The sequence below is a fragment of the Brienomyrus brachyistius genome, unplaced genomic scaffold (genome assembly GCF_023856365.1).
Source record: "Brienomyrus brachyistius isolate T26 unplaced genomic scaffold, BBRACH_0.4 scaffold40, whole genome shotgun sequence".
Taxonomy (NCBI): domain Eukaryota; kingdom Metazoa; phylum Chordata; class Actinopteri; order Osteoglossiformes; family Mormyridae; genus Brienomyrus; species Brienomyrus brachyistius.
Window position 1 is genome coordinate 176,313 of NW_026042315.1, and position 72,089 is coordinate 248,401.

Here is a 72,089-nt window from a genome sequence, read left to right on the forward strand (position 1 = left end):
GTGTGCACAGAGCCTCCCTATATGTCCTTAGTCCCCTGCAGATATCGCTCTCCACAGAGGTGTGTCAAGAAATCATTTTAATAAATTAAGCAAGATCATATATATTTATTATCATGTCATGTACATGCACTGTTAATTGTAGCCATTTTGTCTGGTACAGAAAACATCTGTGTATTACATGCTGTTGATCTTTGAATAAAAATACATACATGTCATGCCCCGATCGTCCGATCCTCACGTGTGCCACGCCCCCTCGTTAGCCCCGTGTGGATTCCCCGTGCCCACCCGCTGTTTCCTGTTGCCGTCCTTAGTCCAATGTATTTAGTCCGCGTTCCAGTTAGTTTCCCCAGTCCGGTCATTAACATTGTCCTACTGTGTGGTGTTCATCTTGCAATACACCCCGTCTTTTTGATTTCCGTGAGCCCGATCCTGATTTCCTCGCTTCCCGCTCACTCATCCCGCACACGGTACATAACAATACAAGTATCACGGCATCCAGTTTTATTCTATTATATGGATGGATGGATGAAAATGGAATGTATGGATAAATGCAGGAAGACAATAATAAAAAACTATATGAACCTGAAGCAAGCAGTCCCCCAATGCCACATATGGGAATGATGTGGGCACATTAGATGGTATACTGCATTATGTGCAGTATGAGCCCTGCACCCCATTTTTGGGTTTTTCATCATTTAACTCACTTGATCTATGGTGTCAACTGAACACTAAAATAGCTAATAAATTTAAAACTATACAACAACACTCATTGTACTCTGTAAAGTGTTAAATGCTCCAGTCAGTGAAAGTGTGTCCCCTACCCTTAGACCCCAGAGGATTAAAATGGGGCAGATATGTGGAGGTGGAGACTCATTGACTTAACACCCTATGGTGTAAATTTAACACTATTAGAGTTAATAAAGATAACTGCTGTAAAAACAACACACTCAAGGCACTCTGTAAAGTGTTAAAGGTAACACCGAATGCTGTGGACCCATATAAACACTCCAATATATAAACAGTGTTAATTTAACACTGGCACATTTTCTGTGTAGTCTTACTTCACTTAACTTTTTATGTCACTTTTTAACTCAGTCAAACTGTACTAACAACTTATGATTAACTGATTTCATTAAAAAGTATTTTATGAGTGGAAGGTTAAAAAATATTAGGTGGTACATTGGGCGGAGCTTAATTCTCTCCCCGTCTATGATGTCATAAGCGGGAGGGGGACGTATCCCTTTTTCGCGGGCGATCCTTGTTAAAATAACTGTCGCTCTCTCGCCATGTCGCACTTGTGCGTAGAGCCACGATCCCCACACACCACTGTCTTTTATTGAAAACAGCTGAGGCAAGTCGTTTTCTGAACTTTAAAGTGTGTATACAATAAGTAAACATGTAAAATAAGTATAAAATGTGTTATAAAGCATATAGCCAACGACAATTAATAAAGAATTTAAGCAAAATATCCCAGACGTACCATGGCCTATAGCTGGTAGAAATGGAGCTATCCTACGGCCTACAAGATAAAAGCATATGGCACCAAATTGGAATCAGTAGTCTTTAAAAGAATAAAATACATTACATGGATTTATTAATGCGATATTTTAAATATGTTTTAAGGCATAATACAATTTTTAACAATAATTTTAAGGGGTCACTGGATGCATCAAGCTTTTCTAGCTAGAGAGGAAAGAGGGTCTGGCAGTTTTGAATGGTAAAAGCAGTAGTTGTGTATTGCTAACGGGGTATTTTTTTAAACAAAATGCACTATTTTATATCGGTAAAAACACCGCCATCCTATTTTTAGGGGGATTTATGCATATTGCATGTCTAGACATGTCGGTCTGCTAATGTCCGTGGCCTTGGGGAACAGGGCGTCGGCGCAAGAGCTTTTGGAGCCGTGAGCGATAAGCCTATGAGGAGGAAGCGTCAATGAAACAAAATGGCCGCCGGCTGACAAATTGTTGCGGGGTGTCTACAGAGTGACTGTAACATCTCGTTTAGCCGATGGTCCTGGGTGTGAGAAGCACACAGCCAGCACCCCCAAACAGGCAGAAAGCACATAACCTCTATCAATCTGTCTTATTTGTAAATATTATAACATAATATATTTCTAATTTAAATAAAGGTCAATATCTAACACCACAGCTCTGGGGCTTTGGCATGGGCCCGGACACCCCGCTGCAGGCCTGGGGCGTTGGATGAAGTATCTAACTACAATTGTTTAATCGGAGGGATAAAGTCCAATAACTTAAACGGTTGTATGACAATTTAGTATAAATTTTAAACCAATATGATCTAAGGAATAAAACAATTTAGTTGTAGTTTGTTAGTTTTATTTTAAATAAGATGCTCCCAGTTTATTATTGATTTAGTAGCTGTAGGAACTAGTGAGCGGTATTTAGCAACATTCATCAAAAATATCTTCAACATTCCAATATGGAAGGTAACCGACAAAGTTTTCAAGCAGATTTCATAAAACAAGACATCGCAAGGAGTCCGTTCGTTCCAGAGATGGCACCGTACGTGGTCCCGGCTAGGAACTACAGTGAGCGGTATTTAGCTACTGTCATGCCCTGTCGTCCGATCCTTGTGTGTGCCACGCCCCCTGATTATCCACATGTGCTTCCCCGATCTTACCCAGCTGTCTCCGATTATTTTCGCCCAGTCTTGTCTATTTGAGTCCACGTCTTGCCCTGCCTGGTTGTCCGTCATTGATGTTAGTTAAGGTTAGCTGCTCTGTGTTTGTCGCTGTCTGCCCCGTCTTCTCTGTCCCAATTCCGAATAAGCCCCGAATTCCCTGCTTGCCCACCTGGTCTTTTCCCGCTTCCTGCTCGCTCGCTCACCAGCCCAAACTCTGACAGCTACAAACTTCAAAAACATTTTTAAAACTTTGTTAGACTAATACCGTAGTTGTTTTAATAATTGAAGGGATAAAAAACATTTGTCGTGTTTGTCAATGTATTATTTTAAGTAAATGCATTATTTTCTAACAGCAAAAGCCCTGTCATGTTTTAGGTGCGAAAATATATGGTCTAACATTATATGGACTAGTAACTGTCTCTGGGGGAGCAGCCCCGGGTAGGAACTATTAAGCAGCATTTAGTGACAAGCATCAAAAACACATTTTTAAAAACTTTAGCAGAATAAAGCCTTAGTTATTTCAATAAACAAGTTTTTTCAGTAAATTTTTGTTCACGCTCATGCGCACAAACACACACACCCCAGAGGTCAGGGGGCTTTAGAGTTTAACTTTAGGTTGGTGATCGCGATGTGTGACCAAACCCAAAAGCACCCTAACTTAGTCATCCACTATGCAGTGAGACCAGACAGTGACTATATGCCCGATTTAACCGCTGGTCTTTATTTATTTATTTTTATTTTTTTAAAAAAACTTTGACAGAATAAAGACTTAGATATTTTGATAAACACACTTTTTTTTCAGTAAATGTTTGTTTACGCTCATGTGCACAAACACACACATACCGGTGGCCTGGGGGGCTTTAGAATTTAACTTAGGTCTGTGAAAGTATAGGACTGCGATGTGTATTCAGACATTTAACATACACTACTGTCTATTGATGAAGAAATTATTTAATTCTGGCCTGATCATTCATGTTGGCTGACTTTTTAAATTTAGTGCACAGAGGTTGAAATAAGTGCATGGTATGCAAGTATTATGACATGCACATAGTAAACCTTTAAAATGTATGAACGTTTTCAGTCTTAATAGCCAAAACCATAACATAAATACGTCACGTAACAAAATTGGACATCTAACACGTACTACTTTAGAACACTACTGTTTTTGCTAGCATCATTATTATTATTATTGTTGTTGTTGTTTTTAGGGTTATTGTACAATAACAATATAGCCACCTCTTGTGCATTATGGGATGGGATTACTTTGTAACAAACCATTTGCAACCGTACCTGTAATGAGCTCTGAGGTTGAATAACGTTGACTGTTCTGTGATACTGCTGTCACAGAAGTCATTGGTGGCTCAGTTACTGCTGGCTGAGGAGACTCTGAACATGCAGCAGTAGGAGAAGAAGGAGGTTGTTCAGAAGAGGATGAAGTGTGTTTGGGCGTAGAGGTGAATGCTGGACGAGGAGGAGGTTTGGGTGGGGATGGACATGTTTACAGCTACGCTGCCGCAGCCAAGGCCCAGCTCCTCCAGTCTCTTGTTTGGTCTATTAAAAAAAATGTGTATAATAGGGTGATTATTTTTTCAACCCTGTCAATCAACTCCCCACTCAAAAAACAAGATGTGCAAAAATTTATTGAGTTCAGTTGACATTTAGGGTGTGCTGAAGCATTCTGAAATATTCATTTTTTTCCAGAAAACCCGATTAATAGGCTATGATTGGCATTAAGCGGTAAATTCGAAAGTCACTAACAAACAACTCTTCCGTAACGTCATTGCTACATTGTGCAATTTATTATGTCAGGCTACATTTCTATTCAGAAATCTGAGGTAGCTAGTGTTAACTAAAGTAATCGATGTCATAATTGTCATTCATGCAAGGGTTGATGGTTTACTCGTAGACGCAGAAAATCCCTGAAGTACAGACATCTTGTTACTGTCTGGGAAAAGCTTTCCATGCTCAGCAAACAAACTGTGTTTGTTCTTCACTATTTGTCAGTAAATCACTGTACTCCTGTATCATAGACATGCCTCTCTCTGCAGTGTCATTTGTCACCCACAGCACCCATACAGTTTCCTCAGCCTTCAAATAGTCGTCGTGGTTATCCAAGTCTCAGGAGCACTTTGAACAAAATGAGTCTGGAACTGACAACACGTCAAAAAACTTCTTTGAATTCACAAAGTCATGTAACTGCATGGGGCAGCATGGTGGAGCAGTGGTTAGCACTGCTGCCTCACACCTCTGGGACCCGGGGTTGAGTCTCCACCTGGGTCACATGTGTGTGGAGTTTGCATGTTCTCCCCATGTCGTTGTGAGGTTTCCTCTGGGGACTCCGGTTTCCCCCCACAGTCCAAAAACATGCTGAGGCTAATTGGACTTGCTAAACTGCCCGTAGGTGTGCATGTGTGAGTGAATGGTGTGTGAGTGTACCCTGCGATGGATTGGCCCCCCATCCTGGGTTGTTCCCTGCCTCGTGCCCATTGCTTCCGGGGTAGGCTCCAGACCCCCCACGACCCAGTAGGATAAGCAGTTTGGAAAATGTATGGATGGATGTAACTGCATTTCATTGATCTGGGTGAAATTAACTGTTATTCATTTTGGTGGATCTTCAGATGCTGGTTTCTGAAGCGCTGAAACCATAACCTTTTTCCTCTATGACATAAATATCTCTGTTAAAGAATGACAGTGTAATCAACTCGTCACTAAAGTACCAGAGACAGACACAGAGCTTTGTTAGGGCACTTCTTGCTGCTTGTGAATGAAGTGAAAACAGTATTTTCAGCAGATGCAGTTCATTTGCTGGAGCAATGATCGGCAGCCAAAACAAGAACCGCAATTGCAGGTAGACCTGAAGGCCAAATATGCAGAGATCTGCCAAGCCTTTTTGTTCACGGTTGGTAAGCTTGAAGTTAGAATATCGAAACAAGAATATTTTGTATGCATATATCAGCTTGGCCATGAAGCGAGCTTGATGCAATGCACCAGATTTGGTAATATGAACACGGGGAGGCACAGCACCCAGAAACACAATGGCTAGTTCAAGTAGTTCTCTGTAGTCATGACAGGGTTATGCAGTCTGCAACTGAGAAACGTGTGACTTCTGCTCGGAAGTCGGGCACTGCTGCAGCTACTTGTGAGTCGCCAATTCCTGCCTTGTAGTCATTGTGAACTGAACTAGGCCAAAATGACTTGAAACGTTTTAACAGTCCAATTTCTGGACCACTTGTTGGACCCATAACTCCTACAAATACTTCGTCTAGCATTAGTTAGTGAATGTGATGACGGTAAGCCAAATACAGCAGGTCTGAATTAATCTTGCCTTCAAACGACACACAGGCACTATTTTTTCGCCCAGTATTGCTCGCTGTGGTATTAAGACTGAGTGCTTTTATACGATCCTTAATTCCCCATGACTCAACCTCTTCCAGCATTGCATTAGCCATTGCTTCACCAGTGCTAGTGCTGTTTGGCAATGCAAAGAAGTCGATCAACTCCAGACCCAGACACAGTGATTGGAAGGTGGTCCACTGTTTGCCTTCAGTTCACTTGCTCTGAGAAAATTATGCTTTTGCATGCATGTTAAATGGAAGAGTGGTTGATATTGATATCGTTGACTTTCTGCCCAGAAGCATGAACAGCAGTGGAGAGTGTGTGCACTACACTGCAAAACTTGTTTTGGTGCAGTCAAGTGATTCTACAACATCAGCAGTCAGTAAGTTCCTTCCTCTCTTTCAGCTTATTTTGTTTTCTACAGCCGCACGTCCAAACACTGTTTATGTTGAATCAGAAGATTCAGAGTGACTTGAGGAGAGCGTAATACTTTGGTTCAACAAATCTAGTTCTGCTTTCTGTTTTTCTTCCCACTTACAGCGTTTATCTGGTTAATGATCAGTTCTGCATTTTTATTTAATAAAACTAAAGCGACTGTTGGTGGTAAAGCATTCTGCTACAGGGACCCTATACTGTGGAATGGCTTACCAGCCTATGTCCGGGATGCTGAATCGGTCTCAGTCTTTAAATCTCGACTGAAGACCTATTACTTTAGTTTAGCTTACCCACAAGTTAGCACTTAACACCGTAATTATGGCTTCTGATGCTGCTGTACGTGCCATTTTTACCTACCGTGCTTGTTCATTAATGTATCAGTGCACTCTGACACCTGCACTCTCTGCCTTCCTTCCCACATGTCTGGAGGTTGCCCGAGGGGGCACCTTCTGAGCTGCCATCAGGATCTACAGAAGGGTGCCATCACAGATGTGACCTGCGATCTATGACGATGTCGGTGCAGCTTCCATCCTGCCACCCGACAGGTCTATGTGGAGGACTGTCTCACTGATGGACTTTAACTAGGACCGGATCACAGTTTACACCTTGCTCTTAGCAAACAATCCGGCTACTTCTCTACCCTCGTCCAGTGATGTTAACATGCCCAGGGGGGTGGGGCTGCCAGTTGACCTTGGACCCCCAGAGGTTTTTTTTCTCCCCACTTGGGAGTTTTTGGTTCCTCTCCTCCACTGTCATCTGACTTTCTCTTTCATTTTTCCATTTTCACTGTTTCTGTGTTCTGTCGTTATCTCTGTTAAGGATGTTCCGCAACACACTCCTGTAAAGCGCATTGGGGCAACTTTGTTGTAAAAACTGCTATATAAAAATAAATTGAATTGAATTGAATTGAATTGAATTGAATTTACCAATGAAATGTTACATGAGTTTGGACATATCACACAACCATAATAGAAAATTACAATCTTTAGACAACATTAACACAAACCACAGATGCTAATGGATTAAACTGCAGAGAATATACTTTTTGATTCTATAATGCAGAAACTGGCCAAAAAGATTCAGTGACTTGAGGAGAGCGCAATACTTTGGTTCATCAAATCTAGTTCCACTTTATGTTTTTCTTCCCACTTACAGCGTTTATCCGGTTAATGTTCAGTTCTGCTTTTTTCTTTACCGACGATGCATCCACGCCTGCCATGACACCCTTTCGGCCTTGTTCACGTTGTGCAAGCAGAAAGGCTTTGTCTTCTTCAGCAGTAATTAATGACTATGCATCTGGTGAGCAATGTCAAATAAATCACAGAATGTCTCTGTGAAGCCTTCGTCTGCTGTCTGCGATTCAGTCCGACGTCCTTGGTTATTCTTTAGCCTTTTTTCCATTTATAAGGGCCACCCTGGTGCATAATATAATCATAAATAGGGCTGTCCAAAATGAAGGTGTATATTATGTGACGACAGAAAAATGCTAACTGTTTTATTAAATATTCTATCATTTATTACATTGTGTTGCAAATCACAGTTAGTGGTAGTACATTTAAGCTATTTTATACATTTGAATGATACACTAGACAAATAAAAGTTAACAAGGCATAAGTTTATCCTTGTGATCATTTTACATAAACTATGCTTTGAACCTACAGAAAATGTGCTATATCCTGATATGTATCAACGAGATATGAAATGACCTAAAATGTCACATGAGTTTGGACATATCACACAGCCATAATAGAAAATTACAATCTTTAGACAACATACACAGAAAACACAGATGCTAATTAAATAAACTGCAGAGAGTATAAAATTTGATTGTATAATGCAGAAATTCTAAGCCTGAAATCTGCGCTTAATTCATTGCAATGAAATGGTGCAGGAAAATGACTGTACCTTCTACAACGATCTCCCCTTTGCAGCTGTCATTCTGGATCACTGGAAAACGAAGAGTCCTCTTCTATCGCCTTGGCATTTTTCTTGGCTTTCTCATAACTTTCTACGTACAAAATTTGCAGAGAAAAACAAATACAATCAGTGAATGAAATACAAAAACTTTTTTGGAGCTGAGTGGGTGATATGCCTCAATATAATGGTGCTGTATACTAACAAATTGGTGTTAACAAATGGTCAAGGTTAATTCACTGACACACAAAAACTTACCTGTTGAATAAGCAATTTCACTTGCATAACACTGCCAGGAAATGTCAGGTTTTGCATGATTGGTTACAGCTTTTCTTATTTTGTCTGGCGAATGTTGGCCACGGACACTTCTTCTCCCCCTTCATCCAGTGTTTGCTCACCACTGCTACTTCTTCCTGCTCAGGAAATTCCACCACATAAAATTCTGCCATCTACATGATTAGAAAAAGTGAACTCTAACTGCAACAGCATATTAAACTATCCATCCATCCATCCATTTTCCAAACCGCTTATCCTACTGGGTCATGGGGGGTCCGGAGCCTATCCCGGAAGCAATGGGCATGAGGCAGAGAACAATGCAGGATGGGGGACCAGCCCTTCACAGGGCACACTCACACACCATTCACTCACACATGCACACCTACGGGCAATTTAGCAAGTCCAATTAGCCTCAGCATGTTTTGGACTGTGGGGGGAAACCAGAGTACCCGGAGGACACCCCACGATGACACGGGGAGAACATGCAAATTCCGCACACATGTGACCCAGGCGGAGACTCAAACCCGGGTCCCAGAGGGGTGAGGCAACAGTGCTAACCACTGCACCACCATGCTGCCCCATGCTGTGATTCATTTTCAATAAATGGTAATGCTGACCCTACGCTATTTATTGCAAAAGCTTACACTTCCACACAGCTTTCTGGACAAAAATCCATTGCGACATACATTGTTTTTACAAAATACAATGCATATTTATTCATTAACAAGCTGTGCCTGCATTTTTCTATTATATGTGTGGAATTAGTTTCAGCTGAGACTCATAATAGAGGGTGGTAGGCTACTCGTGATATGAATTAGTTTCAGCTGAGACTCATAATAGAGGGTGGTAGGCTACTCGTGATATGAATTAGTTTCAGCTGAGACTCATAATAGAGGGTGGTAGGCTACTCGTGATATGAATTAGTTTCAGCTGAGACTCATAATAGAGGGTGGTAGGCTACCCGTGATATGAATTAGTTTCAGCTGAGACTCATAATAGAGGGTGGTAGGCTACTCGTGATATGAATTAGTTTCAGCTGAGACTCATAATAGAGGGTGGTAGGCTACTCGTGATATGAATTAGTTTCAGCTGAGACTCATAATAGAGGGTGGTAGGCTACTCGTGATATGAATTAGTTTCAGCTGAGACTCATAATAGAGGGTGGTAGGCTACTCGTGATATGAATTAGTTTCAGCTGAGACTCATAATAGAGGGTGGTAGGCTACTCGTGATATGAATTAGTTTCAGCTGAGACTCATAATAGAGGGTGGTAGGCTACTCGTGATATGAATTAGTTTCAGCTGAGACTCATAATAGAGGGTGGTAGGCTACTCGTGATATGAATTAGTTTCAGCTGAGACTCATAATAGAGGGTGGTAGGCTACTCGTGATATGAATTAGTTTCAGCTGAGACTCATAATAGAGGGTGGTAGGCTACTCGTGATATGAATTAGTTTCAGCTGAGACTCATAATAGAGGGTGGTAGGCTACTCGTGATATGAATTAGTTTCAGCTGGGACTCATAATAGAGGGTGGTAGGCTACTCGTGATATGAATTAGTTTCAGCCAAATCATCTAACAATGAACTGTGTTACTCTGTGAGGGGGTGTTGCATCTTGGCTATTTGTGCCCTTGAGATGTAAAGTGGGCTATCCCACATTTTTGACCCCTACCCCCTTTTTATTGAATATTTTCAATTGGATAAGTTGTTATTATCTAAGTCATACCTCTGTGCTACCTATGATATATATCAATTGTAGGGTATAGGCACACTGATTTTTTTACTTTGGAGCTCATTTTTTCAAAACCTTGTTTTTGTGGGATAGCCCACTTTACCTCTCAAGGGCACATTTAGCAGGCTAGGTGTTGAGCTTTGATTATACCTTCTGCATCCATGAGTATAACACTACGCTGCAAGGGCACCAACTTCACAAGCACTGGGAAAGCTGTTATCCAACTGTTAGCTGCTGTCCTGTTCTCACCGAGCGGCCACAGGCCTCTTTCTTGCTTTCCACACTTTTAATGCTTTAATGTTAACGTTTTAACATTGTCAGAATGAACGAACAAACAAACGAATCAATGTGGAATATAATCATATAGTCTTTCCTTTGCAGGTGCTTAAAATGTCACGCGACGCGAGCGCGGGTAAGGCTCACGGAAAGGCAGGCAGGCAAGGAAGCAGGCAAGACCGGCAAGGTACGGGGAAACAGGGTTTTTAATACTACGAGGAGCCGGGAACATTGGACGCAGACTAACATCAGGTAACATCAATGACAGACAAGGCAAACAGGTAAGACCAGGACTTAAATAAGACAGGACCAAGCAAAGTAAATGGACAAAGCTGGAGACGATCAGGGAAGCACACGTGGGTAATCAGGGGGCGTGGCACACACGAGGAGCGGACGGAGCGGGCGTCACATAAAATGGTTAGCGTTGTGATTTATTGTGCTATGTAATTTTCTCATACTGTTAAATAGAATGCAAAGTCTTCATATATTATAGACCATAAATTTTCCAAATCCAAGTTCTCTGAAGTGGGTGAATCTGAATACAAAAGAAAGTCAAATGGGAAAGTCAAATGGTAACAAACCTTCACATTATCCAAGACATAAGGTAAAGATTAAAAACAAATCAAATAAAAATGAAACTAGTCTTTTTCAGATGATTTTCTCAGTCGAGTCAGTCAGAAACTATCAACATAGAAACGAATGACTCATTGGCCAAACGCACCCTGATCTTATAACCAAACTATTTCTTTGGTGCAAAAAGCGCCATCTAGCGGTCATTATGTGTCAGTGACAGTGTCCTTATCGAAAGACTTATTGTTCTTATGCCGCCTGGCCGCACTATAAGTAGGTAAAACCAACACGGCGCATCTAGTGTTAACTGTTTATTTGTGTTACCATTTGTGAGGAGTCTGCAGTAGATTGAGTTTCGGTGGGTTGTCGGATGGACAGGGTTGTGATAGGGTCACTTTTATGACTGCATGAAGTGCTCTTTTACCATGGTCCACAAAATGACAGGTAATTTATTCAATAGTGACACTTCAAATGTGGCATTTATTATGAGTGCGCAGGCTTCATCATTAACAGGCTTTTCAGACAGGTGCTCAAACAGGGGGGCATGGCCGATGGGTACTTTTTGCCGCTGAAAATATTTGTGATCGCGTGTTGGGGGATATGGGCAGGATTCAGTGTAGTGTAGCACCGGGGAGATCCGCGCATCCCAGCATGCCTTGCGAGCACTCGTGTATGTAGCCCTGTGTCTGTGTAATTGTAAATAGCCCTTGTATTGTTGTGGTTATGGTCAGTTGTTTTCCTGATCGTGGAGTGTATGTTTACCCATAACCAACATGTCTTGTGTGTGCCCTGTCCAGTCCTCATATGTTCCTAGCTTGTAGAACTCTCCCATCATGTGTGCACCTTACAGTTTGCCGTCTGACTGTAGAAATTGATTATACTGACATTTAATTACTGTAAATATTTGGTTGACTTTGGATTAATGATTGGGGCGGCATGGTGGTGTAGTGGATAGCACTGTTGCCTCACACCTCTGGGACCCGGTTGAAGTCTCCGCCTGGGTTACATGTGTGTGGAGTTTGCATGTTCTCCCCATGTCATTGTGGGGTTTCCTCCAGGTACTCCGGTTTCCCCCCACAGTCCAAAACATGTTGAGGCTAATTGGACTTGCTAAATTGCCCGTAGGTGTGCATGCGTGAGTGAATGGTGTGTGAGTGTGCCCTGCGATGGGCTGGCCCCCCATCCTGGGTTGTTCCCTGCCTCGTGCCCATTACTTCCCGGATAGGCTCTGGACCCCCCACGACCCAGTAGGATAAGCAGTTTGTAAAATGGATGGATGGATGGATGATTAATGATTGACATATTGTAATTGAATCACTGTAAATACTGTACATGGTTAACATATCATTAATATGATTAACGTAACAACTACTCATACATTTGTACTACCGTATAACATATTGCATACGGCCTACTGCGACTGCTTCATAACTACTGGTCTTTGTGGACCAGGTGGGGCAGCTTCGAATCCCTTCCTGCGGGCGGATTCCTATCCTAACCCTCGCCCTCCTTACTCTGCTGTTCGTCTCTCCAATGTCTGATCTCTCTTCAGGGTCTGTGGAACCAACCGCAGGCAGCTCTCATGAGGCAAAGACACTTAGTATTTAAAATAATCTCTTCTTGCTTAAGACCTAAGACATATATCATTGAACTATATCTACTAAGGAAGTTACTGAAGGAACATGTAACAAATAACACAAGTGAAATACTGATGTCAACAAACATGACTGTCACCTCAAGTAGCAACTATATTTGTTAATGATTTGTACTTCAGTGGTAACGGTGTTACTGTGTCCCCTCAAGCAAAGTGTGATCTCAGTTTCTTTAATTTGTGATTTTGAGCTTATCAGACAAAGTATTCAATTATTTAATTATCATAAACAGGTGTCACAATATTAGAAAATGTTCCTCTTTGGAGTAATAGATATTTTTATGGAGGACTGAAATTATATTCAATAATCATTGGATAGAAAGGGATAGCTGGCCTATTGTTCATTTAATGGATCATAATTGTGATTTGTTATATCACATTCAATGTGTTCTAAAATACAACATTACTTGGTCAGTTAAAAGATTTTTTTTCCCTCCACCACCCCCCCTCTGCGGAGTACTGCTTTATTTCTATTCATATATTTATTTTTATTTATTTCCTCAAGAGAAGGAGAGGGAGAGAGAGGGGGAGAGAGGATGAAAACAGAGAAGAAGGGAAATAGAGAGAGAGGGAGAGAGAGGGGGAAAGAAGGACGAAAACGGAGAAGAAGGGAAATAGAGAGGGAGGGAAAAGAGGGAAAAAAACAGATAATCTGCTTCAATACCTGCTGATGAGAGAAAACAACCAACATCTGTGGACATGTAAAGGAGCAACAGCTGATCAAGTCAGTGTGTTTGGACAACCTGTTTGTACACCTATATGTGTCTGTGAGAACCGGTTTGTACACCTGTGTGTGTCTGAGAACCTGCTTGTACACCTGTGTGTGTCTGTGAGTACTTGTTTGTACACCTGTGTGTGTCTGTGAGTAACCTGCTTGTACTCCTGTGTGTGTCTGTGAGAACCTGCTTGTACTCCTGTGTGTGTCTGTGAGAACCTGTTTGTACTCCTGTGTGTGTCTGTGACAACCTGCTTGTACACCTGTGTGTGTCGGTGAGAACCTGATTGTACTCCTGTTTGTGTCTGTGAGTACCTGTTTGTACTCCTGTTTGTGTCTGTGAGAACCTGCTTGTACTCCTGTGTGTGTCTGTGAGAACCTGCTTGTACACCTGTGTGTGTCTGTGAGAACCTGTTTGTACACCTGTGTGTCTGTGAGAACCTGTTTGTACTCCTGTTTGTGTCTGTGAGTACCTGTTTGTACTCCTGTTTGTGTCTGTGAGTACCTGTTTGTACTCCTGTGTGTGTCTGTGAGAACCTGATTGTACACCTGTGTGTCTGTGAGAACCTGTTTGTACTCCTGTTTGTGTCTGTGAGTACCTGTTTGTACTCCTGTTTGTGTCTGTGAGAACCTGCTTGTACTCCTGTGTGTGTCTGTGAGAACCTGCTTGTACACCTGTGTGTGTCTGTGAGTACCTGCTTGTACACCTGTGTGTGTCTGTGAGAACCCGCTTGTACTCCTGTGTGTGCCTGTGAGAACCCGCTTGTACTCCTGTTTGTGTCTGTGAGAACCCGCTTGTACTCCTGTGTGTGTCTGTGAGAACCCGCTTGTACTCCTGTGTGTGTCTGTGAGAACCTGCTTGTACACCTGTGTGTGTCTGTGAGAACCTGCTTGTACACCTGTGTGTGTCTGTGAGTAACCTGCTTGTACTCCTGTGTGTGTCTGTGAGAACCTGTTTGTACACCTGTGTGTCTGTGAGAACCTGTTTGTACTCCTGTTTGTGTCTGTGAGTACCTGTTTGTACTCCTGTTTGTGTCTGTGAGTACCTGTTTGTACTCATTTACATTTACATTTACAGGATTTGGCAGACGCCCTTAGCCAGAGCGACTTACATAAGTGCTTTGAGACTCTGCAATGAATTTCCGATGCTAGCTCAATAAGGACCCAAGCTATGAATACTATCTCTGAGAACTCCATTGAGTATTGCAGAATTTTATTATTTTTTTTTTCTTTTTAAACACACACCAGAATAAGAGTCGAGAAAGAATATAGAAGTTCTACGTCAAGTATTTCTGAAAAAGAAAAGTTTTGAGTCGTCGCTTGAAGACAGTCAAGGATTCAGCTGTTCGGACATCTAGGGGGAGTTCATTCCACCAATTAGGTGCCAGGACAGAGAAGAGCCGAGATGCGTGTCTTCCTTGTGCCTTGAGGGGAGGAGGGACCAGTCGAGCAGTACTGGAGGATCGGAGAGATCGTGGTGCAGAGCGGGGTGTGATGAGGTCCTTTAGGTAGGATGGTGCCAGAGAATTTTTGGCTTTGTATGCCAGCATCAGTGTTTTGAATCTGATGCGTGCAGCTACACACAGGAGTACTCCTGTTTGTGTCTGTGAGAACCTGCTTGTACTCCTGTGTGTGTCTGTGAGAACCTGCTTGTACACCTGTGTGTGTCTGTGAGTACCTGCTTGTACACCTGTGTGTGTCTGTGAGAACCCGCTTGTACTCCTGTGTGTGCCTGTGAGAACCTGTTTGTACTCCTGTTTGTGTCTGTGAGTACCTGTTTGTACTCCTGTTTGTGTCTGTGAGTACCTGTTTGTACTCCTGTGTTTATCTGTGAGAACCTGCTTGTACCCCTGTGTGTGTCTGTGAGTACCTGTTTGTACCCCTGTGTGCACACCTGTGTGTGTGAGCGCGCTGGTGTTCATAAGGTTTCTCCATGTAAATATCTAGTAGTGTGTGTGGGGAGCCACAGCCCCACCCCCCAGGACATGAAGGAGACATGGAGGAGACCCGGTCCACAGACATCTAGAGACCCCTCAGGGCATGGGAGCCCCCTGGAGGACCACCGCAGGGAGTATTGCAGCCCCCACCCAGAAAAGGGCAGAGGAGAGCTCTGGAGGGAGGCCATCCGGCAGCCACAGTGCAGGAGCCCCAGGGGGCCGTGGCGTCGAGCCCGCAGGCTCCGCCGGCGGCCGGCCACACCAGGGTAGACTGGTCCCCTGGCCCAGAGATCCAAGGGCCCCCCACCCCCCAGCAGGGGCCCGACATAGCCAGGAGGGCCAGATCCCACCAGGCAACCGCCGAGGGTGAGCCAGCACCCACCCGAGCACCCAGCCCCGGACATCGAGAACCATCAACGCACCAGCGGCTAGGGGCCTCATCCACCGGCAGGGAGTGTGGCGGGGGGGAATAGAGCCCGAGATGTTATTTCGGGTGGAATCTAGGACCCAACCTGACACATGCGTATAGACAAACAGGCACACACATATACAAACATACGTTCCCACCCTCATGCACACATAAACAAATATTCACACATTCACCCAACATAGAGACACACAGAAATGAACGCTGTACACATACTCTCACTCCACATATATACTCTATATGGACCCCTATTTTTCCTCTGACATGGAGACCAGAAGACCACCCCGCACCCCGCAGCAGCCGAGAAGCCCACCAGCCCAGACCCCGACCAGACGGCCAGCTCTTCCTTTCAGCCCCCAGCCCCAAATGGCGAACGGAGAACGGGGGTGTGAAAAGACCCCATGCCCCTCTTCGCCTGCTCAGATGTGGTGTTGGTGCATGTTGTTCTAAAGTGCTTTTAAAACAGGGGAAGGGCATGGCGCTAAACCACCCCCTGCCAACCAACAGCTGGTGTTAGCTCGGCCCCTCCCCAGAACCCTCAATGTCTATGTGCAATTTAAAATTGAGATGTGGGCCCTGGCACCAGAGGTAAGGCTGAATGAACAGACCGCCCTCTGGATGCCGTTCTGTGTGCCCACCCCCAAGGCCCTAAATGTATGTGTCATGAGAGAGTAAGTAATGAGAGTGTCTACGTTGTAGTGTATGAATGAGGTACAGGTGGTCGCGAGGGGACAGAGGAGGAATACCTACCCTGCATCCCAGCAACGCACCTACACCTCAAAGCCCTACATGTGTGGTGGTGTGATGGAGCGGGAGGAGGGAAGCATTTAGGGATGGGGAGGAAAGGAAAGGGCAAAGTACCCCCCCCTCTGGAGCCAGCTCCCCCGCTGACCCCCATAGGCAGCCCCATTCCCCGAAATCCACCCAGGGCGGGGGGCCCAGGCCCATCCAGTCCGGGGCCCAAGGCAGCGGCACCACCCGGCCCCACAGAGCCCAGGGTGGCCCACCGGACCCCACCACAGAGGAAAAACTACCCCCGCCCCAACATTCAGTCAACTCCCATACTGCATAAGACAAAAGACCAATATTCAGATCAAAAGGTTGAGTCCCTCCTCCTCCTCTATTGGATCCCCCCCCCCCCCCCCGCAGAGTGGATACCCCAAAAGCAGGGACCCCCTGCGGACAGATGGTAAGAACCTCCAGCTAAGGAGGCCCCCAGCTCCACCGACGCGCCGAAGGCCCCCACACCGGGGCCGAGCCCCCATGCACGCACCAATCCACACCCCGGCGACACACCTACTGTACCAGGACCCAGGACCAGAGCGCCCTCAGAACCCCAAGCCCGCCCCGGATCTACCCAGGAGCAGCACGACCACCAGGCCGGTAACCTACGTCCGCCGGCACAGGCTCCCCCAGCAGCGCAGCCGCCAGAAGGACCCCACCCAAAAGCCACCTAAGCCCTATCCAGGCCAGGACCGCAGTCCCAGCGCCGAACCCCCCCCAGGGAACCCCCAGACGCCCCGAGCCAATATGCCCCCCCCATGCCAACAACACTGACCAAAGCAGGACAAAATCATGACCCCCCACCCCCACTAGGTGATGGAGCTGATCAAAGGAGCCCAGAGAGACTGATCTACTGTGGCGGCAGAAGCTGTATCAAGACAAATATGGTTCAACAAACTGTCTCTATATTGGTTGATATTAAGGTTATTTTTATTCTTCCAGTTCATAAGGACAGTCTTCTTAGCAATGCATAAGGCAGTGAAAGCCATGTGGGTTGTGTTAAAATCTGTAGTGACACCATCTAGGTCGCCCAACAAGCAGACTGAAGGGGATGCTGGAATGGTACATCTCAGACACTTTGATAAGTCAGAACATCCGAGTAGGTGGACAGAACCAAAAAGCGTGGATGTAACTATCAGGTGTGTCGCCTTGACAGTGTGAGCAGTTGTTAGAAGACGTAAAACCCATCCTGAACATCCGATGCCCTGTATAGTCACTCTATGCAGGATTTTGTATTGTATTAACTGTAAACTGGGATTTCTAATCAGTTCAAAGGTTTTTAAACATATCTTAGACCAGAAATTGTGGTCCCAGCTGGCTGATAGATCTGCCTCCCATTTTGCAAAAGGAAAGGATATTAATTCATCCATTTTGGTATACAGTGTCCTGTATATTTTAGACAGTAATTTGGAGGTTTTCAGATTAAGGAATTCTGCCACACTTGGTGGTATTTGTAATTTGATTTGATTAAACCCTAATTTCTATTTTACTATAGATTTAACTTGTTGATATTCTAAAAATTTGTTCTTGTTAATCCCATGTCATTTAACTAATATGTCAAAGGGAATATCAAAAGTCTATTCCTTCGAATACACTGTAAAAAGTAATACCTAGATCTAACTTATAAAAAGTGAGGCAAGTGGCTGCATTGGATGCTTTAAGTTGAGTCAACTTGCAGCCTTTTTTAAGTGTAATAAACACTGTAACATTACTTAATACAAACACAACAAAATCAAGTTGAGTTAACTAATAGTACTAGTATTGCTCAGTTAAATAAACCTACTTTTATTGGTACAGGTAACTTATTTATGGGTTGCTACGAGTAACCTGTACTCATTTTAATTAGGTTTTTTTTATTAACTTTATTTTCTCAGTAAAATTAACCTAATCAAATGTGAATAAACATTTTCATTTTAATTAAGTCCTGTCTATAACCTCAGAAAAAAATCTAAATGGCTATATATTCTAAGTACTACAGTGATTAACTGTACATAAACAGACTTTGTCAAAAACAGTTACAAATTAAATTGAAGAAGAAAAAAATGGGAAGATAGATTGAAAACAATAACATTTATTCAATGTCAACCAGTTTCACTTTTAACAGGGACTACAAAACAGCCAATAAATGTGGCCGCAAATGTACACAATAAGTGTATTAAGTGTATTTTCTACCTGTTCTGAACAATAAAGTGAAATATCCAAACTACACAATCTGCAATGTTTAGATAAAGGTAAATGTGAGCCAGAACATCACATTGTATCACACTGGAACTGCATTGTCCGAAATACAGTATTTCTATATTTTGACCATTATTTTTAAGAACTTCCAAATTGTGCACACAACACTGTTGAGTATTTATCTTATGAGGTAATAATCGGCACAGAACACAGGCCAAAGTGCACATTAATTAAGGCACTGAATAATGAACAAAAAAGGAAAATAACCAAATTATATTACCTGAGCAACTTGTACCTGTCAAATGAGTTTTAAGATAAAAAAACAAACAAAAGAAATTTGTAAAACTAATTATTTCAAATCAAAATATTGGTAAAATTCAGAGACAAATATTTATATCACCTTGAATATTATAAAATTATCTGATTATGTTACAGTACGTTTATGTTGGCATTTAGCAAAATCACCTACCAAAGTGACTGAATTTTTTCTAATGACGGCAAACAATGCCAGTTGCCACTGAGAAATAATCTAAGACAACTTGGTAAGGAGATTTGCATACTTGGATGATGGCTTAGGACGCATGGGGTCCAATCCCACAAAGAGATATAATATATATACATACATATATATATATACAAAAGTATACACCATTTTTGAGGGATACTTGAGGTCGAGGGCATAGGTAAGTCCAAACAGGAGGCAGCATGCTTTCGACAGGTTTGGCACACCTCTGACCACAGGCTGTCCTTCTATGATGATCCCAATCATGTCGGGCTGATGGCATATGTAAATTTTCAGTGGGCAACTGCCAAGCTCAGCGTGCACCTCTGTTTCATCATGACTCTATTGGTGGAGACAAAAAAGAATCAAAAGTTAGGTCAGACAAACAAGTAATGAGATAAATATGTATACCTCACAATATGAATACATACAAACAGAAAAATAGACAAGTAGCTCTAAGCACGATACATACGTGGTGGACACTGATGAGGTCTTCCTGTCTCTCCCCCATGTACTCAATCAGGCATCTCAGGACCACTTCTCTCCTTTTCTCCACAGAGGCAGATGGGTCCTGTTAAAAAGTAAAATCTGATTAAAATTCACAGCCTGATGTCAGATTGCTGTTAAAGGTCCTACTATACATATAGCTCTGTACTACAAGATCTCACACTAGCGCCGGCATCTCAAAAAAACAAAACGAAAAGCATATTGCATGTGCATGTTGTTTACTCAAAAACGTCAAGGGGACAATTCACAAATTTGAGATTTAACTGTCCAAGTAGGCTGTGTTCATTAATATGAATCAAGCTTCTATTAGTACATTGTCTATTTCTCACCTCAAATGCTTTCTTAAACAAGTTTTAGTGGACCTTTCATGTGTAAAGAGACTGCTTAGGAGCAAGGCACAGTCTTGGAAAATGGTGACAAGGGAATTGCATTACTTATGCAATTACATACATATGCAGCCAACATGTCTATTAACCAATAGAACAGTCGTGGAGTACACAGAGGAAGTGTAACTTCACTGAATGTTTGGGCACATTTTCACACTAGATCATCATAATAGCAAGGTCATGTTAACTCACTGTGGGGGCTAACTATCCCCTTAAACTATGCTACTCTTAGAACAATGCCTTACATGTAGTTGTCTTTTAAAGAATGAGAGGTGGGGGGGTCTCATGATCAGTCTCTGGGTAGTATGAATGTGCTCACCATGTGTCATAACAACTGACTCAATAGATTTCAACATATGCTGCAGATACACAGACACCGCCATCCTTCCCATTAGGAACACGGTGAAATATTGCTGACTACATGATTGAGAATACATTTTGGATGGAAAATGTTTTACATAAGACCATTTTTTCCTCTTACCTGGATAAGTGTCATCATCTGGGACTTGATTCTTTGACCGACAACTCCTCCTTTTGCGTTGAAAAGTGACAACAGCTTTGGAGTTTGCCTGTCCAACTCTGACATAAATGTCGACTCAAGTGATATGCCACTGATTCTCAGAAACTCCTCACAGATCTGTAAAGAGAAATATACCATCTTAGTTACAAACCAAAAGAGATATGTTTTTTTTCTGTGATTTAAACAACATGAGAGTTTTGGATATAAATCAGTTTTCAATCAAAAGAAAATCATGAACAGTGTCAAGCAGTAAAGGTACATATTCACTATATAGTTATTTTTAAGCATGATAAATGCAAGAATTAAATTTAATCTTTGATCAAGTTTGTTGCCTCATTTGCCCTGTCTTCACAACTATCGGAAATTTACCATAATTGAGCAATGTGAAATTCAACTGAATGTGGCACATCATAAAAGAAATATGAAATTAAACAAATGCGTTTTAAGGCTACTTTGGATTTAATTTTTTAATCTTTAGTTAACGTTAACTTAAACTAATATTTGACATTAAACTGTAAGGCAAACGTCATAGACAAAACACGTTAACATTAGTTCTACGCTAGTTTAAAGTAACGCTAACTTACGATTAAAAGTGATATTATTGGTAAAATTAAAACCAAAATAGCCTTGAAACACATAGTATACATGACTACAGCACTTATTTAACTTCATATTAACAACACGGTCTCAACCGCCATCTTGCCAACTAGACCACACTGCTTCTACACTGTGCAGCCAACTTAGCGTGCGATGTGTGCAGGATAGCTAGCTATACAGTACAACTTGCAAACTTAACCTCAGCTCCTTAGTGGAGTAGCGATTTTGCGTGACTTTACATCACCAATCATTTGGTTAAATTGCTCAACTTACCGTGTTAACCAGTCCCTGAAATCCAGATCCACTGCAGCGAACAACAGCCGAGAAAAATGCTGCACCTGCGTGGGAAAGTCCCCGCCAGTGAAAAAAGGATAATGCCAACTTACAATAATTTTTAAATATTTAAGTTTGATGAACACACATGCCACATTGGCAGCTGCTCTAATAAAATGTGTATGTCAACTCACTTTTATAACATTTCTTGTACACAACAACCACATACAAATAACTAACCTGAATAAATTGTTATATTTACAATATATAGTTATGTAAAAAACTGATATATTTTAAGTAAAGAGGAAGTATATTGAGACCTTTTAGTAAAAAACAAATAAAATAAACTAGATTACAAATATTTAAAGTATATAAAACCTACTTTGTGGGTGTAGCACTTTTTACAGTGTACTTGATATATGAAGTATGTTAACACCCCTTGGCCTAGATTTGTGATCTTTCATTCCTCTGAATCCTTTGGTCATCCCGATTCAAATTCATCCATTGCCGTTAATTTCCTTATTGGATTTTCTGTCATTCTGAATTTTTCAGAAAACCTACTTATTTTGCACAGGCCATAAATTTTGTCCAATCTTCTACTTTGTAATTTGGCACCCTGACAGAGGCCCATCCAAAATACTGGCTCACCAAATTTGGGTTTAATCCATTCATTCCTGTAGCAACACCATCAGGTCAAATTTCAAGATATGTTTCTGCATGTAAATTCTGAATTCTTAAGCCTGGGATTATGATCTTTGGTGTGTTTAAAGCCATGGCTTGTCTAACTTCGATTGCACTCATTAATTAAGTCTGTCATATTGTCATTTTGAATTTTTCTGAAAAAAAAGTTTTTTGGAAACCTAGTCTGTTGATCAAATCATCATCAAATTTGGGGTGCATCATCTAGAAGGGATTGTGACCAAAAGGTACTAAAAGTCAGATGCTATGGCCACTATCATCCAATGAATTTGATGACAAAGCCACTGAACAGGATGTGTGGCCATATCTCAACAAAACTTTGATTGGATAAAATTGATTTGATGACTGGACTTGGGGCCAATTCTGAGGAATAAGAACAAAAAGAGTGTCATTCCACCACTAGGTGGTGTTGCAATAAGCAAACATGCCTTGTGGCTAATAACTGTTGAATGGATTGACCTAGGGGGGCGGCATGGTGGTGCAGTGGTCAGCACTGTTGCCTCACACCTCTGGGACCCGGGTTCGAGTCTCCACCTGGGTTACGTGTGTGTGGAGTTTGCATGTTCTCCCCATGTCGTCGTGGGGTTTCCTCCAGGTACTCCGGTTTCCTCCCACAGTCCAAATACATGCTGAGCCTAATTGGACTTGCTAAATTGCCCGTAGGTGTGCGTGTTAGCGTGAATGGTGTGTGAGTGTGCCCTGCTATGGGCTGGCCCCCCATCCTGGGTTGTTCCCTGCCTCGTGCCCATTGCTTCCAGGATAGGCCCCGGACCCCCCGCGACCCAGTGGGATAAGCAGTTAAGAAAATGAATGGATGGATTGTCTTAGTACCCAGCCTCATAAGTGAAACCTGAGGAACTTTTGACTTGCAAAGCGATTTGTCCATCACATTGAAATGATTTTGATGGTGATGCCGCCAATCACTGTGTGTTAACATATCTCAGCAATTCTTTGGTCGTTTGAGGCCAAACTTGGTATTTTTACTTGGGGCAGAACACCACAAACATACAATTCACACACTGTTATCAGAGCTTCATTTTCTCTGAAGTAGAGTTTATGACATTTGGAGACAATTAACAGCTACACAACAAAGACAAATGACCCATACGAGTATAACAGCATAGAAATGGTATTCCTAGGTAAAGTCCAACTTCACAATTAAGCTGCATCTGTACTGATAAAACTGACAAACTTTATTACTTCAATGATGCAATGTTCAGCTTTATTTGCTCTTCTTGACAAAAAAGAATGTCCTTTATTTTGCTGTGGGAGAAATAAACACAGTAGTATGAGACATGGGACACAAACAAAAACATCAGTCCAGTTCCTGAAAATCTGATTTAGAAAAATACACCCCACAATTATGATTACATTTTTTTATATACAGTATATAATGCTATATATCAGGGTTCCCCAATTCCAGTCCTGGAGAACCAGTTTGCAAGGACCTGTCAAATACACCTACTAAACCTGGCAATTGGCTGGTGAGCTGAATAAGGTGTTTGAGTATTAAAATCTGGGTGCAGACTAGGCCTGCAGGACTGGAACTGGGGAATCCTGGGGAATTGAAAGTTACCATCACCAAAAATAACTTTTATTTTAAAGTTTCATAATGAAATTAATTTGCTCATCAGGATGTTCTGTTTGGCAAAGTATTCCAGTACTTGGGTTTTAAATTATCCATCGTAAATCTTTGTCGCCAGATGCACAGTAATCATCCCGCTAAAGCAGAACTACACTGTCATCGTATTAAAGGGGTGAGTGTGCACACAGAATCGGTTGCTCCAGCATCCACAGTGTCATTCTCCCAAGTTACTATACAGCAATTAACAATCACTGACAGCCGCTAGTAATTAAATGCCTAATAACCATCATGTAGTGATTGAAAGTAGGGGCGGCATGGTGGTGCAGTGGTTAGCACTGTTGCCTTACACCTCTGGGACCCGGGTTCGAATCTCCGCCTGGGTCACATATGTGTGGAGTTTGCATGTTCTCCCCATGTCGTCGTGGGGTTTCCTCCGGGTACTCCGGTTTCCCCCCACAGTCCAAAAACATGCTGAGGGTAATTGGACTTGCTAAATTGCCCATAGGTGTGCATGTGTGAGTGTGCCCTGCGATGGGCTGGCCCCCCATCCTGGGTTGTTCCTTGCCTCGTGCCCATTGATTCCGGGATAGGCTCCGGACCCCCCGCGACCCAGTAGGATAAGCGGTTTGGAAAATGGATGGATGGATGGTATTCCCTGGCCTTCAGGGAATACTTTTGGTTTTAGCACTGTTCCCCTGTCGCTGCAGATACTTTGGCATGCAAGCCAATAACTCATAAACCGTTCGACGAATCCTTTTCAATCTTTGTACAGGTATTGGTGAGGAACTAGAACTGATTTAATTTTGAAACAGTCCCAAAATGGAAGCAGCGCCACATAGTGATAATGAAAAAAGCAGCAGTTTTGATGCTTGATCCTGCTAAGACCATAATTCAATAACCGTTTGATGGATCTTTTTCAGTCTTTGCAGAGGCATCATAGGGGGCTGGAATGGAACTGATAAAATTTTGAGACAGCTCACCAGCAAATATGAAATATGGCTCTCAGGAAATATGAAAGAGCTTTGTGCGTGGAGATGTGATCTTTCCACATGATTTCAAGTGAAAACATGAAAAGTCATCTTTAAAACGAAGGCTTTCGCTATTGCAAATGTCACACTATTTAAGGTCTCAGGAAGTCTAGGGGAAGCACAAATATATAGTGCATATAGCTGTGTCTCACATAAAAAGGTTGTGCATACTCTGCTCATATTGTTCAAAATGGAGTAACACTTTGCCATGAATTTTTTATTTTAGTATGAGCCCATATAGTTAAGTCTTGACTGTTTACACGTAAACACTTAAAAAAGATATAGCTGAGGTCCTGGATTCAGTCTCCTGCATTTTCTCTCTAACCCCCTCAAAGAATTTCTTGCAGGTATTAATTCAGTATGTTTTAACAACATATAAAAAAGACCAGATGAATTAGGAGCAACACTTTACTTGAGGGGGCACAAATAATGTCGTAGTACATCCATCCATCTATTTTCCAAACCGCTTATCCTACTGGGTCGCGGGGGGTCCGGAGCCTATCCCGGAAGCAATGTACACAAGGCAGGGAACAACCCAGGATGAGGGGCCAGCCTGTCGCAGGGCACACACACACCATTCACTCTCACACACACACCTACGGGCAATTTAGCAACTCCAGTTAGCCTCAGCATGTTTTTGGACTGTGGGGGCAAACCCCACGACGACATGGGGAGAACATGCAAACTCCACACACATGTGACCCAGGCGGAGACTCGAACCCAGGTCCCAGAGGTGTGAGGCAACAGTGCTAACCAGTGCACCTGTCAGAGTTCGCTGGTTAAAGCGAGTAGTGCGCACAGGCTGACAAGCGGGCAGGAAGCAGGCAAGCAGGTGGAGTACGGGGAAAACGGGGATTTATTCGGGATCGGGACGGAGCAGACAGCACTAAGACTAACTAACATCAATGACGGACCAGAAACTAAGGCAAGTCATGGACTGAAATAGACGAGACTGGGCAAAAATAAGTGGACACAGCTGGGCAAGATCAGGGAAGCACACGTGGGTAATCAGGGGGCGTGGCACACACGAGGATCGTACGAGCCGGGCATGAGAGCACCACCATGCCGCCCCTGAAGTAGTACACTCTTACTTAATTTATTAATTAACCAGAAAGTATTAGTTATATACTGATCCCACGTTCGTTCATTCTTAATCATAACAGTTACTGTATTTGTTCATCATTTGTACTTGAGTAGTTACTGAGTTATTACTGAGTAATGTGTATTTGAACAATATAAAATATAATAATATATGTGCTATAAATCAACAAACCATTGTCCTTTCCTTTTATCCACTGCAGGGCTGCAGGAAGCAGCATACAGAGGAAATGCCTTGGGCGGGATGGTAGCCCGTATCAGGGCTCACATACTAGCTCACATGTGGGCAATGAAGAAGTAGCACTTCACGTGTACGGGAGAAAAACAGCAGCCAGAGGAATCCTATGCAATCTCAGTGAGAATAAACTCCCCAGACCCAGGACTGGGGCAGGAATTGCAGGATTCTCCTCTAGCATTTATTTTGGCATACTGTATTTATTGCTATTATCCTTGGTACATGTTTATATTTGCCAATAATTGAAATTGAAATAAACATGATTATTATTCATCCATCCTCGTACCGCATATCCTGGAGACGAGGGCCTGCAGCTTATCCCAGGTAGCATAGGACACAGTGGTATACTTTTGGATGGGATGCCAGTCCATTGCAGGGAATGCACTCACTCACACACTGTGGGCAATTTAGAGATGACAGTCTATTATTATTAGGATACCTATAGTTTTTAGTAGTTTTCACTATTATTATGCTTTTTGCCATGGGAGTCTATGGCAGCCCATAGAGCTGATTGGCAACTTTTTTGAAATTTGGCACATCGATAGAGGTCAGTTCCAACTATTCATACCAAATTTGGGTTCAATCCATCCATCACTCTAGCGCCACCCTCAGGCCAAATTTCAAGAAATGTTTTTGCCTTATTCTCTTTCTTATCATTGTATGATTATGCTATTTACTTTTAAGTATTAGCATTACCTGTCTTGGTGACATCCCATAATACAGCTCTGATGACCTGATCACATATAAAACACTTCCCACGCAGCACATTATGCTTTATTATCTATTTATTATTCAAACATCAAACTTTGATGACGTCAATGTATATCCCTGACATAAATCACTGACGTGAAGCTATGGACATCATACTTAACTAGCTGACGTTTTAGTATTTTATATAGCACGAGTCCATCGTCATGATCCCATAGTTAGCGGAAGCGAAAATGGTGTAATTAGTACAAGTACTAAAGAAATGTAATGTAATACCGAACAGCTTTCAAAAATGCGGTACCGCAATACCTTTTTGGCACCGGTATCCCGCGCAGCATCAGTCTGCCTGAGATATTTGATAAAGTGTGGATCTTCCTATACGTGCAGCACGAATAAATAAAAACCTCTGCTTTGTATACTTGACAAATCTGTGTGTGTCATCATACTCAAAACCGCCTCAAATAAGCCACGAAATTAACCATGAATTCTACCCTACTGTGGTACACAGCTTTGCTTCTTATGTTTCTTTCACACAAAAAGTTGCAGGTTGATGACAAAACGTGCTCGCGTTCGGACCAGTAAGTGCAACAGGGGGGTAGAACTGGGGAGGGGGGCAGGATGCGATCGTGCTCTGTTGCCGTATAAGGCAGCCGGGCCCAGTGTGGTACGCGCTTAGTCTAATTACAGGTTCTTGTGGGAAGCTTGTGTGATGTATAACCTTGTTCGTGTCAGGTTTTGGGCTGGTTGCGAGCGCGATCGCATGGGCAGGAAACAGGCAGGCAGAACACGGGGAAACTGGGATTTATTAGCACTAAAACGGGACGAAGCACGAACATCGACTAACTAACATTAATGAAGGACCAGGAACGAAAGCAAGACATGGACTGAAATAGACAGGACTGGGCGAAAATAATCGGACACAGCTGTGTACAAGGGGGAAGCACACGTGGATAATCAGGGGGGCGTGGCACACATGAGGATCGTATGAGCTGGGCGTGACAGTTCGACATACTGATCGCTATGTATCGCGATACAACAGTTTGAAATGTTACCAAAGTGTCATTTTATAATTCCCATATTAAACAAGTTACCGTGCATAGTGCTTTGGGGAGAGACAGACTCCAAGAGTGCAGTTCATTTCACGTGTCTTTAAGTCATTGTCTGATATTATCCAGAGCTGAATGTGTGATTCATGCTTACTACTATATTCTTGCTTTGCACTTCTTACACAATTTTTTTTCTTATTTACTTCTAAAAGTAAATAAAAAAACTTATAAAACTGTCATTATTATATAACAACTATACGTATTATGATGTTATTATTTAGTTATGTTGTTGCTTGGTTACATTTGATGCCTCCGCACGTGGGAAGCTACCGGTTTGAAAGACGCGGCTTCACTTGCTTTTCTGCACCAAGATGGCAAGGTACGTTGCATTTCTGCTCCCATTTTATCGTATAAATTATCTTATTATTTAGTATCTGTCTTTGTATGTACAGTGGTACCTCGACCCACGAACAGTCCTGATCATGAATAAATCGGGTTACGAACCAGATGTTCCAAAATGTTTTGTACCGGTTGTCAAACCGTGTTTCGGCCGCGAACACACAAACGTCCCCAAAAGGGTCCAATGAAAGCTCCCCAAAGAACCACCCGAAACGCGAAGAAATGTCCAGTATAATAATAATTTAAAAAAATCATATTTTCGAAATTACTGCATTTGACTGTTACTCAGTCTTTTAATGTTGATTGTTTAGTGTTTTGGGGGGATGTTTTGTGGTTCTTTTCCGTGTTTTGGCGTGTTTCGAGCGACCAGCGTATGCTCAGTTTTAATGTTTTATTTAATTTAGCATTTGTTAGCATGTAAATGTAAATGTATGCTCTCAGTTATATGTGCACAGTCTGTCATAATTTGATTGTACGGTAGGGGGTGTTGAGTTGTACTGCGCGTGCTCAAAGTGTATATATGTATGTATAGAGTGACCTAAAGAGAAAGACGGCGATATGTCCTAGTTCATGGTGAATAACGTGTTGTGTGAACTTATTTTTCCATTTATAAATCCTCTATTATTGTTAGTCTTCTCCCGATTTTCTTACCGCTGCACCGACAGTTTGACGTGCCAACAGCATTATTTGTTACAAGTAAGGTTATTTTAATTTAAGTCTATATTCTTGGTCGCGTTCTCCCCATGTCGTCGTGGGGTTTCCTCCGGGTACTTGCTAAATTGCCCGTAGGAGTGCATGTGTGAGTGAATGGTGTGTGAGTGTGCCCTGCAATGGGCTGGCCCCCCCATCCTCGATTTTTCCCTGCCTCGCGCCCATTGCTTCCGGGATAGGCAACCCAGTAGGATAACCGGTTTGGAAAATGGATTGATAGATTCTTGGTCACAGAAAAATATTAAAAATTGAAGGAAATGCAGCGTTTCTGAAGTTTAAACATATTGAACATAATACATATTTACATTATTTGAAATGGGAGAAATTGATTGAGGTCACGCACTTTTCAGGTCAGGAACTAAGTTCGTAAGCCGAGGTATGACTGTATATTGAAATATGTTTGTGTAAAATTCCGTATATTGTTTGGATTATATTTAAATTTTATGTGCAGGTTAGTTAGTGTCATATGCAGGGTTGCCAACCCTCACTCAAGATGTCTTGTAGTCAATCTGTTTTGTTCCATTATAAACCTAAAATTAGCTCCATCAAAAGTGTTGGGGTAGTCTGCAAACCCTCCAGACTATTTACAAGGTAGTAAGACTGTTACACATATGGAGATGAATGTGCAGACTTGTCTGGAATTGAGAATCTCACGCCAGCCAGCTGACCAAAGATAGCAGCTCTGCCTGTGCAGTAATGCGGTTGTTGATTGGGAAGGTGTGGGTCAGTGCAGAAGTGTAGTCCACATGTCAGGAGTGACTGACAGCTCCATTGCATTGCCTGTATGTTGTTTTTCCTCATTCAGAATCAGACGATTTGAGAAAGCTGTTTGCTGGAGCGACGACAGATACTGGGCAACTTGGGACAAGTGGGGAGAGGTGATTGACTGGGGAGATGAGAAAGAGCTGTGCTCCCCAGCAGAATCACCTTCTGACCAGGCTGACAGTTCCACTGAGTCACATTCCCGAAGGCGAATTGCCAAGGCAGTTAGCTGGACGGATGATGCTTATTGGGCAGCCTGGGACAAGTGGGAAGAGATCATCTGCTGGGGTGATGAAGAGGAGTGCTCCCAAGTAACTCCACCCACTAGCCAGCTTGGGAGGGATAAGGGGATAGATGTACATGGGTTGGAGGCTTTTGTGATGAATAACAGGACAATCTCCATAAAGCCTGTAGACAACCATCGAGACAGTCTGGAGATAGGAGCTGTGCTGGTAGACCTCTGCCAGTTTGATCTCGAATATTTAGATCAAAGTAAATTTAATTTTGAAATTGTACAAGTACAAATTGGAGAAGTCAAAGTGGAGGAGACTAGAGAAAAGGCTTTTGAAAAAGCATTTGAATTGGAAATTGTGGATGTGGCAGTAGAAGTTATAAACAGTGAAATCCAGCTGAATGCTATAAATTTGGATATTGTTGAAACTAAGGTGGACAAATTATTATTGGAAGAACTGATCATTGGCGATTTAGAAGCAGGCAATGTGAAGGTGTCAGTGTCAAATGGCAATGTGGTGAAGGTACCCTTAAGGTACCCTTCGCCACAGAGGAACAGAAGGACCAGGCAACCTTAGACCATACTCTCTGGTGGTTGACTCGTGGCAACTGGACTTGTCTCTGAAAGTTAGAAACGTTTCGCTGCTCATCCAAGCAGCTTCTTCAGACTGAGGGAGGTAGTAAGTGTCCACATATTTATCCTCCTGGGTAAGTAGTATAAGGGGGCTCGTTGAGTGAAACAAAGTGGGGGGGGGGGGGGAGTTGCGGGTAGATGTAACCAGTCCCTCCTACTCCAATAGAGTGGGTCGTTAAGGGTGGTCCACCTGGTGGAGGTGTGAATTGGGTCTGTTTTTTTCCTGGGAATTATTTTTGTTTTGGCAAATGATGAGAGGGCCGCAGGTTAAATTGGAGACAGGTCGTGCCTAATGCCTCTACCTCTGTTGAGTGAGGGGTTGTGCATTTGCACATGCAAAGCTGCTTGGATGAGTGGTGAAACGTTTCTACCTTTCAGAGAGGGACAATGTCTTTGGATGTCTTTTGTCTTATGCAGTCTGGGAGTTGACTGAATGCTGGGGCGGGGGTAGCTTTTCCTTTGTAGTGGGGTCCGGTGGGGCGCCTTGGGCTCTGTGGGGCCCGGTGGTGCTGCTGCCTTGGGCCCCAGTCTGGATGGGCCTGGGCCCCCCTCCCTGGATGGATTTCGGGGAACGGGGAGTGCTTATGGGCGTCAGCGGGGGAGCTGGCTCCGGGGGGGGGAGGTATTTTGCCCCCCCCCCCCCCCATTCCTTTCCTCCCCATCCCTAAATGCTTCCCTCCTCCCGCTCCATCACACCACCACACATGTAGGGCTTTGAGGTGTAGATGTGTTGCTGGGATACAGGGTAGGTATTCCTCCTCTGTCCCCTCGCGACCACCTGTACCTCATTCATACACTACAACGTAGACACTCTCATTACTTACTCTCTCATGACACATACATTTAGGGCCTTGGGGGTGGGCACACAGAATGGCATCCAGAGGGCGGTCTGTTCATTCAGCCTTACCTCTGGTGCCAGGGCCCACATCTCAATTTTAATCACACATAGACATTGAGGGCTCTGGGGAGAGGCCAAGCTAACACCAGCTGTTGGTCGGCAGGGGGTGGTTAGTGCCATGCCCTTCACCTGTTTTAAAAGCACTTTAGAACAACACACACCAACACCACATCTGAGCGGGCGAAGGGGGGCATGGGGTCTTTTCACACCCCCGTTCCCTGTTCGCCATTTGGGGCTGGGGGCTGAGAGGAAGAGCTGGCCGTCTGGTCGGGGTCTGGGCTGGTGGGCTTCTCGGCTACTGTGGGGTCCGGGGTGATCTTCTGGTCTCCTCGCCAGAGGAAAAATAGGGGTCCACATAGAGTATATATGGGGAGTGAGAGTATGTGTACAGCGTTCATTTCTGTGTGTCTAAATGTTGGGTGAATGTGTAAATATTTGTTTATGTCTGCATGAGGGTGGGAACGTATGCTTGTATATGTGTGTGCCTGTTTGTCTATACACACGTGTCAGGTTGGGTCCTAGACTCCACCTGAAATAACATCTCGGGCACAATAAAGTGGTCCTCCGCAGAGGGGGGGTGGTGGAGGGAAAAAAAAAGAAAAAAAGCTTGTGACCCACCGACCGATTTCTTATTTGATTACTGTTGTTCCTTGTCTTGTTTTTGACCCCTCGTCGTCTGCTTTTGTTTTTATTAGTGTCTCTAGTGTTTTTCCCCTTTCCTCCTTTGAATCCCTGAGTGAGTCGTCCACTCTCTGTTTCTGCTTGCTCCATGACACGCTGTCGCTCTCAATCCGCCCTGGACCTGTGACAGTATTTCTGTTTTTGCTTTTGTTTGGACGTACTGAGTTTAGGATACCTAGCTTAGAAGGAATAGTTTAGCCTGTCATGTGTAACGTTGTTAAATGCGCTGATATCAGTGTTATGTCACAGTACCAGAAACTTAAAATGGTACATTTTGTTTTCTTTTTGTTTTCTTGCAATTACTACATACAAATGTTTAATGTTTTGCTGACATCTAATTAGAAAATAAATGCATTTATGCTTTAAATTATCTTTTTGTTGTCTTCAATCATTTCAACAGGTGAAAATGACCTGAAATCAATGAGTTTGAACACTGGACACTACATTCCGTGTTTGTGTATAAAGTCATGTTTAGCGGACATGCGAGTTCATTCGTATCCTTTTCCCCAGAGACAAAAAGTAGGCTAGGCTAATGGGGAAAAAAACACACAAATATATAGACCTAATGTCAGTGTATTATTCATGAAGTTTTGTAATATCTGAGACCAAATTAAACGTAATCTGTGTATTTAATGGATTTATGTGCTATTGCTACTGGTTTAATTGGTAAATAGGCCTTTTTCCAAGCAATTGAATATTTAAATGGGAATGTTTTACGTTATTGATTTAGCTTTAATCATGAAGTACCAAGCTTGATATCAATCCATGTCTAATGTGACATATTCAGGACATGCAAAGTCTATACACATAGGCACAGACTATGGCTGGGATTCGTGTGGCCTCCAAACCGCTTATCCTACTGGGTCGCGGGGGGTCCGGAGCCTATCCCGGAAGCAATGGGCACGAGGCAGGGAACAACCCAGGATGGGGGGCTAGCCCATCGCAGGGCACACTCACACACCATTCACCCACACATGCACACCTATGGGCAATTTAGCAACTCCAATTAGCCCCAGCATGTTTTTGGACTATGGGGGGGAACCGGAGTACCCGGAGGAAACCCCACGACGACATGGGGAGAACATGCAAACTCCACACACATGTGATCCAGGCGGAGATTCGAACCTGGGTCCCAGAGGTGTGAGGCAACAGTGCTAACCACTGCACCACCATGCCGCCCTACTGCATGGTATATATTCTTTAAATTTATTTAATATTAGTTACATAATTACTCATATAGACCATGTTAATACTTAACAATGCATGTAAAGAGAATTATACTCTCATTTGACATTAATGTGTGAAGTGCATGTAAGTATGGAATATCCATCCATTGGCTGTAGCACTTATCCTATTCAAGGTCAAAGCCAGAAGCTATGGATGCAAGACTGGGACAACAGGAGCTGACCCTGACAGGAAGCTCATCTCATAATGATATTCCCCACACCGTGCTACTTCTTGCAGAGCTCTGCTGGGGTAGGCGACGCATCCAGTTAGGATGCTCTTGATGACACAGTTATAAAGTGTCCTGAGGATAAGGGGACTTGTGCCACACCTTTTAGCTCGTCGAAGGTAGAAGGGCCGCTGCTATGCATTTAAATTTTTCCCAATATGATAAATGTAGCGTGGAAAAAGTAACCATATCAGTTTACATGGGCTTCTACAGGGGGTTAAGTATCCATCCATCCATTTTCTGAAGCCACTTAATTCCAACTGGGGTTGCCTGGGGACTGGAACTTATCCCAAGAACACTGGGCACAAGTGGGAACCAACCCTGGGGATTCACCAACACACCACAGGGTGCACACACAACTACAGGACCAATTTAGACTCACCATTCAACCCCTCTTGAATGCTTTTGGACCGTGGGAGGAAACTACAGCGCCTGGTGAAAACTCAGACAAACAGAGGGAGAGCGTGCAAACTCCACGCAGAAAGGACTTGGGATTGAACACAGGACCTTCTTGCTGTAAGGCAGCAGGGCAAACCACTGCGCCACCATGCTGCCCCCGTGTTAAGTATGATAAGTAATATGACAAATGTCATAGCTTAGCTATAGATATGCATAAAATGTACGGAAAGACGATATAAACATCTTGTTACTGGTTCATAATCATAGTGAGAATATCTTATTGTTATGCAAACGTTGGTGCTTCCTTTGTTTCTGATTTGTGTCTTCAGGATCTCCAGGGCAGCTTGTGGACAAACAGGAGGTGACGCCTATGAAAGGAGACACTGTCAGTATTCAGTGTCACTATACTGACATTTACATTGACATGATGTGGTGTAGGATGGGCAGGGGCTCCTGTGTAGAGAATTCTGGGAGTTTGGATGGGAGGCCTGTGGAGCTCAGTGATGAAAGAGTTAATAAAGTGCTCAGCGTCACAATGAGGCGACTGGAGAGGAAGGACACGGGCTGGTACCTGTGTGTGGCAGAAAACCTGCAGACACTCCTTCCTATTAAAGTCAATCCACAACCACACACAGCACTGAATGTAAGTAATTAATTAAAATATGTCAGTCGTTTATACTCTATTAAAAATAAATAAAGGCTAAATGGATCCCAAATCTTTCCCTCGTGAAGGAAGTTGGCGCATTTTTTGGGGAAGAATCTGTTTGGGGGAGGGGGCGTGCACTGTACTCACTGGGGTATTACCAACAAGCACCAGGGTGAACAAAATACTCAGCTAAAGTCAGAGCAAAGCTAAAAAGAATGAAATTAAGCAGTTTTAGCTGACTTTAGCGGACATTCTTATAATAAACTAATTTCTTACGGGTATTATACTTGATATATGAAGTATGTTAACACCCCTTGGCCTAGATTTGTGGTCTTTCATTCCTCTGAATCCTTTGATCATCCCCATTCAAATTCATCCATTGCTGTTAATTTCCTTATTGGATTTTCTGTCATTCTGAATTTTTCAGAAAACCTACTTATTTTGCACAGGCCAAAAATTTTGTCCAATCTTCTACTTTGTAATTTGGCACCCTGACAGAGGCCCATCCAAAATACTGGCTCACCAAATTTGGGTTTAATCCATTCATTCCTGTAGCAACACCATCAGGTCAAATTTCAAGATATGTTTCTGCATGTAAATTCTGAATTCTTAAACCTGGGATTATGATCTTTGGTGTGTTTAAAGTCATGGCTTGTCTAACTTCGATTGCACTCATTAATTAAGTCTGTCATATTGTCATTTTGAATTTTTCTGAAAAAAAAGTTTTTTGGAAACCTAGGCTGTTGATCCAATCATCATCAAATTTGGGGTGCATCATCTAGAAGGGATTGTGACCAAAAGTTACTAAAAGTCAGATGCTATGGCCACTATCATCCAATGAATTTGATGACAAAGCCACTGAACAGGATGTGTGGCCATATCTCAACAAAACTTTGATTGGATAAAATTGATTTGGTGACTGGACTTGGGGCCCAATTCTGAGGAATAAGAACAAAATAGCGTCATTCCACCACTAGGTGGTGTTGCAATAAGTAAACATGCCTTGTGGCTAATAACTGTTGAATGGATTGACCTAGGGGGGCGGCATGGTGGTGCAGTGGTCAGCACTGTTGCCTCACACCTCTGGGACCCGGGTTCGAGTCTCCACCTGGGTTACGTGTGTGTGGAGTTTGCATGTTCTCCCCATGTCGTCGTGGGGTTTCCTCCAGGTACTCCGGTTTCCTCCCACAGTCCAAATACATGCTGAGCCTAATTGGACTTGCTAAATTGCCCGTAGGTGTGCGTGTTAGCGTGAATGGTGTGTGAGTGTGCCCTGCTATGGGCTGGCCCCCCATCCTGGGTTGTTCCCTGCCTCGTGCCCATTGCTTCCGGGATAGACCCCGGACCCCCCGCGACCCAGTGGGATACAGGAACCATTCCAAACATCTGAATGCTAGTATTTCTGCACTCTGACTCCCCAGTTAATATGAGGGAATAAAAAAGAGAAAAGTTTGAGATGAAATTATTTGCAGTGTCTTCTAGTAATACACTACGAACTACATCAGAGAAATTCTATTACTATTATATGGAGGTGGGTAACAAAATATTTCTATTAAGGGAGTCAAATCATTAAAAACCTTGACACATTTTAACTGTCAGAACTGGCAGTGGATTGTTTTTAACAATAATAAGAATGGATGATTTATTTATGTAGCTGCTCTGCAGCCCCCCAGCACTGCATGCTGAGGCATTATGCTTCCTCCCCTGATCACCTGTCAGCGGTGCGACCTCATGTGTATGACTGCTGGTAGAGAGTCTGTTTAAACATTTCCTGAAGTGATTCACTTTTGAGGGCCTGCATGGTGGTGCTGTGGTTATCACTGCTGCCTCACAGTCTTCATGGCTCCATGTGTGCGGAGTTTGCACGTTCCCCCCATGTCGCTGTGGGGTTTCCTGTGAGTACTCCGGTTTCCCTCCATGTCGTCGTGGGGTTTCCTCTGAGTACTCCGGTTTCCCCCCATGTCGCTGTGGGGTTTCCTCTGAGTACTCCGGTTTCCCCCCATGTCGCCGTGGGGTTTCCTCTGAGTACTCCGGTTTCCCCCCATGTCGCTGTGGGGTTTCCTCTGAGTACTCCGGTTTCCCCCCATGTCGCTGTGGGGTTTCCTCTGAGTGCTCCAGTTTCCCCCCATGTCGTCGTGGGGTTTCCTCTGAGTACTCCGGTTTCCCCCCATGTCGTCGTGAGGTTTCCTCTGAGTACTCCGGTTTCCCCCCATGTCGCTGTGGGGTTTCCTCTGAGTACTCCGGTTTCCCCCCACAGTCCAAAAACATGCTGAGGCTTGGAGTTACCATACTGCCCACAGGTGTGCATGTGTGTGTGAATAGTGCATGAGGGTGCCCTGCGATGGGCCAGCGTCCCATACTGGGTTGTTCCCTGACTAGCACCCATAGCCTTTGGAATAGACTCCAGACCCCCTGCAATCCTGAATAGGACAATGAATGGATTCACTTTTGATACCATCACAATGTGAATATGATAACAGGAAACAATAAAATGAATATAATGATGCTACCTAACAATAATAACATTTTCTATGGCGTGTATCCAGTGTTCAGCCTGGTGTCCATTCCTGGAGGCACAGGTACAGTGCTGTGCAAAAGTCTTAGGCAGCCAATGAAAATGTTTATAGCTATTTGTCTGAGTAGAAAGCACGTATTAGCAGTAAAAAAAAAGTCAGAACTGAAGCAGTAACCCTATAAAAAGCAACTTGAATTTCTCCTGTTTTCCAAAAAGTGACTGATACCTTGTTGGATGGTTATAAGAACACGGCTTTGGTTCCCAAACCTCTCCTCAGCTCAGCCATTCCATGTGTTTGTTAGATCTCACAACCAGCTCACTTAACTTAATTGATTAGCTCTGCCCTCAACAAAAGGAACAGCAAGCAGATTATTGCCGAAGCGTACCCCCAATATTTAATTTGGCTACCTTCGCCCCTCCTATAAATATGCCTTTGCCTTTATACTATTAAGTTGTGCCCCCCCCCCCAATATCAAACTCTCTCCTACACGACCATGTGATGATTTTTTTCATACTTACTTAATGCATTAAGTTCATTCATTAAAAAGAAGTGTGACTGAGCTGTCACCTGAAAGCACTGTGCTACAGTGAGTTCTGCTATTACATTAAATGCTGGGCAGCACTACACAAATGCATTAACACCAACAGGCTAAATTTAAAATCAGCAACCCCGCCTGCCTTCTTTAGGAAAGCACTGGCCAGGCCATATCTGTGGTGGAGTTATGCCAATTCTAGGGGACCACGAGAGCCATCATGGTGGGACATGCCTCCATCACCAACAAAGTCCAGAAAAGACTTTTCTTCCTACATGAACTCAAGAAGCCTGCAACCTTAGGGGGGAGCAAGTGGCTTCGTGGGCTCAACCTTTCAACCTGTGACCAGAAGGTCACTGGTTCAAGCCTGGGCTCAGTTATGTTTGCCGGTTCTTCAGCAAAGCCATTCACCCCCAGCTCCCTAGGTGCTGCTACAGGTGGCTCACATTCACCCATCCACACACAACACATTCATACTCCGGAGGCAGAGGCTGCCATGCAAGGCGCCAACCTGCACGCCGGGAGCAATTTGGGGTTCAGTGTCTTGCTGAAGGACACTTTGATGGGGTCAGGAGAAACCAGGCCTTGAACCTGCAACTCTCTTTTTTTGCTAAACGATAGCACTACCTCCTGCACCATCATCTTCCCCATAAGATGGGGCAAGTTGGGGGAGGTGTGAACAGAATTTACTCACAGGGAATAATTATTATAATTATTATTAGCACAGGGGGCGGCATGGTGGTGCAGTGGTTAGCATTGTTGCCTCACACATCTGGGTTCGAGTCTCTGCCTGGGTCACATGTGTGTGGAGTTTGCATGTTCTCCCCATGTCGTCGTGGGGTTTCCTCCGGGTACTCCGGTTTCCCCCCACAGTCCAAAAACATGCTGGGGCTAATTGGAGTTGCTAAATTGCCCGTAGGTGTGCAAGTGTGAGTGAATGGTGAGTGAGTGTGCCCTGTAATGGGCTGGCCCCCCACCCTGGGTTGTCCCCTGCCTCGTGCCCATTGTTTCCGGGATAGGCTCTGGACCCCCCGTGACCCAGTAGGATAAACGGTTTGGAAAATGGATGGATGGATATATGGATTATTGGCACATCATGGAATAGTTAAAGATGGACAATATACACTAGTAGCCAAAAATGTGGATATTAAGTAGCATTTCTGGCATTGTGTTTTAAAACTTATTACACAAATATTGGCAGTAATGTTTCAAAACAATGAAGGAATGTTACACATATTATACATTAGACAATTAAATAAATAACTGGTGTAAAATCTTTAAAAATTGCAAGTGTTTCCACTATTTTGGTCATCAGTGTATATATCAGTTAACATATCGGTATTGGCCGATAGTCATTACAAATCAAGATATCAGCATGGGTCGGGTATGTCAGTCAGGCTAATATTACTGGCTGATGTTAAAACAAGTTTTAAAGTCCGTCATACATTTTCTGTATTTGCTTGTCCCATTCAGGGCTCTGTTAATTCATCATTTCATCTGGGCTGCACATTGATCTTACATCTTCCACAGAATAAATGGAGATCCAGAGGCCAGCAGTGACCAGTGAATGGAGGGACTGGTGGGCCTACCCTTGGGTCATGGGGAATGAAGATACTCCAGGGGTCCAGTGGTCCTCAGAGCAAGAACAGATTTCACCTCCAATCTAGGGATCAGCGGAGGAACAGGGCCAATTGGCAATTGGCTGTGCGGCGATCTTTGCCAGTGACACGAGGGTTGGTGCCCCAGAGGTATCGGGAGTAAATGTTATGGTGGTGTAAATGTGAGGCCCCTTTAAAAAAGAGGGGCTGGATGTAGGTGGGGATTATGATGGTGATAAGGGTTAATTGGAAACACCTGTGAGGCGGAAGTATGAACAATATAAATTGTCAGCGAAGGAGCAAGGAGGGGGGGGCCCATATGCTTGGTGGTGCATAGAATCCATGCTGCAGCTGCCAGATGCGGAAGCGCGTGCGCTGGGAGAAAATTATTGCATTGGTGGACATACGGCGAGTTATTGTGGTGCGCAGAGTTGGGAAGCTAATGACGCCGGTCCGCGATCGGTGGCAGCGACGTGGACTCCAGGCGCCACAGGAAAGGTTTGTGGTTCCTTCTAGGAGCAAGATCATTATTTGTGTTGTGTGTTTTGTTTTCGGGGGATTGGGCTGTCTTCCCCCGACTAGTTAATATAAATAACATTATTTGATATGAATTGATCTCTTTTGTATTTATGTGTATTTAGGAGGAACCGCACGTGATTTTGGTGTTCATGGCCCTTGTGTTGATATGAGCTGCCCAGGCCTTTTTATTGTCCACGTGTGAACTTTAGCCGGGTGTTTTAGCTGAGTGTGAAATGTTTTTTCCCCAAGTGTTTTAGAGATTGCTGTGCTGAGATCATTGTGGGGGGGTTGCGGTGCTGCCTGGGTGCTCCATTCACTTATTGGGTCAGGGATTCTGAATTGTGGAATCCTGGTAATAAAGGCTTATTGCTAGACTTCTGTTGTGAGCTGTTTCTTATGCCTGGTGCCCAGTTTAGCCAAGTTATAAACCTGCATCATTGGGGAAAAGTGATCCTCTCTTACATGTCTCATCTGTTGTATGTGATGCTCCAGCTAGGGCATATATCAAAGGAATTAAGTCTCATACTGGTTACTCTGGTTGTGACAAACGCATCCAAGAAGATGTTTATGCAAACCACAGGATGACATTTCCTGAGGCAAATAGTCCATGTAGAACTGATTCCTCATTTATCAGCTTGTCTGAGGGTCACCATGTCCAAAGCTCACCTTTAAAGGATACATCTATTGGAATGGTGTCATGTTTTCCACACAATTATATGCACCTGGTCTGCCTTGGGGTAATGCAAAAATTGTTAGATTTGTGGCTGAATGTAGGACCTCTCTGTTGTCGAATTACTTCTCATCAAAGCGAGATAATCTCAAGTTCACACATTAGTATGAAAGATTACATTCCTGTGGACTTTGCTTGGAAACCTAGGAGATTGTCAGAGAGGCTAAGATGGAAGGCAACAGAATTAAGACAATTCTTGTTGTATACTGGTCCTGTGGTTCTTTCTGGTGTGCTCTCCTTGCCAGTGTACAAAAACTTTATGTTGTTATCAGTTGCCATTTTTATACTTTCAAGTCCAGTGTTATGTCAGGCTCTGAATGATTTTGCCCACCATCTCCTGGTGTCGTTTGTGGAGCACTTCAGCCAGTTGTATGGTCCTGAACATGTAGTTTATAATGTACATGGCCTCAGTCATCTAAGTGAAGATGTGAAATTGCATGGAAATCTGGATTTAATATCTGTATTTCCTTACGAGAAGTACTTAGGGCAGATTAAGAAAATGATTAGCACCCCACATCATCCACTGTCACAGGTCATACGCAGGATTTCAGAAATAAACAGCTGGCCAACAGATGATGAATTAGCACATGGAAAACAGATGTTGAGAAAGGAACACGAAGACGGTCCCGTTCCGTCTTCTTTTCAGTTTCACCAAGTTCGTCAGTTTAAAGAAGTAGTCCTAGATAGTACAACAGTAAATGTGTCTAAACACGGGGAGAACTTTGTTAGGATTGATGATTGCATTGCATTGGTTGTTAACATTCTGCAGTCAAAAGGCAAAGTTTATGTTGTCTTTAAGGAATATCAGTAGAAGAAATCATTTTATGAGTATCCTATAAATTCGTCTGAACTTGGGATCTATGTGGTAGACAATTTATCATTGACTCTCAAAACAGCTGAACTGAATGTAGATTGCCATACAAAGGCAAATTTGTTGCAGTGCCCCTCCTGCATTTGAGCAGGTGGAATTCTGGCAACAACTAAAGTTCCATCTACAAGACTTCCATATGAATGTGTGTAGGTAATGACAAACTAAAATGTGGGGTTTGTAGTTTGAAGACACTCCAAATTATTTAATTATGTGTTGATGCTGGTTTGTTAAGATATGTAGTTCAATGAGATTTGCTGTTAGGCTATGAGGGAAGCTTTTGTGTTTTATTTATTGTGCACTCAGTGAAGAAAAAGTTAAGTACATATAAGTAATGGTCCGATTTGGATGTGATTTGGTACATGTGCAGACCAGCCATGGGACCAGCAGTGTGCCTATTCTGCCAACTCTGTTGTCTGTGTGATCTGATATTATAATCATTGCAATACAGTCACATGACCTTTCACCACGTCCAGATTCATTTCCACCACTCCATCCAGGTAATTAACTTTTTTTGTCAGTAAGTATATTTTGTTTATTATCATCAACAGCTATGTTCAAAATCATGGAGTTTAAGGAGACAAATAAGGTAGAACTGGTCCCTGGTGTGTGGGTGAAAGATGGTGTCTGCCACTGTCCCCCCTATAAAGGAAAGCAGCTGGATTCAGCAATTAAGCATCAGGTCACTCCAGACCACAGCTGGATACAGTGGGAAGTCAGAGTGATGTTTATAACAGAGAGTTATGAGGAAGGGAGACGGAAATTACGGGAAGCTGAACAGCGTTCTGACCTCCAGTCAGAAGCTGAAGAGTCTGGGAAAAAGAAAAGGCGAAAAATGTATGTATGCATCTTTCAGTATTTATATTTCTTAATTTTTTAATTACTTCAAGAAAAATGGTTTATTTCATATGTGTCACGGCAGGACGGACGGGTGTGCTGAGCAGGCGTGGTTGGTGCGGCTCAAAGAGCAGTAAAAGCAAGTTGCAGGCAAGATGCGGGACGAACAGGGTTTAATGGAGAGATCGGGACAGGAAACAAGGTACAGGAACAGGTCTCACGCAACACTTTCAATGACAGACAAGGGGTTAATGCAAAACAGGGACTTAAATACACGGAACAAGGCAGCAGGGAACAAGACACGACTGGGCAGGATCAGGAAATCACACGTGGGTAATTAGGGGGCGTGGCACACACGAGGAGCGGACGGGCCGGGCGTCACAATATGTTTTATAATGTTGATCTTCAAAATGTTTTTTTTTTCTTAAGGCCAAGTAGCAGACTTCTAGATGCCACTAATGGTGCTTCAAGTGAGAGTGAAGAAGAAGCAGGACTGCAGCAGAGTGACAGACGTCTACCTGAGGCCCCACCAATCAGCCAAGTTAAAATTTTAACACCATTGCAGACTGCTAATACTGCAAGTCGCAGTACTATTCCCTGGCTGAAGAATCCACCCCTCCCTCTGGAAATGATGTGGCAACCTACTGATGCCCTACGTGGAGAGCATGACCTAAACAAAAGTCAGTGACAGGAGTTTAGTGACCAGTACAAGACTCTGTATGGCTCGACACTTGCCATATGCAGATGCATTTCCCCCTGCTTTTCTGTTTATTTTCTTAAGCTCCCCCATTCCCCCTTGTGCTTTGTTCTTCTTAAGACCGTGCAGACTTGTTTTCCTCACCACCACCTCCTCCAGAGCCTTCAAAAGTTCAGAAGTCCTGGATACCATCTGAAGGTAATATTCATATATTTCGTTATTTATGAATGTTACTTTTCAAAAGGATTATTGTTATCTGCAAACTAAAATTTGGTGTTTAAAATAGCATAATTAGCCAGTGTTACATTAGAAGGAGCATTTATTGTGCTGTGACCTTTTCTTTTGCCATCACTAACGCTGTGTAACAGGGCCATTATTTTTGCCTTTAGTCAATCAGTTTCACCAAGACCATGCAAAAACTTGGACACCCCTATCACAGCTACAAAGGACTCCTGCTGAAGATAAGTAACACCTGAGCAATTTCCTATTAGAAATGAAAGTTTTTTAAGGGTAGGCACTGTCAGTAAAAATACATTAGTATTTCTACATCGGTTGCCATTTCTACACTGCATTGGTACTCATTCCTGAACCTTGTTCTAAGTATAAATATAACACTAGTAGGTATTCTCTGCAGTACACACTTTTCTAATTGCTGGTTTTAATTCTGAAAGTATAGAAATCACTAAATTTGCATTGTGGAAGTGGTAAACGTGTTTGAGAGTTGCTGTGGTACCTGAAATAATAACATTTACATCATGGTTGTCATTGATGGCAAGTCGTATATTGGGTTTCTGAGGTTGACGTACATTGATTGGATTGCAACCATTGTTATATAAGCTAATCAATCGGTCTTCTACAATAATTGAATGTAGCAGCTTTCTAATAATTAAACATTAGCCATGCAGTTGACTGATGCAGATCAATCAAAAATAAATTACATTAAAAATATCTTCTGGTCTTTTTCCTCTTCTCTCTAGTACCCCAATTTCCTCAAGGTTGGGCTAATTCATTTACCCAGCAACAATCAACACAACAGCCACCAAGAGTTTGGAGCAATCAAACTTCATCTGAAGGTAAGTTCCATAAATGTGTAATTTAATAATTTATATAGAATTTTTATTCAATGGAAATAGTTTTCACACCTCCAGGTGAAGGTATTGTGTGTGTGTGTGTGTGTGTGTGTGTGTGTGTGTGTGTGTGCGCGCACGCATATGCATGCTTTTTTCAACATACATGCACACAACCAGCGAAATAGTCAATTAGTCCAAAACTACTTTCCTTTGCACAGCCCCATTTATACATGCACAGTATGTGTACTGATTGTTCATTCATTTCTTGTGTTTCCAGTGTGGATTTCATGTGTCGGTAAATGTTTCATTTGTTAGCAGCCTGTTGACTCTCTTACCGGTTGCTGTCTGTATCTTTGCAAAGGATTCAGATACATAAGAATACCTTCAAAACCTGGTCGGGACATTTAATGTTACTTTCTTTATAAAGTAAAGAGTAGGGTTTATGATTTGACTAAATATCACATCACAAGGTGAACTTTAACAGGCAGCTGACACTGGCAAATATCACCTGGTATGACTACTGGAAAAACAATTCTCATTGTCAATATCTGATAAAATCTTGCTATAATTCAAACTTACTATAACATTGCAAATGCCTCTTTATGTGTTTCAGCACTAATTCGGGAAGTCCTAACAAAGAAAGAAATGATCCTTGAGCAACAGATTTTGTGTCTTCTTCAAGCACGACAAAACACCCAGGATTGTGAAATTGAAGAAGGGCTTCTGCCAGTGCATGATATAGAAGCGCTACAAAATGTGGAAGTACAACTTAGTAATGGAGAATTCAAAGAGAGATTGGTAGGTTTTTATATATCTTAGGGGGGAATACCACTTTCTGTGGTCACTATTTAAAAATTTAAGAGCCACTTTTGGACTTTATGATTAACTTTTTTTAAATTATGCAAAATGAATGTCCTGTCACATCTTAAAACCAATGTCTATTCATGGATTATTTTTAAACTGGCATAAATTTGTTTTAAAATCTGTTGGGGAAAGCGCCCGGCGTTTCCACCCCAACTCCACATTTTACGAGACAACACACTTTATAGTTTTACTTGTAAGGGTACCCACACTCTCTGCAATGCAAACTACAGCAGAATGTGTTACAAAGGGTGGTTCCCCTTGGCTCCTTTATTTATAGTCAGTGGGAGGCGCAAGAGTCATGCAGAATAGGGAGGTGAGAAGTTTTTTACCTAAGTGTACAGCTGTTGAGCACATACTCAGGGTACGTGCAAGCTAAATACTATTATTAATATAATCTAGAGTATGAGGTTAGAAGAAGACAAAATAATGTATATACATATTTACACTCATAGCTAATCATACAGGAATGATAACAAAATGATTAATAACAGTTTCTTCAACCTAACAGTTTTGTACTATGAAATTGGTTTATGGTCAAGTCGAATGAATTTATTTTTATTTAGTGTAATTGAATCATTTTAATTAAGTACAGATTAAAGAAATAATAATGTATTAATATAATATATACGTTTAGCAAACTTAAAATGTATTTAATAAAAAACATAAATGAGTAAAAGAAACATATTTTTAAATTACATTTTTAAATTAAATACCTAAAAAAAGTTACCAATACTTAAATTTTCTTACGTAGGTAATCAGTTACGACAAAAGTTTTGAGTACTCTGAACTTACTCGGGTTTACAGTGTAGTAGTAGCTGCATTATTTTAGGGTCGACAGGCAGGTAACATTGTTTTCCGTAGTTGCTCACTGCATCAAATAAATTTTAATAGGATTAATAAAATGATTGTAATGGAGTCTATAAGGAACGGTGGTTTGTTGTTTTAATTCAATTGGTCTGTCAACAATTGAACTGCACATTTTTGATGCATCTTAATACTGGTAAAATATTTACTTTTTATGCAACTGGAAATCCAGCAAAATACTTTCCCAGTGGTAGGCGTGTGAAAAAGAGGTTGTGCTGGTGGTCTAGTGGTTAGGATGCTTTCCTCTAAACCAAGAGGTTGTGGGTTTGAGCCCCACCTATGCTAGCATTAGCTCCCTAAGCAAGACCCTTAACACCAAGTTAAAAAAGGAAGTTGCTCTGGATTCAAGCGTCTGCTAAATGCTGTACAGTACCCAGAGGAAACCCCACGACAACATGGGGAGAACATGCAAACTCCACACACATGTGACCCAGGCGGAGACTTGAACCCGGGTCCCAGAGGTGTGAGGCAACAGTGCTAACCACTGCACCACTTTGCCGCCCCGGCAATAACATATGTAATAATAATGTATGTATATATATCATAAATTTATTGTGTCAGTCACATAACACCAATAATATGAAAACCTCAGAAATAGCAATAGCGGCAAAATAATGAGACGCTTCTTGGAGTGGTGAACAGAAGAACTTTTAGCTGTGACACTGCATTCTGTGAAAGACCCTCCATCTGTAATTACCTTGGTTTTAGTTCATTGTGTTTCAGTCACACTACGAACACAAACAAATTCCTGGTCCGACATTGTCGCTTACAGAATGTTAGTGGCTGACTGGAATAGACAGATGTGTGTAATATCCACACATCACAGGTGTCATTTCCCCAGTACAAAGGCATGGATTCGTATCTGACCGCTGTAGTGTCATTCTGCTCCTCCATTACGGCACTGACACCTGTCAGTGATGAAGGAGAACCTCATCAAAGTGCTGTACTCTTTTCTAAGGTGACTGTTGTCCCCAGTACAAAGGCATGGATTCCTATCTGACCGCTGTAGTGTCATTCTGCTCCTCCATTACGGCACTGACACCTGTCAGTGACGGAGAACCTCATCAAAGTGCTGAACTCTTTTCTAAGGCGACTGTTGTCCCTCTGAAATTATGTGTGTAATGCAGAAACTGCACAACACCCAATGGTCTATAGGGCTACAAATACACACATGTACACATACAAGGGATAATGATTTATTATTATTATTTTGGGGTTTTATTCTTTTCTTTTTATTTTAGTAATATTTTTTTATTATTATTTCTCTATTTTTTTAATATACATGGTGAAGTGTACCATATGGCAGAATGACCACTGGGTACAACATCCTTTACCAAGCAATACACATTAACTGCATATGCCACTACAGGGGTGGGCAGTCTTACCCAGAAAGGGCCGGTGTGTTTGCAGGTTTTTTTGGGATAAACCTTCGATCAATTGCTGAAACCCTGCATGCCTAACAGCCCTTTCTGGATAAAATTAGCCACCCCTGTGGTAATACAATACTTTGCTGTCTGAGAATTCTCCCTATTGCTCACTACAGACAGTTACCGTACTTATGATCAGAGACCCACACAATAATTACGTTTCAAACTACATTTTCAGACAACTTCGCATTATTTGTGATCGTAGAGCTAAATTATTCCTTTAGTTATGAAAGATTATTAAATTTCTTACTTACATGGTGACTATACCCTTCTTAGACGGCATTTTCCACCATCGCTGACGTATTTACCCGGGACTAAGCTTCTAACTACAGCTTGAGAACTGTAGTTCAAACTACGCAACTTAACGACAGTGTTTGCGAACGTTTGTTTGAACTAAGGTTTTGGGAAACGCCCCCCAGAACAGAAAGGTTAAGGAGGAGCTTTTCCCCCAGGTCATAATGCTCCTACATCAGGACAATACTCAATGCTTCTAGGTGCTGCTTCACACTGTCCAAATGCATGGCACATACATCAGGCCTCTTGCACATTGCACTTATATCCATCCATCCATCCATTTTCCAAAACCGCTTATCCTACTGGGTCGCGGGGGGTCCGGAGCCTATCCCAGAAGCAATGGGCACGAGACAGGGAACAACCAAGGATGGGGGGCCAGACCATCGCAGGGCATTGCACTTATATTGCAGAGCAAAACACCTGTTACCTATTTCTTACGTGTAGATTATGTACAACATTTCATATATTTTGTATCTTATTATTTTTCTTATATTTCCTATATTTTGTTACTCTCTTATCATGCACAGCTGCTCGGAGTGACCAGGGTTACATTCCACTACATGTTGTATCTGTACAACTGTCTACGTCACGAATAAACCTTTTGAATCTTGAATTTTATTAAAGTACAAATTCCGACCTTCCTGCCAATATATCACATGTTCTGGGGCCTCATTCCTACATGTCACTTCCATGGACTGTTAGCTTTAGATTATGGAGGCAGCTTCCCTGTGGTTACAGTGTACAGGGCAAAATGGATAATTACAGATCCCGCCTCAGACACTGTCTTGCATTCTCATTAAGTACAAAATCTTCCCCTTTCTTGTAATATATGACGAGCCATGGGGATTTAATTCTACATGCCACTACCAAGTTTCAGTCTAACAGATGCTCTGCAATTTCCTTTTTGTTTCATTTCTTTCGTGTATTAATTCTAATAAGATGGCTTGTATAGTGGCAGCCAATGAGACGTTTCTATAATAGTGTAGATATTTCACAGGAGGGCTTGCAAGGTGTACAGTAGCTTTACTTATATGAGAAAATTGAATCAGATAACAAAGACAGTTCAATAGTGTTTGGATATGAGACCTACAAAAATACTGAAAAATTACAATAAAATACTGACATGTTTGGTGAAAGACACATTTTTATTTATTGATTTATTATGATTTATGTTATTCCTCAGGAACTGGCATCCATAAACAGTGAGTTGGTAGCTGGACGTCCACATCTGTCTTTTGCCAGGACAACAGAGAGGGAAAAATGCAGATTATCCTTGACCAGAGAACGCTCAACAGATAATATTGTAATGGTTCTGTGGGAGCTCTCATTGGCTGTTGTGGGAGGTGCATCATGGGAACAGGGATTATGCTGGAGTTTTGCTCATTATGTGTGCATGTTCTGGGCTTTCAGGTAAGAGCAAGCTGTACATGTTCTTTGTGTTGTGTTGTGTTGTATGAGCAAGCTGATGATGGATGTCCAGACTCACCATGGAGGTAACAGGTATGGCAAATGATAACTCGGTGAGTCTGGCCTCTATCATCATGCTTGCTCACAGGTTTATGCTTGTGCGTATCCTAGTCTCTAGGGGAAGCACTGGTAACAGGTTGGCCTTTTTAAAGGCTGGTAAAAACAAACAATAAACCTGGCCGGTTCCATTGCTGGTTCAAAGAGCATAACTTGTGTGCGAGTGTGTCATTAGCGGCTTTCAAGAGAACTGCTATAATATACAGATCATTTTAAATTTTTAAAAAAATCAACAATAAAATATATGTTAACATTAACAACAATACGGATTTTGGACAACCGTATTGCACTCTGTAGTATGGCTAACAATATTGCACTTGTCACCCCCAACTCGTCCGATCCTCGTGTGTGCCACGCGCGTTGCCTGTGCATTGCTGTCCTGTGTTTAAAAATAAACCCGCGTTCCCTGACTTTGGACTCCAGTTCCCGTTTCCCCGCCCCGTGTTTCCCCGAATCATGACAGCGCTGGCTGACTGCGCAGTTGCAGCGCCTTGCTGAGTTCCTCGATCGATCCGTTGTTCACGTCCGACGGAATTCCGCATTTTACCTTCACCCGTTAAATATACCTCCGTGCATTACAGTAACTGTGAAACGGAATATTTTGAACTTTCGAATGTAAAGCGAATTAACAACAACAATAATAATATTTAATTATTTACGCTCAATCCTGATTTCGCCTAATATACAGCGTCTCTTAAATATGTACATGGGGCCGGATTATAATACTTTGAAGTTATATTAAGCTTGTTTTAAGATGTTGGGGATAACTGCTAGCGTGCCGAAGAACCCGGGTTAAACTCAAGGCTTAATATTTTATGATACAAGGCTAAACCACGGCATTGCTGTATTGTTTTCTTTGCTTTGTGGAAGTAAAATTGGACATTGGTAGCCTGGGAGGTTGGCATATTGGGTCTGTTATGTCTTAGGCCTTAGGCAAGAAGAGATTGAATACTGTGTGACCTCGCTTCACGATAGCTGCCAGCAGTAAGTTCCGCAGACCCAGAGGAAAGCTCGGACCTTGGAGAGGTAGACAGCGGAACCAAGGGGGGGAAGAAACCACTTGCAGGAAGAGATTCGAAGCTGCCCCAACTGGTGCACAGCGAGTTATAGCTTTATAGAATAGTTGTGGCAGACAATATATAGCAAGCTATGCGGAAGTGCAAATGTATAAGTAATTATGTTAATCATATTAATCATATGTTAACCATGTATTTGCAGTGATTCAATGACAATACATCAATACGTTAATCATTAATCAAAGGACAACCAAGTATTTACAGTGATTCAATGTCATGTAATCAATATCTATATTCATATCTCAAGTAGAAACCTAGCAGTCGAGACATGTTCTGGTAAACTGAGCAGAATGGGTGAATTTTACCTTGCCACCAAGGTAAACCAATAGAGCAGGAGAATTGTGTTTGTTATACGTTTGAGCTCGGTTTGTTGGTGTTTCGTGACCAATTAGGACTTAGAAGTCCTTATTGGGAATTAGGAGTTATGGTTTATCAACTGGTTGCTCTGTGTGCTCCGGGTGACTTGGTACCAAGTGCCAGAGTGTGACGGGAGCGCTTTGCTGATTTGCTAGAATAAAAGAGATTTCCTTTACCTCATCAGACTGAGAGGTCCGACTTTTATTCTAAGTGTTATATTTAAAATTTTTCTACCACAGTTGGCGCCCAACATGGGGCAGCTGAGTTCTTTATTTGTTCCAGACGATGGGGTCCTGCGATTGAAGTAGGTAAGGCGTAGAGCCTGATGGGACCAGATCCAGATGAAACTGAGGATTGGCCCAGTCCCTCGTCAAGGAACAGCGGAGATCACGCTGTCCCAGAGCTGAACATTCCTGAGACTGATTTGGCTGGACCTGTGTTGGTGAGGTAAAGGCTTCTCTGTTTATTCATTTTTGCTGCTGCTTTGCTTGATGCTGAAGGTTATGTTGTGATAGTGTCTGAGTGTGTGAGAGTCCGCCGTGACTGTGGGATCCAAGCACGGGGAAGCGCTGAACGCGGATAGGAAGGCCGTGGAGGGAGCGCTCATCCACCTGTAATAGGGAAAGGGTGCGGTCCAAGGGGAAACCTGAGTGACCTATTACGTGGGTTAGGTGGATGACAAGACCTTGGGAAAGTCCGTGATTTTGAGTGGCGCCACTGTGTATTTGTGTGACGGGGCACAAGACGGCAGGGAAGCCGTCAGACAGCAGGGAAGGTGTCACTCGCGGTGGGCCAGACACGACTATGAAGGCTTGGTGCATCAGGGGCAGAGGACAGGGCAGTGTGTGTACTGCGTGGCGTGGCATTGTATGGCGGAGGCTGGACAGTGAATGCATTGCATGCAGTAGCACAGCACTGCGTAACAGGCCAAAGACGGGTAAGATTCCTGTGTGTGGACAGGGACAACCTAAGACAGGCGCTGTCGTAGACCCCTGATGCCAGGCTGAGGGACTGTTCGGGGTTTGGTGCACTCTCGGTCCCACGGGAGTATAAAGGGTGTATGGTTTTGGAGAATGTGTATGTGATAAAGGGTGTGGGGTCTCCCAGGTGCAGTATCCTCATTGAGATAAATTGATACATGGAATTGACTTTGCTCCACACTGACGCATGCAGGTGTCAAAAGTAAATGAAAAAGCACAAAAGTGTCATGTGTTGGATTTGAAATATGCTGGGATAAGCTTGTTAATTGTGTTTTTAGAACATCTAATGTTTAGAATTACACTTGGTTCTTTTAGGGTTTTGTCACCCAGTAACAAGTTGTCTTGTTTAGTTTAGTGGTCACCCAGTAGCTGCGTGCTCTGTACAGACGGCAGCTACCTTGCAAACATTCGCACTCCCCTGAAAGAGACTCAGAGATCGAGAGGGAGATAATGAGGAAATGTAAAAAAAAAAGGGGGGGATAAGGGAAAACCATCCCCAAGGCAAATAATGGAACGGGTGACTGGCCTGAGACTAAAGAAGGCTTGTAGAAATTGGTATCGTGAGACTCAGGGTAGATGGCCGAAGGAGGGCACTCTAAACATATTGGAGATGTTGTGAAATGTTATTGGAAAGGAGAGGGAATGTTTGTTGTAGTAGGGGAATGTACAAGCCAGAATATTATTTTCGGTGGAAGTCTGTGGCCTTCATGAGGGCTAGGAAACCTAAAGAGCAGCTGACTGATAAGGAAAGTCGTGTGATGGTTAGCAGAGAGGAAAGGGGGGCGATCCGACTGCTGCTGTTTCTCCACCTGTGGCTGATGCTCATGCTGACAAGAGGAAAAAGCCTAATGCAGATCTCCTGAATCCGGTCCTGCATGAAATGTCCCCTCTTCCACCGCTGCCACCTACACCTCACCCTCCTGCCCAGGTCCCTCCTCCTCCAGGAAGAGGTGAGCCCTCTGCCCCTGCTGCAGAAGGGGGGACAGTGGGTCCGATGCCGCATGGAAGCAGGAAGAGTCTTCCCACGATGAGGAGGATGAGGACAATGACTAAGGGAATGATGATGAGGAAGAAGAACCCGTACCCAAAGACCGGGACTGAGGCTTTGGGACTGTTTTGCTTATTGGATAAAGAAAACTTTGCCGCTTGGTAGTGGATGACTCAATTCTGAGAGACTGTATCCCTGAAGATCAAGAACAGCCTGAAAGATTGTATTGCAATGCTCAGTTTTCTGGAAAAGGAGGGGCTGAGTGGATAAAGGAATTTGAGGCTGCAGGAAAACTGGGAGAGACTGTTGTGCCTGATTACCTCTATGTGGCAGAAGACATGCATGCCGTTTGTCAGCCCGGCCAGGAGCAGTGGTATGTGGGAGTTTCGGTCCCCCATGTATTATATGGGGAAAAGGGGTCATTAGAATGGAAGGACTTAGGACCCTGGGTTGCAGAGTGTGAGAGAAGGACTGAGTAAGTGTGTGTGAGGATGGAAGGTGGATGAGTGGAGATGGACAGGTGCAAGGGTACAAAATAGATCAGTGTGTAGAGGTACAGAGAAAGGGGGATGCAGAAGAAAGTAAGGAGAAAAGTGTTCATCCACTGCCAGGCTGGTTAGGGGAAGTACCTGATTGCTTGTGGGCAAAAGGGAAAAATGATTTTGGCAGAGTGGTGTCAGCTGAGCCTTTGGTGATCCACCCCAAGTCTGACTTTCGGCCTCACAAGGCCCAGTCTCCCTTATCTAGAGAAGCAGAGGAGGGAGTGAGAGAAGTACATGCAGATCTGGTGAAAAGGGGGGCTATTAAGGAAATAGCCTATTCTCCAGTTAATTCTCCTATTTTACCTGTGAAAAAGGCAAATGGTGCTTGGAGGTTTGTACAAGATCTGAGGGGTGTTAATGCAGCCATACACCCCAGGGCTCCTATCGTACCCAATCCAGTTACGATTCTGGCTTCCATACCAGCGGAGGCTAAATGGTTCTCTGTCATTGATTTGGATAATGCTTTTTTTTCTATCCCAGTAGATCCAGATTCCCAGTACTGGTTCGCCTTCACCTTTCTGGGGAGGAGGTGGACCTGGACAGTGACGCCCCAGGGCTACACAGAGTCACCTAGCGTGGGGGTAGCACACTGGTACAGTATGTGGATGATTTGTTACTTTGCTCTCACACTCGTGAGTCCTGTAAACAGGACACCAGAGCTCTGTTAGCTTTCCTGGCTAAAAATGGGCACAAAGCCTTCAAAGAAAAGCTGCAGCTGGTGTCACGAAGGGTTAAATACCTTGGACATGTGTTGACAAGTGAGGGAAGGTCATTAGGACCAGACCGAGTGGCCTCCATACAAGAGATGCCCAAACCAGAGACTAAACAGCAATTGCTTTCAGTCCTAGGCATGATTGGCTATTGCAGGCCTTGGACTCAGTGTCCAAGGTATTTAACCCTTTGTGACACCAGCTGCAGCTCATCATCCAAATACGGTACCAGTGTGCTACCCCCACGCTAGGTGACTCTGTGTAGCCCTGGGGCGTCACTGTCCAGGTCCACCTCCTCCCCAGAAAGGTGCATCCCCCTTTCTCTGTACTTCTACACACTGATCTATTTTGTACCCTTGCACCTGTCCATCTCCACTCATCCACCTTCCATCCTCACACACACTTACTCAGTCCTTCTCTCATATTCTGCAACCCAGGGTCCTAAGTCCTTCCATTCTAATGTCCCCTTTTCCCCATATAATACATGGGGGACCGAACCTCCCACATACCACTGCTCCTGGCCGGGCTGACAAACGGGGCGTGGCACCCAAATTTGAAAGGGCCATAATTTTGGACTGCATCAGACTTTTTCAGTAAAACTTGGGGAATTTTCAGTGTTCTGTATAAAGATCAAAATACCAAGTTTTCATCAAAATCAGGAATGATGCCCATGGAGCCCCTGGTTGATTTGGCATGGACTGACCCTATAGAAAACCATTTGTGCAGTATGTTGACGAGAAAAAAGGTTCATGACTTCACTTCTGACTCATGTATCATGGGGAAAGGAGCAAACTGGTTGCATACTACTCAAGGCATTTGGACTCAGTGGCTCGAGCATTACCCCTTTGTCTTTGAGCGGTAGCTGCAGCAGCAGAGGCAGTGATGCATGGCGAGTGCAGATCTAGTCCAGTTACATCCACTGAAACTTCGAGTTCCCCATGCAGTGCACGCAATCCTGACATAGGCCAGGACATCTCTTTTAACGCCTGCACAATCAGTGCATTATCTGAATGTTTTGTTAACTCTCTTGTTCTGCTGGGGGATTTCAATGCTCACGTGGGCAATGACAGTGAGACCTGGAGTGGTGTGATTGGGAGGAACGACTCCGCCGATCTGAACCCAAGCGGTGCTTTGTTATTGGACTTCTTTGCTCGTCACGGATTGTCCATAATGAACACCATGTTCAGGCATAAGGGTGTCCATGTGTGCACCAGAACACCCTAGGCCGCAGTTCGATGATCGACTTTGTAGTCGTGTCGTCAGAATTGCGGCCGCATGTCTTGGACACTCGGGTGAAGAGAGGGGCGGAGCTGTCAACTGATCACTACATAGTGGTGGGTTGGTTCCGCTGGTGGGGGAGGAAGCCAACCAAGCCTGGCAGGCCCAAGCGTATAGTGAGGGTTTGCTGTGAACGTCTGGTGGAATCCCCTGTCAGGAGGAGTTTCAACTCCTATACACTGTAAAAAGTAATTGCTGAATCTACTTAAGAAAAGCTTGTAAATTTACCTGACTGTGGAAAATTTGTTGATTTAACTTGATTAGATTAGTAGTGTGAACTTTTTGGTAGATGCAGTGGTTAAACTAAACAAATTTAGTATATAGTACCTAAGAGTGTTGACTGTGTTGTACTGAAAGCATGTTCACACTGTGTGTTTATTATGTACATATGGGATATTTTCCAGCTTATGTTTTAAAATGTACATATTTTACCCAAGTTTGCACAGAGACACACAAATCTTTATGCTTTTGTTTTTTTTTACCATGTGCGCGTTTGTGTGTGTGTGTGCACATGGTAAAAGGAGTAGAGACACAAATATTTATGTTCCTTTTACCATGCGCGCGTATTTATTTATTTATGTATTCATTTGTTCATAGGTTCTGGGTCTTTTCCCCATTTGCACTATAAAATAACTGAGAAAGCAGTAAGATTTAAGCTTATTGCCAAGACAATCAGCTACTGCTGAACATATTTGTATGAATGGAGCTTGATATATTTACTGGTCTATGGTTAAATATCAGGATAGCGCGAAACAACTCTTCTAAATCTTTTAATTTCTTAAATGCACTTTCGTCTCGCGTATGCTCAATACAACGGAACACAGGTGTTTGGAGACGACGTTGACGAAGAAGAATAGGCTGAACAGCACGTTTTTTGGGATGTGGTGGCACAAGAAGTAAGTATGCTCGTGATGAGCTGTTTATAAACCCCAGTGTCATTGTATTACTCATTAAAAACTTAAATATAATTTTCATTTGCTAGTTGTGAGGAAAGAGGAAAATACATAAAAAGGCACATTGAAGTAGTTTTATGTGGAATGCGACCAATGGCTTACTAGCTACGTTGCAAAAATCGATTTTTACTGAACACTCATTTTATTCACAGCTTGTAAGCTATTTTAATCAGTTGTAAGTTCATGGTTTATCATTAATGATGTGTAAAAACCCGTGCGGCCTTCATGAATATTCTTTCTAGAACGATCCGCACGTGTCGTTCACATGGAAATGAACAACACGATGCCTGAATGAGGATATCTTAATTAACAAGCAAGTAACATATTTTGTGTTTTTTATTTAGTGTATGCGTATTTTGGGGGGTTAAATTCATGCAGTGGAAGTGTAAGTTTTGCTTGTTTTCGTGTGAAAAGAGGGCTCGGCTGTTGAAACACTACAGATTAAAACATGGAAGCTACACTAGAAGTACTCCAATTCCATGTCTCTACACAGATTGTCTGTGCTCATTCAAATCATTTAATGCACTAAGGGTGCACTTAACAAAAAATAATTCATGTCAGGCACATGGCGGCCAATCCAGTCCATGTGATAACATCCCTTTGATATTTCATTGCAGTTTTCAGGAGCCCTGCACAGAGTCTCTTTATTTTTCTCATTTGCGGCAGCATCTCAAAAATCATGAAATCAGTGTCCATACAACAATTGCAATTTTGAGAGCAATGTCTACTCTACATTTAATTCCCATAAACGTAGAGAGCATGGAGCATTTGGTCAGAGGCAGTTGAAATCTGACATTCTTTTGTATGTTGCAACACATAGTGTAGATAATGTGCAACAAGAACAGCCGACCACTCTGACCACTGATCCTGTAGATGAACATTTGGAGGAAAATGATATAGAGAATGAAAACTGTCACGATCGGTGTCTGCGGGTGGGGCGCACGGACGGGGCGAGCGGGCAGGAAGCAGGCGAGCAGACAGAATCAGGGCAAACGGGGATTTATTGGTACTACGAGGACTGGGGAACATCTCACGCTGACTGACATCAATGACGGACAAAGGACTCAGGTAAGACACGGACTGAAATACACAGGACTGATTGAAAATAAGCAGACACAGCTGGGTACAATCCGGGAAACACACGTGGGTAAGCAGGGGGCGTGGCACACAGGAGGAGCCGACGAGCAGGTCATGACAAAAACTTTGATGAATTGTATCATCAGTTAGAGCATAATTTAGCCTCACTCTTTCTCAAAATGCAGGCAATTTTGCATGTTTCAGATTTAATTAATAATTCAACAAATAAATCAAATTTTACTTCTTTCAGAGCCCCTTGTCTACCATGCTGTTCAGCAAATTCTCCTTGAACATGGACTGAATGGCTGTGAAAATAGTGAATACAGTAAAAGACAGTAACCCAATTTTGATGATGACCAGAGATGGTGAGCCTCTTTCCACAATAAGCAGAAGAGCATCATATTTTCAGAGTGAATTTCTGATTGTCATGCCAGTTGAATACAAGCTTGATTCACAGTCAGTCTCTTGTGTGCCAATTCTACAAATGTTGCAGAAAATGCTAAACCGGGCTGACATTCTAAATAGGGTTCTTTGCAATGATCGATCAGTTAATGAATTTAAGACTTACAGAGATGGCACTCACTATCAAGAAAATAACTTTTTCAACACTGAGACCTTCAGAATTCTCCTGGGTCTTTATGTTGATGAATTTGAGCTGGCCAATACCCTTGGCACTTCTCGAAAAAAACACAAAATGTTTGCTCTCTATTGGGTTCTAGCCAACCTTCCCTCAAAAGATCATTCATCACTTCATTCAATTCAGCTAGCAATTTTATGCAGAGCTAGTGCAGTTAAACAGCATGGTTACACAGAAATCTTGCGCCCACTTGTTCGGGACCTTGAAACTCTTGAAAAGCATGGTGTATACATTGAACAGTTAGGAGACTGTGTGAAAGGAAGTGTGCTTTTTGTTTCATCTGATAATCTTGGTGCTGTGGAAGAAATTTCTCAAAGTCCGATGTTTAAGTGTTCCCCCCTTTGATACAATATGTCAATCTTGTATCACACAATTGTTCGACTATCATCATCTTCCACTAGGAAGAATGAATCTCCCAATCCCCCGCATTCGCTCTCATCAGTGGGGATTGTTGTGTCCTGGGAGCACTGCGTCATGAAGGGGGTTTGTACATAAAGATGACAGTAGTCCTATGAGGTCACTGCGCGTCTGACTACAGAATAACAACATTGACAGATATAGGGCAAACACAAACAGATCAGGAAACACAGAAGAAAAAGTGGAATGAGGGATAACACTAGTGAAGCCCATCTCCCCAGAAACGTGAATGGCCAGGGCCAGACGTCAGAACCACCCTTCTCATCATTACGAAGTTGTTGTGCTACCTTATGCATTTGAGCCAACGCTTTAGTCAGATTTCTGTGATCATCATCATGAGGGGGAACATACGTACAGCATCGGTCCCCTACCATAGCACACACACCTCCTTCCTTAGCCAATATAATGTCTAACGCTAGGTGATTCTGAGTAGTCATGAGCCGCAGAGTGGTGAGTTCCTGTTTAATGGCTTCTACCGCATCTGCGGTGACATTCACAAATTTTGTCAATCTATAGTGATCAGTCTCTATCTGATTCCATGCGATTGCTAGGGCATACTGGGGAAACACAGAATAAAAGAATTTAGTGACCTCTTTATGGAGTTGGTGCTCAGGGGGTGGAAAAGCGTCAGGATCATCATCCTCGCTGAACCTACGGAATCTGCGTGATGCAGATAGTAACAGAGGCATCTAACTGAACCAACCCGCATAACCCGGTTCACCCAGTTGGCATCCACAGGTAAATGACAGTGCCGTACTCCCAGTACCAATCACGACCCTTTATCGTGAGCCAATTTGGCCAAGTGTTATTTCCAGGAGATTCAGAGAACCTCCAGGCCCGACCCTTTGGGGTCTTGCCTGCTAGAATGGCTTTGCTGTCTTCCTTAAGAGCGGTATTATTGAGATCCAAAAAGTTCCCTACTCTTTGGCCAAAGAACATTGAGAAATAGATCCACGAGCTATCTGGACCTGTAAAGAAAGTCACATACCCACCATAGTTTGTCTCCTGGTGACCCACATTCAAACAACGCGACGGATCAACAGAGGGGAGAGGCTTACTATTCCCATTGGTCTTAGTGAAATTTGCACACAGGGCAAATGGGAGAGCCGGTCCTGTAACCGTGACAGACATACGACCTGTCAAACCCGGTCTGGTGGAATTGACAGTGGGGGCAAAGACTAGATCTAGGACATCCTGCAGGGTAGTATTAGCCTGTTGTAGGGGAAACGGCTGGTCGCTTGTTTGAGGCAGGTAAGCACATACCACACACGGTCCTGTCAGATTAGACTCCCTTACTGTGAAGTTTGCATATCTCCAAAAACCATTAGTAGGATACTCAGTACTTGGCCCCTTGCCCCCGGTGTCATACGTCACTGGTGACGAACGGTAATGCAGAAAATAAGCAAGAAGCACAATACTCAACAACAATGTGAGCACAAGTAGCGGCAGCAATAGTATCAGTCCATTTTCCTTTGTCTTCCTCATTTTTCCAGCGGTGGTGCAGTGCGTCAACAGTGAGACAGATGAGCCCACGCAGTCACTCCTTCAACTTTCACAGCGTGAACACACGAGCAATGTGTTCGGCCTCTCCGTTGGCTCGGTAGCAGCCTTGACCTGTTGATGCAGCTCCTTCAGGGTCCCCTGTAAGCTAGACAGATAGGTTAACAGGTCGCCATCTACAGTTTCCAGGGTCACCCATCCCCCTGGAAATGGGATTGCCATTGGTCGTCCTGTCCATGTGGTGCCAACCCCGTATGTTGGTGTGGGTGGCCTCTCATTGCCCCGAACACAATCGGCAGGGCTGTCACCCAGTCTATTCCCGTGTCGCTACACAGTTTTGCCAATTTTAATTTCAGCGTCTGGTTTGCCCTTTCAACAATCCCTCCACTCTGCGGGTGATAAGCGCAGTAGTGTCGCAGGTCGATTCTCAACCACTCAGAGAGCTTGTGGACCACCTGATTAGAGAAATCCATTTGCAAGAGTTGGAAAGGACCCTCAGCTGGAGGAGTTGTGGCAGTTGGTGGCTTCAATGCACGACCCATGTTGTGAGTCATACATGTGGAACACCTGGAAACGAAAGTTTGAGCATAAGCCGTGAATGAAGGGGCGGCCCAGTGTCTCTGGACCAACTGAACCATTGCATCGCGTGAGGCATGGTCCAATCCATGGGCCACCTTTGCCAGTCCTAGAAAGGCAGACTTTGGGAGGAAAGGAAGGTTAGTTGTTTGTTCCCTCCAGTCCCCATCACTCCCCAACACTCCAGCTTTCTGTTTCCAGTTTGCTTTTTCCTCCGGCGTTGCCCCTGTCTGCAGGAGAGAAAGGTCAGCAGGATTAGTAGTAATGCACATCATCAGCTTCACTGGGGCCTCTGGGTCTGTGGCGGCTTTCTTTGCCCACCAATCAGCCCAGTTGTTCCCCACGCTCACCTCGTCCTTTTGCTTAGTGTGTGCCTTACATTTCACAATGGCTAATCGTTTTGGCAGCTGAATGGATTGGAGAAGGTCCTGCACAAGTTGGTGATGTTGAATAGGTTTGCCTGAACTTGTGAGAAATCCTCTCTGTTTCCACAGTGCCCCATGGTCGTGACAGACTCCGAACGCATACCTTGAGTCTGTAAAAAGCACTTTTTGGTTTCTCATTTTCTTACAAGCCTGAGTTAGGGCATACAGCTCTGCTCGTCCTTGGTAACTTCCCTCCTTCTATTACTTCCCCATTCGGCCGGACAACTGCATATGATGTGGAGGGCTCCCCATTCTCCAGCCGGAGTGAACACCCATCCACAAAAACCAGTTCTCCCTCTGTTAGGGGGTCCTCTTCCAAGTCTTCCCTAGGCTTTGCCAATGCCTGGGTCGCCTGGGTCGCCTCAATGCAATCATGCTCATCTCCTTTCACCTCAGTGCATTGTAAAAAATGGCTGTGAAATTAACAGCTATAAATGCTGTGAAATACCAACATTAAAAAAGTGTAAATAGAAAAACAATGAAGCAATGTTTTATTTACAGTAATATTCACTAAACTATTAAACCAAACAAAACTTTTAATTTTACAGTACGTAAATGTTAAAATTATTATATTTCTATGTGTAATTTCTAGATCACTATAGTTTAAACAATGAAATTCTGTAATAGAAAAAACTACAGAATACAGGTAAAATAACAAAATAACAGTCTTAATCTAATGTGTTTTGTACAGAAGAAAACCGTATAATAATTTACAAATAAATATGCTATAATTTACAGGCAAGATTATGTACAACTACAATTAAAGTATGTAAAATTTGAAGGTAGTGTGGCTCAGTGGGCTAAGCCTGTGTGCCTGAAATCAGAAGGTCGCAGGTTCAAACCCAGCCTCAGCCTGTGGCTCCTTGAGCAAGGCCCTTAACCCCCAGCTCCCTGGGCGCTGCTACAGGTGGCAGCCTTTCACGGACAACTTACTCAATGAAAAAGAGCAAGTTGAGGGAGGCATAAAAACAATTTCCCTATGGGGATCAATAAAGTATCAATTTATCAATCAATTATTATTAAAAATAATTAAATTAAATTAATTTGACATTGACAAAAATATGTCACTGGAACTGAAAGAAAATTTTTTATGACATTAATATTTACATTTTCAAGCTGCAATTGTATGTGTATATGTCCATTAAACAGACAATTTGTTAATTATTTAGTCCTTTAAAAATGATAAAATGATTGGTTTCCGTTAAAAGAAAAAGTCATTGGATAATATTAAGGCCTTAACGTCAATCTGAATGTAAAAGTACACTCAAAAAAGTGAATCAGGTGGGCTGTTCACTGTATATTAATTTTATGTTTTCAGTTTAATTAAAATACATATTGTCAAGTTAAAATATTTTTTTCTAATAAAGTCTATGTAAATATGTCTTTCGTTATGTTTACAAAATAATTATGAATTGGTTAATCACAAATCATTTATTTTAAATGAATTATGATTGAAATACTTCTTACATCCAGAAGGTGTCTTTGTAGGCTATACAGTTAACACATTTCTTGTTGCTATGATAGAAAATGCATACAGTTAACACCAATTTAAAATGCTTGAACTTCTTTTACAAACAACCTCAACCAAGACCAAAACAATGTAATTTTACAGTCAAATTTACAAATGCTTTCACACTGTATGTCAGAACAGACAGATAACATCATGCTCTAAACATAACTTATATAGGCTAAAGTCAAAGTGAACAGCTGTTCATATTGTGAATTGAAACACAAATATATTCCCTGTATTTTATTCCATTGCCAATGAGAAACAGCTTATTGCAGTTATGCAAATATATAAATCACAGCTGATTCCCATCTAGGAACCACACTCAGGTGTTGAAGTTTTTCCGATCATATGTTCTAAAAGAGGACTCTTTGGGCTGATCTTGAGAGAGAGATGCAATACCGCTTTTGTCAAAATGACAGGTCGGGTCAAAGGTCACGTTCAAAAGTTCAGTGGGCGGAGCTTATGTTGTAGTGGGTTGAGCTTGGTTGTGTAACTGACGCAATAGCATGTGGATTTAATTATTTATTTAAATATTTTTTTTTGTCTTCTTCCCCGGGGGTTGGTTGTGTAACTGATGCAATGGTATTTGGATTTAATTATTTATTTATTATTTTAAATGATTGTGGCTTAGGGGGCATGGGTTGGTTGTGTTAGTGATGCAATGGTATTTGGATTTAATTATTTATTATTTTAAATGCTTATTTTAAATGTTTATTATTTTAAAATGATATTGAGGAGAGTGCTTATGAGTGTGTATTATTTTAAAAATGATATTGATGAGAGTGCTTATGAGCGTGTGTTATTTGAATAAGTTATTATTATTATTATTTTGTGGGGCGCGGGCGGGAGTGAGCGTGGCTGGGTTACCTGATGGAGCGCGAGCGTACGGTGTGCGGTAGCGTGGTAAGGTCCCCGGGCTTCGGAGAATCAGCAAAGGACTTATTCACATACTGGTGCGGTAGCGCGGAAAGGTCCGCACGGCTTTGGATAATCCTCGGAGAGAGCGATGCGGGAGAGCTGAGAGGCGTGCTGCTGCGCGAGTCTGAGAGAAACTGTGAGAGACTGTGGGATAAAATGGTAAAGTTGGAGCAAAGAATGAGAGGAGGAGGTGCAGGGTCTATCGTCCAATAAAAACGCTCGGCGCTAGTTTTGACCGTGTGTTTTTTCCTTACGCGAGCGTTTGTATCACATCGGCGTATGGCGCCAATTTGTAAAGGTCATAAGTCGAGACATACATCGAGTCTGTCAATTTGTCCGCCAGTAAATTCTGCAGGGCCGTGCCACCTGGCCATCGAGGCGCCCCCCTACCCGGCCACGCGGGCCATACATCGAGTCTGACACTTTTGCCCTCCAGTAAATTCTGTTTAAAGTTTTGTTTTCACATACGTCCCAAATTACAGATAATTTTCTTACACAGGCACGAGTAGCATCATCAAGGCCGTACCACCTGGTCATACATCAAGTCTGACAATTTGCCCGCCAGTAAATTCTGTTTATAGTTTTGTTTGTCATACATGACCGTGCAGATATGGGGTGACAGAGACAATTAAATTGTATTACGTCGAGCGGGGGGCCTTTTCCTCCTCCTAGAGGCACAACGCCTTACCAAAGTTTGTACCAGCCAAAGAACCACAAGTTTCATCGAGACCTTACCCGGTAAGTATATTATTTCTTTTATTCCTGTTATAAAAATGCTATTCAATTAAAAAATAACATTCTAATAATAGGTATTCTCTTTTTTTTTTTTTTCTATGTACGAGAGAGAGAGAGAGAGACTACGCCGACCGGTCAAGAGAAAATCTGCGAGAGAATCAACAGGTATGGACGGAGCAACACCCCCAGCGGCTATACCCGAAGCCTTATTAAATGAAATAGCCATTATCAACAATGCTAATAATGAAAATGATGCGGATTACTCTGCTCAACACGACTCGCCACCAGCGGCGTCTGCTGAAACACTGGCCCAGGACCCCTGTTTTCTCCCATCCTTAGAGACATTAACAAGCATGTTAAATGAAAGGGGTTCTGAAGCAGAAGCGGGGCTACCCCCCACCGACGAGGTCGCATGGTCCCCCGCGGATTCTGAATTGTGGGAGGCCTTGTCAGACGTGGAATTTCTTCTCGATGCTGAGGAGATTGAAAATGAATTTGGGCTGGGACAATTTGAAAATGTTCAACAGGAAGGTGGCGGTGCCGTCGGTGACGTGGATCCCCAGCCTGACGGGGTCCTTCATCGCCGCAGATTCAATAACATACAGATTAGGCGGATTCTAAATATCCCGCGACCTAGAAACGAAGGCAATTTCCGCGAGTACTATGAAAATGTAATCGAGGGGTTTCAAAATATTGTGAATGAGGCGATTCCTTACGCCGTATGGGGAGCCTATATACAGGTCACCCTGCGCGCTGACTTTTTAAACGACGAGCTGTCGCAAATTGTACGGTATGGGGTGGGGGAGCTGACAGACTTGCAGCAGCTGCTGGATCGCCTGGTACAGTCTAATCAAGAGATTTTAAACGATTCCAACCTAGAAGTAATCGTAGACGTAATAAATATCCCACGCGGCGGCGGGAACAAACGTAAACTACAGACCATGTTAGCTTCAGAAATAATTTCTAAAAAAGCCAGACACATCTTTATCATTAATAACAACACCAACGCGTGTTTCGCCATAAACTTGGCGCATCTGCTGCACGAAAACTTTACTGACGCCGAGGCTGAAAAGCTCGGCCTGGAGTTACAGGAGAAAGCGGGATTCACCCCCGATCACGCAGTCGCTTTGAATGACATTATCAATTTCGAGAAAATCATTGATTGCAAAGCAGTGGTGTATTATCAACAACCTTATTCAAACAATCTCCAAATTTACCAGACACCCACGCCTAGCGACGGTAGACGGGCGGTGTATTTCTTTTTACACAATCAGCATTTTTACGGCATTAAAAGCGTAAAGGGCTTCTTAGGCGTGGGGTACGTTTGCCCGAGCTGTTTCAAAGGGTACGATTCGCCTCACTCTCATCAATGCGAAAAATTTTGTAGCGTCTGTCAGACTAATTGCAGAGAAGGTGAAAGCACACCGGCGATACTATGTGAGCGTTGTAATTTCAGATGTTTAAATGACACCTGCTTTGAGCGCCACCGTACGCCTAGGGTCTGCCCAGTTAGGGGGGAGCTCGCTACCCCCTGTGACAAGTTCAGAAAATGCAAAGCCTGCGGGCTCAGATACTACCTCACTCCCGAGAACCCAAAACCGCACTCGTGTAAAGCGGAAAAATGTAATATCTGCGACGCTAAACTCCACGCGGCCGTGTCAGACATATCCACCCCACATCTCTGCTATCTAAATCCACCCGAGAAGCCTAACATAGGGGAACGGGCCGAAAGGGGTGAGGGGCGTAAAAAGGCCACCGAATATGTGTTTTTTGACTTTGAAACATCTCAGAGGTCGGGTACCCATATCCCGGTGTACGTCTGCGCCATCTCCGATCAGAACGAGACAATGACCGCCGAGGGGCCCAACTGCGCGCTACAGTTTCTCAGACATTTCAGGGCGCCCTGTTATAGAGGCGTCTGTTTCATTAGTCACTACGGTAAGGCATTCGATAATTACATCATACTGAACGCGATGGTGAAGGAAGGCGTGGAACCGCGTGTGGTATTGCAGGGGAATAAAATCATTCTCATCCTGGACAGCCTGTTTGAGCAGAGGTACATCGACAGTCACTCCTTTCTAAGCATGCCGTTGAGAAAAATCCCCGATGCGATGGGATGCTCGACTCAGATGCGAAAAGGCTATTTTCCGCATCATTTCACAGACATGGAAAACTTTAGTTACGTGGGACCCTACCCCCCTCCCGATCAATTTGGGCCCGATCAAATGTCCACCAAAGAACGCGACAAGTTTTATCAATGGTACGACGCTGTAAAGCACCAGACCTTTAATTTTCACAAAGAGATGATCGCTTACTGTAAGAACGACGTGGAGATTCTGAGAGAGGGCTGCTTGCGCTTCCTGCGGGAGTTTAAAACGCTCACGGGTTGCGATCCCTTCTCCGCGGCCACCATCGCTTCGGCCGCGTTGCTAGTTTACAGGACAAATTTCCTGCCCAGAGATACGATCGCGATCCCGGATGTATGGGATTACAGGAGGCAATACAAAAGTTATTCGAGCGTGTCCATCCAGTGGCTGGAATTCATCGGGCGCGCGCGCGGCATCGAAATTCGACACGCGCTGCGCGGGGGTGAAGTGAGTGTGGGGCGCTTTCACTTAGACGGATACGCCGAGATTGAGGGGGAGAAATGGGCTTTCGAGTTTCTAGGCTGTCAGTTTCACGGCTGTCCTACCTGCAACAACGAACACGATATCTGCCCCCTGACCCGCGAGAGCTTCGGTGCCCTGTACGTTAAAACAAGGGAAAAACTCGAGTCGTTGCGCCAAGAGTTTAATATGAACGTGGAATCCATCTGGGAACACGAATGGGCTCACGCTAAAACTCACGACCCACAGGTACAGCGTTTCCTGTCAGACTTTGAGCCCCCTGAGCCCCTAAGGCCGCGAGAAGCGCTGTTTGGGGGTCGGACGTCGGCCATTCGCCTGCGTTACGACGTCACGGGGCAAGAGCGCGTCCGCTACGTGGATTTCACGTCGCTGTACCCGTACACTCTGGCTAAATGTGAATTCCCCGTGGGGCACCCGGAAATCATTCATTCGAATTTTAAGCCTCTGAATGAATACTTTGGCCTGATCAAAGCCACGGTCAACACCCCGCGCGAGCTGTTTTTCCCCGTCCTACCCAGCAGACTGCCAAATGGGAAACTGGTGTTTACACTGTGCAGGACGTGCGCGATCGAGAACAGACAGGAGGGGGCGTGCGGGCATTCCGACGCAGAGCGGGCATTGATAGGCGTGTGGGTAACTGCGGAGCTAAATCTGGCTTTAGACAGGGGGTACTCGCTCGTTAAAATTCACAAAGTGTGGCATTTTCCCCAGACCAGCGGCGACCTGTTTAGAGATTACATTAAAACCTTTCTCAAAGTGAAGCAGCAGGCTTCGGGCTACCCCGACGACGCGACCGATGACGTGGGTCGCAGGGAGTACATAAAAAACTATCTCGAGCGTGAGGGGATCGAATTGGAGCCCGATCAGATAGTGTCTAATGAAGGGAAGCGGCAAGTGTCCAAACTTCTGCTTAACTCTCTGTGGGGTAAACTGGCGCAGAGGAGCAACATGCTCCAGACATGTATAGTGTCTGACCCGGGGGAATTTTTTTATTTTTTCTGCTCGGACCTGTACGAGATTTCCAGCTTCGCGTTTGTCAACGACGAGGTCGCCCTCATCCGCTGGCGTTTCAAGTCTTCCTACAAAGTGCCGCCGGGAAAGACTAACATATTCATAGCGTGTCAAACTACCGCGTGGGGTCGGTTGACGCTTTACAAAGAACTGGAAAGATTGGGGCGGAGGGTGCTGTATCACGACACCGACAGCATCGTGTACATAAGCAGGCCTGGTGAATATGACCCGACCTTAGGCAATTACCTGGGCGAGCTGACGTCCGAATTAGCCCCCGACGAATACATTGCTTCGTGGGGTGCGCTGGGACCAAAAAGTTACTGTTACCGACTCAACAACGGGAAAACACAAATGAAATGTAAGGGTATAACTCTAAATTACGAAACCTGTCAAAAGGTAAACTTTGACAGTATGATCGGATTGATTGAAAACTACATCGGAGGTTGTAGGAATAACCCCGCTATAATGACGCAGTACAACAAAATCGAACGCGACATGAAAAGCTTTCGCCTGTTTAATAGGCCTCTAGATAAAAAGGTCAGGGTCGTCTACGACAAACGCAGATTGCTGGCTAGCGGGGAAACTCTGCCTTTTGGTTACTGAAATGTAAAACTAGCAGCATCGCAAAAGGGCTTTTAAAGTTTTTTCTAAAAATCAAAGATGTTCATTTGTTTTAAAATGAAAAGTTTTTTTCAAAGATGTTTTTTAAAATCAAAGTAAGATGTACAAATGTTTTAAACTGAGAAATGTTCCTAGTAAGATGTTTTTAAAAATGAAAAGTTTTTTACAAAGATGTTTTTTAAAATCAAAGATGTTTTAAGATGTTTTTAAAATGTTCCTAGTAAGATGTTTTTTATTTTCAAACTTGTGTACTGAAATGTTTTGTACATTTATCACGAGTTTTTATTAAAAACTTACCCATGCACTCTGTGTCTGTGAAAGCTGACACCCCTCCAGCAGTGGTTTGCACGTGTGTGTGTGTGTGTGTGTGTGTGTGTGTGTGTCCTCGGAAAGATTTAAAAGATTAGGGCAGTATTTACCGTTTCGTCAGTGTGTTTTTTTTTTTTTTGCAAAATGATGGGTAGCGGCGTGAGAGAGGTCGTCTTTGATCACCGTTTAGAACTCCCGTTTACGGCTATAATCGCAGGGGCGAGTTCTTCGGGGAAAACCTATTTCACTAAAGAAATGCTTTTAAATCAGAGTCACTGTTTCATAGGGGGCCCCGTTAAAAAAATTGTGTGGTGTTTCGCTTCCCATCAGCCGCTTTATGATGAACTACGCGATCGGATCAGCGAAATTGAATTTATACAAGGGCTTCCCAAAAGCTGGGAGGATGAGGAGCGCTTCCCCTCAGGCTCCTTGATAATCATCGATGATTTGATGGACAGCGCGTCCGAAAACAAACTCGTGGCAGAAGCTTTCACGAGGTTCAGACATCACCGTCAAATCTCGGTCATCTACCTGGTGCAGAACGTATTTCACCAGGGCAAGTACAGCAGGACTATAGCCCTAAATACGACTTATTATTGTCTGTTTAAGAATGTGCGAGACAGAATGCAAATCAAAGTTTTAGCTCAGCAAATGTTTCCTTGGCAGAAAAAGTTTTTTCTAGATGCCTACCATGAGGCCACAGGGCCCGCGCACGGCTATTTATTGGTCGATTTGAGAGCCACGTGCCCAGAAGAGTTCCGACTCAGGACCGGATTATTACCGGGGTCGTTACCCATCGTCTTTCTACCGGCGAGCCATTGATTTATCACTACTAAGCTATGTCCGAACATCTCAGGAAACACCTGCCGACCCTTAAAGTTTTACAGAGGACGAGGGGGGTGAAACGTAAAAAGATTCTTACGGCTGACCCATCTAACGACATAATTTTGGCTCTCTCCGAAATCTGTCTCAATCTCATAAGAGGTCGCATACCTTTAACCGTAGCTCAATTTACCAAACTCAAGAAACAGAAAAGATTGATTAAACTTTTCGCATGTAAGAAAAACAGCGTCGCTAGGAAACGCGTGGCAATTCTTCAAAAAGGAGGATTCTTATTACCGCTCTTATCAGTGGCTCTGCCATTCGTTACAAGCCTGTTTGCCGGTAAGACGGCTAACTAGCCTTTTCCAGCAACATGAGCCAAGTCAAGAAAATGTTTATGCTCAGCCCCCAGCAACTGCGTACGCTGACCCAGAGGGCGACCCCGCATACCATCGGGGAATCGGCCCTGGGTGAACTCGAACACCAGATGCAGGGTTTAATAAATCAGCCGGCTATGCATCTGGATGAAAAAGTGAAGAGATACAACCAATTGCTACAGAGGTATCTGAATCTAGCCCGAAAAGAGGAAAATCAGGGGCGAGAAATTGTCCTTACAGAGCGGAAAGAAAAAACGGACGAGGAGGAGGAGGGGAGACAGCCTGACGGCGGCGGCGCGACTGGGGCCAAATCTGTACAGGAAGTTATCCAGCAAGTGGCGCCTAGGGCTAGAAAGAACGTGGGGTACATCTTGCATAAACTGCTCGATTCCGACGGGGCGGTACGTTGGACCCAGTCGGGTGAACTCATCATCAGAGATAGACCCATTAAAGGTTCCCATATTTTAGATTTGATGAAAACTTTATCGCAGCCTAAATCCCACGCCGGCGGATATCCTAAAGGCTGGGAACCCTTTTTAAACGTGATATCAGAATTAAACATCCCCCTCACGAGCGTGGGTAACATCCAAGCCAGGAAAGCCCTAAGTCATCTTAAAGATTACGGCGGAAGGGATCCCCCGCCTCCCTCCTCCCCTCCTGTGAAACAGAACCTCGGGAGACGTAGAAAACGTATTGTTGACGACTCACCACCACGGCTTGAGGGAACCCCTCACACACCGCGCGATTCCTCCCCAGAATATCGTTTATGGCCTTTAAAGGGTACTCCTTATGCTCCGTGGATAGATTACAACGATTAAGTGTTTTATATACGTGTGTGAAAAAGAATTAAAACGCCTGTAACGCGTCGGTTAATAAAATGTAAAATTTATTGAATAAAGGGTGTCACGTTTTTATTTTTTCCCCAACATGAATCTAACAAGCATAACAATCTTTAAATAGTTTTAACGAACATACATTTTGCGGCTTTGAAAGTTTATCGGCATTAACACGGCTAATACACTTGTGATATTTCTTGATAAACTCGGATACTAGAGCGTCGTTTTTCCTCAAGTCGTCAGAGTACAACATCATAGTCTCTTGAAATGAAAGTCCCTTGAAGCGCCGGTAGAGGAAAAAGGCGACGTGGGCCCCGCACGTGGAAGAAAAGTCATGTTGAACTTGACGCGTATTATACCTTATTTCGGTAGCGTGCCTCCCCAAGAAGCTCATAAAACTCTTTGGGTAGTAAGGGGAATCGGGGGGATAACCGTAAGAATCAAAGAAGGAGGCTTTACCCTCTTGGGGCTCCAAAATTATCCCGATCCAGTGTTCACCCTCTCTATTCTGGTCATGCGTGTTTGCGACCAGAAAAGCGGGCCTGGTCTCTATGCGGGTGGGTAATAAATCGCTAGGCCACACGCCTCCAAAAGCATCCCCCAGCAGGGGCCGTAAAACGCATTCCAGCTGGTGAGTGTTCATGATGATGATGATGATTAAAAGTCCACCAAAACCTGTCTCTTGGCGTTTATTTCAATCACGCTGTCGAAGCAGGCGTAGACGATGAGACTCATGGTTCGAGGTAGTGGGGCTCTGAACCTTAAATCCAGACGGCACGTGCCGCTGATGGCGGGTGACAGGGCACCGCCGTCCAGCTCGTCGTCTCGGGAGAGATTGAGAGCAAATAGCGAGTATCCGTTTTCAAAATCCTCGCGGTTGATGCATAAGGGCGAATCCTTTAAATGCCTGTTTGTAGCCAGGAAAAGGTTGTAAAACTCTCTGACCGACTGCCTCGCTCTAAAATCGGGCTGGAACGGTTTGCTGGGTATGTGTCGCCCGTTGACTGAGAGGCTCAGAAATTCCAGGTCACAATGCTGAAACCTGAACGGGTTTCTGTTTCGCGTGCCCACGAACGCGGCGTGGTCCACGATCCCCAAAACGATGTAGCGCGGTAAGTTGCCCAGGAAGAGGTTGTCCTGCGGGCAAACCCGCGATTGTGCGGGCAGCGTATAATTTTTAACGACTACCCTGCTTATAGGGTACAGGGCGTTTGCTTTCATGAGAGCGGCCGAGTGACCCAGTGACACCGCCGGGGAGACCTCCACTTTTTTCACAAACAGGCTGGCCCTCAGTATTTTCAGCTCGTAATCGGTGTCATTTCTACACATGAGACTAAAGTCGCTTTTAGCCTTTACAAACTTTAAGCGTATATCCACGTTGTTTAACAGCATTCGTTCGCTGAAAAAAATATCGGCGTGTATAGGACCCATCAGAGAAAACTCCTGAGAGTTTCTACAGAAGGCGGCTCGCTTCTGTAACCCCACGTTGGGGCCCTGTGCTGAGACGTCCACGCTATCCAAGTCGCCCCCGACGTCTTTGTACCAGAGCCCTGCCGAAAACTGACTCTCTAGCGTATCCGTAGAAAAATTGA

At 43.5% G+C, this 72,089-nt stretch overlaps 1 protein-coding gene and 2 long non-coding RNA genes across 4 annotated transcripts; 2 read left to right on the forward strand and 1 right to left on the reverse strand.

The window, feature by feature from the left end:
- Positions 1–19,346: 19,346 nt before the first annotated feature.
- LOC125722644 (uncharacterized) lies at positions 19,347–21,721 on the reverse strand. 2 transcript variants are annotated; one of them, XR_007386500.1, is made up of 3 exons: positions 21,663–21,721; positions 19,852–19,950; positions 19,347–19,721 (listed from the first exon to the last, which is right to left on the reverse strand). It is a non-coding gene; the product is annotated as an uncharacterized LOC125722644 (long non-coding RNA). The 2 variants fall into 2 exon arrangements; XR_007386499.1 differs by lacking the exon at positions 21,663–21,721 and adding an exon at positions 20,754–20,906.
- A 6,609-nt stretch (positions 21,722–28,330) lies between these two features.
- LOC125722595 (uncharacterized) lies at positions 28,331–31,073 on the forward strand. The gene is made up of 2 exons (XM_048998783.1): positions 28,331–28,440; positions 29,977–31,073. Exons 1-2 carry the CDS (start codon positions 28,433–28,435, stop codon positions 30,740–30,742), a joined length of 774 nt encoding a protein of 257 aa, XP_048854740.1. The 5' UTR covers positions 28,331–28,432; the 3' UTR covers positions 30,743–31,073.
- Positions 31,074–42,231: 11,158 nt separating this feature from the next.
- LOC125722618 (uncharacterized) lies at positions 42,232–43,595 on the forward strand. The gene is made up of 4 exons (XR_007386478.1): positions 42,232–42,475; positions 42,905–43,155; positions 43,293–43,370; positions 43,562–43,595. It is a non-coding gene; the product is annotated as an uncharacterized LOC125722618 (long non-coding RNA).
- Positions 43,596–72,089: the final 28,494 nt, after the last annotated feature.